The sequence below is a fragment of the Lactuca serriola genome, chromosome 6 (genome assembly GCF_051521515.1).
Source record: "Lactuca serriola cultivar US96UC23 chromosome 6, Lser_US96UC23_V15, whole genome shotgun sequence".
NCBI lineage: Eukaryota > Viridiplantae > Streptophyta > Magnoliopsida > Asterales > Asteraceae > Lactuca > Lactuca serriola.
In genome coordinates, this window is record NC_136413.1 from 28,202,931 (window position 1) to 28,275,019 (window position 72,089).

The 72,089-nt window shown below is 37.4% G+C and overlaps 2 protein-coding genes across 2 annotated transcripts; one reads left to right on the top strand and one right to left on the bottom strand.

Moving 5' to 3' along the window:
• The first annotated feature begins 12,170 nt into the window (after window positions 1-12,170).
• Window positions 12,171-13,923, top strand: LOC145057113 (flotillin-like protein 3). Its single transcript, XM_079004890.1, has 3 exons — window positions 12,171-12,794; window positions 12,866-13,234; window positions 13,308-13,923. Exons 1-3 carry the CDS (start codon window positions 12,237-12,239, stop codon window positions 13,809-13,811), a joined length of 1,431 nt encoding a protein of 476 aa, XP_078861016.1. The 5' UTR covers window positions 12,171-12,236; the 3' UTR covers window positions 13,812-13,923.
• Window positions 13,924-50,200: 36,277 nt separating this feature from the next.
• On the bottom strand, window positions 50,201-52,000 carry LOC145057114 (flotillin-like protein 4). Its single transcript, XM_079004891.1, has 3 exons — window positions 51,396-52,000; window positions 50,943-51,311; window positions 50,201-50,847 (listed from the first exon to the last, which is right to left on the bottom strand). Exons 1-3 carry the CDS (start codon window positions 51,951-51,953, stop codon window positions 50,350-50,352), a joined length of 1,425 nt encoding a protein of 474 aa, XP_078861017.1. The 5' UTR covers window positions 51,954-52,000; the 3' UTR covers window positions 50,201-50,349.
• Between the last annotated feature and the right edge of the window lie 20,089 nt (window positions 52,001-72,089).

Genomic DNA, 72,089 nt, shown 5'->3' on the forward strand with positions numbered 1-72,089 from the left:
AATGCTTTGGTGTTGTTCTGTGGAGGAGTTCGTGTCGGAGTTTGGAGCAGTGGGATCTTATCTGTTCAGTCGGCAGTTTCGAGGTGAGTTATCCTCAATATATCGACAGGGTCTAAGGCACCAAGGCCGACCCTTTATCGGATTGAGATCCGGGTATTTGTTGTATGTTATTGCTTTGATATGTTTTCATCCTGGTAGCTAGGATGGTATATGTTAGAGACTTGGTTGAGATCGGTATCATGAGATGTAGGGTGATGCTATGCTAGTGACCGGTTAGGTCGGTATCCTAGTTAGGATGATGATATGTTATGTGATCTGTTTGATCGGTTTGTTGACTGTGAATTGTTAAATGATTGTATGTTTATGTGCACATGGTTGTTGGACTGGAGTTGGGTTGAGGCGGGTCCTGCTTTGTGCTGTAGGCCAAGATACCCAGGGCGGACCGGTTGTCCCGAAGGCCCAGTGAGCGGTCCGGATAGGCTGTAGACCCCAAGAGGGCGGACCAGACGTGCTGAGGCTCAGAGAGTGGACCAGGCCGACTGAAGGCCCGGTGCGGGCGGACCAGTCATACTGTAGACTCAGAGAGTGGACCAGGTGGATTGAAGGCCCGGTGCAGGCGGACCAATCACACTGCAGACTCGATGTATGTGGTTAGATTCGGAGAGTGGACCAGGTGGATTGAAGGCCCGGTGCGGGCGGACCAATCATACTGCAGACTCGAGGTATATGGCTAGACTCAGAGGGTGGACCAGGTGGACTGTTGGCCGGTGCGGCGGACCAGTCACACAGTAGACCCGAAGTGCATGGCTGTTCCGTGATCGGATATGATATGGCATGTTATGCGTGTATGGTGTATGTGGTTGGTATTTTGGGGATATCTCACTAAGCTTTCGGGCTTACAGTTGTGGTTTAATGTCTTTCAGGTTCTTCAGGAGACCATGGCAAGGCGAAGGCATGATCGTACCGCTCCTCGTGTTTATGTTGTGATGAGATTCTGGGAATACTTTAAATAAATTTTATTGAAAACCTTTTTGTAATAACTTTAATGGAATCGGGTTGTTTTTGAAAATTTTAAATTGGTTGGAATTTTTGGTCGTTACAAGTTGGTATCAGAGCCTTGGTTTGAGTGAATTGGAGGAACACTCGTGTGACTCCAGTCTCAAATCGAGGAGAGTTTTCATAAGAGAATTTAAAATGGTTTTCAAAATGAGTAAAGGAGGACGCGGAGGTACGATCAGCTGGAGCCAGTAAGTAACCCCAAAATACCATACCTAATAATTGTTTTTGAGCTTTGATAGAACAGCATGCTAGTACTAGGCTAGGGATCTTCAGGATTTCATGATAATGCTGCCTGATTTGTGATGCCTGTAGCCTAGGGTTTCCTCGTGGGAGATTTCTAGTGTTCCTCTAGTAGTGAGGGTTAAGCGTTGTTATGCATGTTTTCTCTAGGGTGTTGTGGTAGTACTTCATACAAATATGGGTAGGTGTGGAAGGTAATATGGGCCCGTACTACTGAAAGCACAGGACCCATACGCGTATCAGGGAAACCATGACCTCTAGGGTTGGGTTGAGAGAGTTGGTTCCCGGATTAGTGGGAAGTGTCTGAGATTTTGTGGTGTTTTTCAGTATGAAGATTCCGAGGCATGCTGGGAGTGGATCCGGGTCAGGATCGGGAGCAGGAGAGGGAGTTCCGGGCGGGTCAGTACCGCCTGAGGTTATTGTTTAGATGAGCACGTGCGAGTTGGATGCGAGGATTCGTGAGATCCTGCATGATGAGATTACTGCGTTGTTCCGGGCTGAGTTGTCGGAACTGTTTGGGTCGATCAAGACCGCCATGGTTGAGTATTTTGATGAGCGCTATGCAGCTCTCACATAGACGGTTACCGCGGCGGCTACAACAGTTGTAGCAGCGGTAGGGGGAGGAGCTGGTCGGGGTTTTCAGTATTAGGTCTTCGATAATACGAAGCCTCCTATCTTTGATGGAGTTTAGTACCGGATTGTTGCTATGAGATGGTTATCGTACGTAGAAGGGTGTTTCTTCACGTGTTCATGCCCTGCTGATCAAAGGGTGAGGTGTGCTCTGAACCTGTTGAGGCTCGGGGCGAAGGATTGGTGGAGATTGACCGCGGGGTCATATTCGGATGCGCAGAGGGCTGCGGTTTCATAGGATCAGTTCAGAGAGATGTTCAGCACTCGTTATGTTCCGCGAGTTGAGAGAGAGAGATTGGCTCAGGAGTTCCTTGAGCTGAAGCAGGATTCGGAGTCGATGACGGAGATCACCAGGATGTTCACTGAGAGGGTGAAGTTTTGCCTTGAGTTCGCTTCGGAGCAGGCTCAGATGTCTCGATATCTGAGCATGCTCAAGAGGGATATCAGACAGTTTGTGTCTACGTAGAGGTGCGAGACCTTGTTGGAGTTGCAGGAGGCCGCCAGGCGGCGTGAGTTAGAGATTGAGTTGCAGTTGCGTGAGCTGAGGCAGGCTCCGGTGCAGTCGCAGCCGGCGCCGAAACGGTCCAAGACCGTTGATTATAGGATGGGAGATCTGAGCAGCCAAACTTGTGGGAAGTGTGGGAGGAGTCACACCGGAGTTTGCAGGTCCGTGGGTGCATGTCGCAAGTGCGGAAAGGAGGGGCACTATGCGAGGGATTGTCGGCAGTCAGCGCCGGTTCGGGATTTGAGGATTTGTTATCATTGTCATCAGGTTGGACATTTGAGGGTCAACTGTCCACAGCTTGTTGCAGGACCGGTGCAGGCTCCAGCACCGGCCACTTTGAGGATCACGGGTGGAGGTCAGGGTGGAGAGGAGCCCCCAAGGGCTTAGGGTCGTGCTTTTCAGCTTACAGCAGAGGAGGTCAGAGCAGTGCCGGATGCAGCTGCGGGTATGTTTCTTTCTTGATGTCTTGTTATCTTGTGATTATTGTGGAGTATTGTTTATGTGCTAGTATCTTTGTGTGGTTCTCGGTGTGGTATTCGTTGTTCTTTGAGAGTTATGGTATGGCTACGGGTTTAGTTTTGGGAATTTCGTTGGTTATCTTTCATGAAGGGTTGTTAGTGGAAACCTGGCATTGGTATGAAGGCCGGGTAGCATCTGCTTTCTGAGGAGTGGTTAGCTGTAGATTGAGTTTCTTTCGAGCGGGTTAATCAGTGATGATATGAGATTTTGTTAAGGTTGTTAGTGCTAGTGGGAATTAGTCCGCGTGTAAGTGTTGGTTTTGTGCAGGGTTGTTTTGGGTGGTCGGTGATGGCGACCGATGATTAATAGTCAGCGCTATAACTGGGGGAGAATTGGAAAATTCTCCGGAAGATCGATGAGCATGTGAGGTTGCTTAGTTGTTTTGGATTCAGCAGTGTTCTGTCAGCCCAGAGTGTAGGCTGGTAGGAGTAAGTGTCAGGCATGCGGGGCGGGATACAGACCTAGGGCATTTAATTGTGGAGGGCCTGGGATCAGGCCGGGATCGATTATATGTGATGGAGATAGAGTTCGGAACCCCTAGCGGGCTAAAACATTATGCATGGGAGGATTCCCGGAGAGATAGCTCGGAATGATGAATGCTAGTTGAGCGGTCCAGATAGACTGAAGGCCGGTAGGCGTACCAGTCAGGCCGAAGGCTCGGAGAACGGTCCAGCCAGACTGAAGGCACTGGAGGGCGGTCCAGATTGGCTGAAGGTTCTGAGAGTGGTCCAGATTGGCTGAATGCCTAGTGAGGTGGTCCAGTCATGCTGAAGACTCTACAGGTATTGTTAGATCGGTTCGAGGATATGTATTGTGTATGTTGCGGTGTGATAGCATTAAAAGGTCTGGCCCCGGGTTTCGATCTTGATTAGTGGAGGTAGTGCGTGGGCTTGAGAGTCCCTGCGAACAGAGTCAGAGCATGTGTGTTGGATGGATAGTGGTTACGCTATGAAGAAGTGGTGTAGCATTGGGCGAGCGCTGTGGCACTTGTGGTAGTGTCAAGGCAGCCAAGTGGTTTTCCTTGGTAAGGAAAGAGAGAGGAGTGTAACTCTTAGAGGGAGTGCAAAAAAATTCACGGAAGTGAAAGCGGCAGAGCCGAGTTATGATTAGAGTGATCCAATTATGGGCTTTGAGTAGCATGATTGCGGCAGTGGCATGGAATCACATCCGGTTTGGGATGTCTGTTGAGGTCGTGGAAGGAATTCCGTGGGTGTAGAGCCAAGAGGCTCGGAAGGGATGCAGGGAGGGAGTCTTGGACTCTCAGTGTGATTCTTATCAGGGAATTGTGTATGTAGTAGTGGTTCATCCTGGGGGATGTTTGGAAAATGTCGTCAGTGTAACGGGTTTTCCCAACCCGAGGGTGCTAGAGCTAGTTCAACATGTGTATGTGATTGCAAGAGGAGAACTCATGGGAGTTGCTCTGAAGAATGTGTCTTTCTGTCAGCGGAATGGTTAGAGTTGGACTCGGATCGGGAATCCAGTGGTGCATGGTTATTTTTCTAGCTCATATGGGCCGAGTGATGGTTGCGATTTGGAGCAGTGTTGCAACATGAGTAGTACTCAGTTGTTAAGTGTGGTTATCAGAGGGTAAAGCCGGTGGTCAGGACATCGTAAGAAAGGAGAAAGTGAGTTTCTGGTTTCTATGGTTGTGTTTTGAGGAACCTAGTTGGGTTAATGCCAGGTGGTGCGTGGCAGGAGTATTTCTGGAGTTGAGTTGCCGCAGGCTTCGAGGACGAAGCCTAATTTGAGTGGGGGAGAATTGTAACATCCCGGAAAATCAAGAGTAAAGTGGAAGGGCTAAAAGAGTAAATTGGGAAGGGGAACTCGGCGAGTCCGTGGGGGGGACTCGACGAGTAGGGTCGCGACTTTGGTCGCGTGTTAAGTAGCCGACTCGGCGAGTCAGAGGATGGACTCGGCGAGTAGGCGCTGAGTAGAGAAAACCCTAAATCCGGAGGTTGAGCCCTATATAAAGAACATAATATCTTCTCCCCAGCCTCCTTATCATTCCTTGAGTTCCAAAAGCCCTAAATTTTCGAGGAGACCCCATTGTTGAGTCAATTAGAGCTTGGAGAAGGATATTTGGTGCTCTAAGCTTGAGGATTGGAGGCTTGCATCAGGAAGCTTGGGGGAATCAGGAATCTACAGTTGGTTGGGCACATTCTAAGGGTAAGGAACCATTTCCTTAAGCTATTTTCTTCATGGGTTCATGTGTGGTGGTTGAGATGACATCTAAATGGAGATAGGAGCTTGGATCTGAGGATGCTACTTCAGATCTAAGCTTGGGATGGTCTTGTATGTCATAAAGTCCTTGTTAATGAGTAACTGAAGGAGCTATCTTGTCCCAAACCCAAACCCTAGAGTGAAAATGCCTAGATCTCCTTGGATTCACGTAAAGTTTGCCACTTTACGTGATGGATGGCCTTAGGAAGGGTAGATCTGTGGTTTGGATCATCTGCATGGCTTGGAAAGCCTCTGTATGGATTCAGACCCGGTGGTACTCGGCGAGTCACATGGGTGGACTCGGCGAGTTGCTTGAAGATAGGCTGGAACTCGACGAGTTGGATAAAGAAGGCCTGGAACTCGACGAGTTGGAAGAACAACTCGGCGAGTAGCTTGAAGATAGCCTTAGACTCGGCGAGTCTGTTCTTGGACTCGGCGAGTCTTGTCGAAGAGTCCCAATCTTTTCTGGTTCAGTCGTGAATCGGTGAGTCAAGGGATGACTCGGTGAGTTGTGTGTGAGTGGACTCAGAGTTGTTGAACTCGGCGAGTCTCGGAGTGACTCGGCAAGTTGAGTCGCGGATTAGGGAAGTTCTGTGTATGGGGACTCGACGAGTCATCGGGTTGACTCGGCGAGTAGAGTCAGCCAAGGGTTGACCAGTTGTCTTCCAGGGGTATTTTGGTAATTATTGAGTTCAGTGCTTTGGTGTTGTTCAGTGGAGGAGTTCGTGTCGGAGTTTGGAGCAGTGGGATCTTATCTGTTCACTCGGCAGTTTCGAGGTGAGTTATCCTCAATATATCGACAGGGTCTAAGGCACCAAGGCCGTCCCTTTATCGGATTGAGATCCGGGTATTTGTTGTATGTTATTGCTTTGATATGTTTGCATCCTGGTAGCTAGGATGGTATATGTTAGAGACCTGGTTGAGATCGGTATCCTGAGATGTAGGGTGATGCTATGCTAGTGACCGGTTAGGTCGGTATCCTAGTTAGGATGATGATATGTTATGTGATCTGTTTGATCGGTTTGTTGACTGTGAATTGTTAAATGATTGTATGTTTATGTGCACATGGTTGTTGGACTGGAGTTGGGTTGAGGCGGGTCCTGCTTTGTGCTGTAGGCCAAGATACCCAGGGCGGACCGGTTGTCCCGAAGGCCCAGCGAGCGGTCCGGATAGGCTGTAGGCCCCAAGAGGGCGGACCAAACGTGTCGAGGCTCGGAGAGTGGACCAGGCCGACTGAAGGCCCGGTGCGGGCGGACCAGTCATACTGTAGACTCAGAGAGTGGACCAGGTGGATTGAAGGCCCAGTGCGGGCGGACCAATCACACTGCAGACTCGATGTATGTGGTTAGATTCGGAGAGTGGACCAGGTGGATTGAAGGCCCGGTGCGGGCGGACCAATCACACTGCAGACTCGAGGTATATGGCTAGACTCGGAGGGTGGACCAGGTGGACTGTTGGCCGGTGCGGCGGACCAGTCACACAGTAGACCCGAAGTGCATGGTTGTTCCGTGATCGGATATGATATGGCATGTTATGCGTGTATGGTGTATGTGGTTGGTATTTTGGGGATATCTCACTAAGCTTTCGGGCTTACAGTTGTGGTTTAATGTCTTTCAGGTTCTTCAGGAGACCGTGGCAAGGCGAAGGCGTGATCGTACCGCTCCTCGTGTTTGTGTTGTATTGAGATTCTGGGAATACTTTAAATAAATTTTATTGAAAACCTTTTTGTAATAACTTTAATGGAATCGGGTTGTTTTTTAAAATTTTAAATTGGTTGGAATTTTTGGTCGTTACACATTACATCTTTCACTTTAAGGGTCTAACTAGCCAATTCTCCAAAATAGAAGGGTTATAAAGCTAACCTGGATTTCGGGCTGTTACATGTTCAAGAGGAAGTTTTTTGTCTCAACCACCATGAATTGCAAAGTACTAAAACCCTAGAACGATTAGGGTTCCGTCACGAGGATTAATGTGACCCGTCATGAACTTTTATTAATTTATTAATCACTAATAAATTAACAAATTAGATCCTCGATAAACTCTTATATCAGTAATTGCTTAAATTGTTCATTGAGTGTAATCCAAAAGAACTTTGATATTAATAGTAATATTACCAAATGTTATGAATGTGAACATTATTTCCAACAACTGAAATCGTTAAGGATAATATATTTTCTTCACTTGATGTAATGTAGTTGGTATTGATATCGAATGAATTAAGTTTGCATTTGGGTTAAATATAGTTGGTATTGTACTATAATAATTACTAATATCAAAAGTACAATGATATTACCAAAATGAAAAGAAGAAACACATGATTTCACTTCCCATATGAGCTACATATGAGCACACCTTATTAATGATTGCCCCACATAAGATGTCATGTCAGAAGGTTTATCACCATCCTTTGTTTTTTTATATGGTTTCGGGTTTAAAGATTAATCTCTTTAAATCCAGTTAATTTGTTGGGTGGGTGTTAATAAGTCTGAAGTTATTTCTCTTGCTTCTATTAGGGGTTGTGCTGCAGCTAATTTTCCTTTTTCTTACCTTGGAATTCCACTGGGTAGGTCCATGAGCCGTGTTAGTAGCTGGGATGTGATTGTGGATAGATTTTTGTAAGAGACTCTCTAAATGGAAAGTTAAAATGCTTTCCATAGGTGGCCGTTTAACTTTGATTAAATCAATTTTAGGCAACCTTGGGATTTATTTCTTTTCTTTGTTTCGTATGTCGGTAACAATTTGTCATTTATTGGAGTCGTTTAGGGCTCGTTTTTTTGGGGGTATGGAAGAAGATCAAAGGCGTATTTATTGGGTCAAATGGGATATTATCCTTAATTCTAGGGATAAAGGTGGGTTACAGGTTGGCAGCTTGGATACGTTTAACATGGCTCTACTTGTTAAATGGAAGTGACGGTTTCTTCATGAGCAGTCTTCCTTATGAGTGTGGCTTATTAAAGGGTTATATAGTCATTATGGGGGCTTGTTGCATGATGTGAGGCATTCAGGAAGGTAGGGAAGTTTGGCAGACAATTGTGGATTGTATCAAGAGAATGGAAAGTGAGAATGTCTTAGATTCTGATGCTTTTTCGATTGTTGTGGGTGATGGGTATGTGGCTCGGTTTTGGGAGGATGTGTGGTGCGGAGGTATGTTGTTTAAAACGCAATTCCATAGGTTGTTTTTGTTATCCTTGCTGAAAGATGGGTTGGTCTCGGATTTTTGGACTTTTGGTGGGTGGAATTTCTCTTGAAGGCGTGGAATTAGAGGAGGAGTTGAAGCTGAGCAATTAGAGAGTCTTATGCAGATTTTGACTCCTATTTAGTTGACTTCTATTCCTGATAGATGGTCTTGGAGTCTTGATCCAAGTGGGGTGTTTTCTGTTAGTTCCATGAGAAGGTATATTGATTCTATTTCTCTTTCGGTTAGTGGAGTTGGGACTAGATGGAATCGGAATGTCCCAATTAAAGCTAATATTTTTTTGGCGGTTGAGGTTAAATAGAATCTGTAACACCCCGAATTCCCAGGTATTATTTATTCTTGTATTTTTGGGTGAATTGTGAGGAGACTCGGCGAGTTGGAGTCCAAACTCGCCGAGTAGGATCGCGGTTTTGGGCGCAGGTTCGCGTCTGGACTCGGCGAGTCCACGCTATTTAATGAAACCCTAATTTCCAGGGTTTGAGACCTATTTAAAGGGGCTTATGACCGTCATTTGCGGCCACCAACCCCTAGAGAGAAACCCTAAAGATATTTGAGCGTTTTGGGAGAGAGAAAAGGCCATTGTTGACCTTTGAAGCTTTGTTTGGCAAGGCAAAGGAGATTCTAGCTAAGAGAAGGCAAGGGAGGTGGACATCTTTCGATTTTGGAGCTCAGAGCATCATCTTGGAGGTATATTTTGGCTCCCTTTTCTGTTGTTATGTTGAACATGGGGGTTTAGGGTTTCTTGACCCCTTTGTTGATTAGATTTGATGTCCATTTCGTCCCTATTTGTGATGAGGCTTGAGATGAGATCCATAGAGGTCCAAAGAAGCTTTATTCCTTAAGCTTTATGAGGGTTCATGAGAGTATTGGCCTAGAGTTATGAGATATGGGGCTAAAACATCATTTATGAGCAAATACTTGTTGTTTGAGCACCAAGGTTTGGACTTTACGTGATTATCATGCCTAGGGAGGCCATATCTATGATTGTATGGAACAGATCTGACCTCAGAAGTGAGTTTGAGTTTATGCATGACATGGACTCGCCGAGTCTGAAGAACAGACTCGGCGAGTAGCATGAAGTTGCCCGTAACCACTCAGCGAGTGGTCTTGCCGAGTTGAGGGGTCGACTTAGTGAGTCAGGGAGAGTCAAGGGGGGGGGGGGTTGAGTCAAGCCGGAACTCGCCGAGTTGTTCTTGAGACTCGGCGAGTTGAGTCGTGGTGGCCCCATGATTCATGCCAGGTGGAACTCGTCGAGTTAAGGAAGTACTCGACGTGTCAAGAGAGGATCCAAGGGAGTCAGTGGACACGTATAGACTCGCCGAGTCGCCCTAGTGCACTCGCCGAGTCCGGTCAAAGTTGACCGTTGACCTTGTTGACCTTTAGGGTTGAGTTCATTTGTATTTATGGGTGTATTACTTTGTGTGATTAGGCAGAGGCTAGATCACATTTATTCCGAGACAGATATTTACCGAGATACCCGAGGTGAGTCTTCTCACTATACTTTACCTAGTGTGGTAATAGAGTTCAGAGACAGAGTATTATAGAGTTATATGCCAATGTGATTGCATGTTATTATGTGTTGTGATTTGTTGTGATATGTGATATGCATGATTATAGAGTTACAGAGTTGGGACTTTCGGGTCCCTAGAGTTAGGGCGAGAGGGCCCACAGAGAGTTGGGGCTGGAGGGCCCCACTGAGACACATTGACCAGAGGGTCAACAGAGTTACAGCCTCGAGTGGCTATTATATGATTAGTGTGGTATTTTGGGGAAACTCACTAAGCTTATGCTTACAGTGTTCAGTGTTATGTGTTTCAGGTACAAGTGATGACCGCGGGAAGGCGCCGACTTGATTCGTACACACATATGGGATTGGATGTATTTGTTCTTGGGAGACATTTGTGATTTGAAAACTTGATGTTATGACATTTTGTAAATGAATGGTTTAATTAAAAACGTGTTTTCAAAAGTGAAAAATTGTTTTAATTTTTACGGTGTTACAGAATCTCTGTTCGTTCTGTCTTAGTGGATAGAGGGGTTGAGTTGGAGTCTATCATTTGCCCTATTTGTAATTCTGAGGTAGAAAGTGTTTCACATCTCTTTTTCCAATGCAAGACGGCTTGTCAGAGTTGGAGACGGCTTGAGGTGTGGTTGGATGTTTCGTTTCCCATTGACCCTTGTGTTTCAGAGATGCTTGATTGGATTGATTCTCTGTAAGCATCGTTCTATCTTGGAGTCAGTTTGCATGTCAAGTTTATGGGTAATTTGGTCTTATAGGAATGGTTTCATCTTTAGCCCTAATAACTTTAAAAAACATCTTTTGTATGATATTATTGTTGATTTGTCTTTTCGGTGGTTCTCCCTTAGGAATTTTAGGACTTGTGTTAGTTGGACTGATTGGATGCGCAATCTGCTAATGACTTAATCTTGTTTTTTGCTAGCTCCTAGCTAGCTGTTTTTTAATGTGAGTTTTGCCATTGTTCAAAAAAAATAACATAGACTTATTTTGCAAATAAAATATTAATGACTAAATGTGTACAAACTGAAAACTTAACCTGAGTAATCAGTCATAAGTATTAAATCTATACAAAAACAATAAATTCAAAGGCTTATTTTTAAAAAAATTAAAAATTAATAAAAAAAATAAAATTAAAAAATAAAGACTATACGTGTTAAAAACAAAATATTAAATCATTTTTCAATTTTTTTATCTATCATTTAAACATGTTCCATTAACAATTGTGTATATTCATTTAGAAAAGATACTTTCATATAATGAAAAATCAATAGGAAAATAATGCAACTTTTAATGCAACCAACCATCTCCTATATTATATACTGTGTAAAATCATACAATTGTGTGTAACTTCACGCCCCAAGCACCTTAAGAGTATATAATATGGGTATCGAGAAATGATGTTATTGCTGAGGTGGCACATCATGACATGGTCATAACAAGATGAACACCACCCCTTTCTAGTTAAGGGGGGTGTTAAGGCATAACTCGTTGTAACGACGACGAGCAATAACAAGAAATATGATTGACTTTTGATTTTTTTTTACAACTGAATGAGAATGATTTTAAAAAAGAAAATAATAAAAATTAGTGGGTGTTACAACATGGAGACCAATGCCTACCATAGTGTTATAATATCATGGGTGATGTGGCATCTGAGGTGTCACCTCTATGGTGTTATAACATGTTGTTCATATATAATGCTCTAATGTTACAGTAACTCAACAACTAATTAAAGCTAAAGTATTTTAATATGATTAACTAGTTTATAACTTGTGGAAACCACAGTTACAAAATTAATTAAACTTTCATAGTAAAAACTCAAAATTATTAATCAATTATTTTAAATAACTTGTTAATTAAAAGATATTTTTTAGTTATATAAAATTATAATCATTGATTTAAATAAATATATGACCTTATAATCTATATTAAATTTATCTGATTTTTTATTTTAATGTAATTAAAGTATAAAATTTAAAATTGATTTTGAAATGGAGAATCAATATATTGACAAATGATAAAATGTCTAATAAAATAACACGAAATAAAAAGATAAACTTATTCTTTTATTAAAATTAATAAAAGAGAATTAAAATAATAATAAAAAAAAATTTTATTCCTTGAGATCATATAAAATAAAGTGATTTGGTGAAAAATTACAAAATAAATAAATAAAGAGCTATCATTGTTCATTAATGTAAAAGAAAAGACATCTAAACATAAGCACGAGGTAGTCAGCATGCTAAAATTAACCCTATATACACAAGCCAGCTGTAGCATCTAGTTTAAACTTTACACGTAAACCCTAAATATATCCCCTCAACCGACGGCGGTCAGTATCTCCGGCAATGTATAGGGTAGCAAGTGCGTCGGAGTATTTGGTGATCACCGGATCCGGGATCGACGACATCAAAATCGCAAAAAAAGCATGGGTATTTCCCGGCCAGACGTATGCCAAGTTCGACATAACTCCGGTGAACTACACTTTCGATGTCCAGGCCATGAGCGCCGAAAAACTCCCCTTCATCCTCCCCGCCGTTTTCACCATCGGTCCACGTTCCGACGACAATGAAAGCCTCCACAAATACGCCAAGCTTATCTCCCCGCTTGATAAGCAATCACACCATTTGAACGAGCTCGTTATGGGGATCATCGAGGGGGAGACCCGTGTCCTTGCTGCCTCCATGACCATGGATGAGATCTTCAAAGGTACGAAGGATTTCAAGAAGGAGGTGTTTGAGAAGGTTCAGTGGGAATTAAATCAGTTTGGATTGTGGATCTACAATGCCAATGTCAAACAGTTGGTTGATGTTCCTGGACATGAATATTTCTCTTATTTAGGGCAAAAGATACAACAGGAAGCTGCCAATCAAGCCAAGATCGACGTTTCTGAAGCCAAAATGAAGGTGATAATAAGTTGCTTAAGTTTTGTATCCAAAATAATGAGTTTCTGTTTCACGAATGATTGTTGATTCAGGGTGAAATAGGAGCGAAGCTTCGTGATGGGCAGACGCTGCAGAACGCAGCAAAGATAGACGCGGAAACGAAGATCATAGCTACACAAAGACAAGGTCAGGGGAAGAAGGAGGAGGTGAAGGTGTTGACGGAAGTGAAGGTCTTTGAGAACCAGAAAGAAGCTGAAGTGGCTGAAGCGAATGCAGAACTGGCAATGAAGAAAGCAAAGTGGGCCAAAGAATCTCAGGTGGCAGAGGTGGAGGCGACTAAGGCGGTGGCGCTGCGTGAGGCGGAGCTGCAGAAGGAGGTTGAGATACTGAACGCTTTAACTCGGACTGAGAAACTCAAAGCTGAGTTCTTGAGCAAAGCTAGCGTTGAGTATGAAACCAAGGTAACAGAATGAATCCAAAATTAACCATTATTTCATGCAATTAGTATAAACCACGAGTTTGATGCAAACAAAGGTACAAGAAGCGAACTGGGAGCTTTACAAGAAGAAAAAAGCCGCAGAAGCAATTCTCTACGAGAAGGAGAAAGAAGCGGACGCTCAGAAGGCGATAGCGGAGGCGACACTCTACTCCCGCCAACAAGCCGCCGACGGTGAATTATATGCAAAACAGAAAGAGGCGGAGGGACTTGTTGCTCTTGCTCAAGCTCAAGGTACTTACATACGCACACTTTTGGGTGCCTTCGGAGGTAACTATGCAGCTTTAAGAGATTATTTAATGATCACCGGAGGAATGTATCAAGAGATTGCGAAGATTAATGGGGAGGCAGTTAAGGGTTTGCAACCAAAGATTAGCATCTGGACTGGCGCAAGTGGTGGTGGAGAGGGCGGCGATGGTGGTCCCTTGAAGGAAGTTGCCGGCGTGTACAAAATGTTGCCGCCGTTGTTTGAGACTGTTCATGAGCAAACCGGGATGTTGCCACCGACTTGGATGGGGAAGATGAACGTCAAAGAATCTTAACGGTTTTCTTATGATATGGGAAGTTAGTTCGTTGACTCTATGGCATCATATAAGGTCCTATAGTTTTTAAATTAGTATTTTAGTTTTTGATAATAAATATTAATATTTGTTGGTGTGCACTTTTTGCTTATTTCTTATATTTAATAGGTTAAAAATCTTTTTCTTCTAATGATACTATATGTTTAAGTATTCGTATTTGTTGCAAGACAATTGATATACGGTTTTGTTTGAATATGTGTGCACTTTGTTAGCAATTTTCTAACAAAATTATTTCATCGGTTTTTAGACTACATAGAATAATTGTTATGTTTTTGGTTAGATTTTCTAACCCAACAGCCGAACACCATATTTCAAACCCATCCATTTTAGTTGGATAAGTCCCACAAGACAATTTTATTAAACACAGTTTCAACATTTTTTGACTTATAATTTTACTTTTTTGCGCACTAACATGATGAAAATGATGTCAAATCAGATAACAAATGAACTACCCATAACATATACTCATCCCTGTCACAAAATGGTAATATCTAGATATCATCTACTCATTTCAACCATACTTGGCTACTTGTTGAGCAAATAGAAATCCTTTTTTTAGAAACGAAGAATATCACAAAGAGTCACACCTAATAAGGAGCTAGATGCGAAAAGAAAATTGTATGGTTTATAAATATAAACCACAAGGAAAAAGGAGAGCAACATCAATCATTCCATATGCATATGTGATTCTTCCCATTGTGTTTATACCACATATACACCATCAAAATCTCATCATCCTTCACTAGAGTAGGGGATCTTACAACATTGTTGTAGAATCTGTCATTTTTAGCCTTCCAAATTCGTCATAAAAGGCCATAAAATACGGCTACAAATCTTTTGTTTTTTTGAACAATTACCCCATCCTGCAGCAAAATCTAGAAATTCATTTACATCAGTGAACTAGTCACAACTAGAAAATTTGGTGTCTTGTAACTACAACACTTATGTCAACTATGAATCAAAAACATGAAAGCATGCATGATGCTTACTCTATGACAACATAATGTCAATCAAACACCTCATACAAGCATTGCAAGTAGTCAACAAGCAATTGGAAACCCTAGAAGTTATTGTTTAAGTCCATTTTGGACTAGGAACTTCCATATTGGGCCCAATGGACCAATAAGCTTCCAATTTGACTATCTTGGGCTTAGAACTCTTAAATGGGCTCTAATTGGACCCACTTCCATTTATTTCAATATTTTGGGCCATATTGGGCCTAGAATGAAATAAATTATTTAAATGAACCATATTGGGCCATAATTAACCTAATTTAGACCTAATAGGTCATAAAAAAAACACATTTATATCTATTTGGACCAAACATCACTTAACATAACCATGAAAAAGGCTTAAGCATACAAGGCCCAATCCTTTTCTTTTTCCCTCACCAAATCTCGGCCCAAGCCCAACCCAAACAATGAAGAGTTGACATGTGAGATTGTCACCTCATTTATACATCACATACCTCCATGCATGGACCAACATGCATCTAAGCTAGTCATCTCAACTCTTTCTCTCTCTCTCTTCTTCTTCTTGATTCTCGGCCGAGAGCTCCCAAACATACACACTTCATCCAATTTTTATTAAACAAACTCTCTCAAAGAACATCCTCACCTTTCTTCATCAAATTTTCGAGAATCAAGAGCTTTTCAAAGAGACTTTCCACAAAAATCATCATCCAAGGTAAGTTTATATTTAGATTTATGATCTAGACTCTTAGTTTATCAAACATATCATCTTAACTCAAGTAAATTCATGATCTAACTCCCTAGAATCATCTAAGTTCAAAAACTTCCTCAAAAGGGTGCTAGGGCTGAAATCTTCTCTCAAAACTTCATCAAAACCAAATCCAAACCACAAGGTGAGTTTCATACCTCTTATTTTCGGTTTTTATGAGTTTTTATGGGGGAGAATACAAGTAAATGTATATATCCATGTGTAAATGTATGCTATGTGTGATTTGATGCATGTATGTGTGCGATATCTTGTGTTGTGATGAATATGTTATTCAACAAGTGTGTAAAACCGAGATCTAAAACATAGGAAAGGAAATAAACCTAACCTAAATCATTTTACACTAATCAAGTCAAGAAAAATAGTCATTTGGTTAGGATGAACATATTTGGACATAAAACCCATTTTTGGGCTTAAATTGTCAAAAATACAAAACTAAGGGCCCAAACCGACAAATTATAATTTCTGGAGGTTCAAAAGGGTCCAAAAAGTTTCTACAACAATTTTACTGAACATCAACATTTTTGAGGGGCTTAAAATGTAAATTTTGAATTTAATGGGCTAAATTTGGGCTTTTCGGCCCAATGAGCCCAAATTGCGAGATTTCTAAGATGGAGGGTCTGAAAAGGAAGTTTTCTGTAAAACAGGGGGGTTAAAGTGTATTAAAACCATTTCAAAGGTCAAAAATGTTTTTCAAATTCAAAAAGGATCAAAAATGTAAAAATTTTCTATTTTGGGCCAAAATTGACAAAGTTGCGAAATTGAGGGTTCTAACCGAGAAACTTCATTTTGGAAGGACTTAAGCTATTTACAAAACAAATTTGGGCTAAAAACGTCTTCCCAACATGTTATGATACTAAAGTGTCAAAAAAAATGGTTTAAGGACTAAAATGGAAAATTCTTTATATAAAGGACTAAAAGTGTTAACTTTATCAAAAAAGGATTGTAAAAAGATAAAAATCTTACTTTCAAACAAACAAATCCCCTAAGACAAAATACGAGATCCACGACTACCGGCGAAACATAATAACGAATACACATTCAACAACCAATATCATTACCAAACGAATTGATTCGGTCTCGAATCAAAAACAAAACAAAAGTCAATAAACCATAGTACTTCGATAAACACGCGATAACTACGAGGAGTAATATTCAGTATTTGGGCTTGAAAGTTTCAAATCGTGCTTGTTGGGCCTTGCTAGCGCAATAGCATGATCTTTGGGCCCGAAGGGGACACGCTTACATGTTAATGGGCCTTCTATGACCTAATTCCATGTAAAAGGACTTTCAATAGTTCTATCGTGCTGTTGGGCCCCAAGGGACCATTAGTACTGCTAGCGAAGTCGAGAAGTCAAATGCGAGTCGGGCCAAGTGCCTTTCGCATTCTCGATAGCCTTGAATGACTTATGGAAATAAAGGAGGCTTCTTACCCTCCTTTCTCCTCGGTTGTGGGGCTATGAGAAACCGAGTAAGTAGATTCGTGACGTTAAACAAGAGAAGTTAGGGTGGTTGGATTATGTGAGTAGTATGGACGACGCCTCAAGGATCGTTCATAATTTGTAGTTATAAACTAGTCATTTTCAATAATGTGTGATTGTAACAACTCACAACCCTTAATTAATCCAATGTCACCTGGGTAATCACGAACAATCGTCGTATCGGTATAACAATAAACAAGTCATGTAATTTACGCATTGGGAAAACATCGGGTTTTCCCGGGGAGTTCAACATTTTAACCTATGTGATGTATACAAAGTTCAACATTTATTCATGTTTTCAAAATCGACAAGCATATTTACGGATCTTCACACTTTTTTTTACAAATACTCTTTTCAGAAAATATCGGATTTTCTAGGTTTGCAATCTTCACAAAAATCATTTTTTTCCATAACATTACTTAAGAACTCACCAACATTTTATATGTTGACCGTTTTCAAAATAACTTGTATTCTCAGGTAACAGGTAAACAAAAGAATATGTATCAAGTTATATCATGGTGTTTTTCTTAGATTAATGATCAAACGGTTTATGTTATGGAATTGTAATGTTTAAAAACAATGTACTGAATGTAAAGAATATCAGTTGTAATATTTCAATGCATGGTGATGAATGATGTTATGATTCATGTATAATCGTTGTGGTGGTATTCAATTAAGTCACAAGAGCTCTCAGACGTTTCCGCCGTCTGGTTCGGGGGTGTGACAGGTTGGTATCAGAACTCTGTTTATAATGAACTAGCATATCTAACCACACATTGATATGTAACTATAAACCAAAAGAGGGACTAACACAACTCTAAACAAAACAAGTAAAACATAACAATAAAAACATCCTTAATTGTATTAGGAAAAAGAACATAATACCGAACCAAACAAGATAATGCTAGTATCTCGGTTAAGCCGGGACAATTCTAGTCATATCAAGGAGTGGATGTAGCCTGATAACCTACATTCCCTCCAAGGTATAACTATCACACTTCCTGAGGAGATCGTGATAGCTAGGGAACCTAAAAACATACCCCTTTACCTCCAAGAAGAGAACATCCGTTCAATCTTTACAATAGTTGTAGCGTCCTAGGAATAATGTTAGCATATTTACGCACTTTCGCAGACAACATGGCTGGTTTCCATCACCCCGAAGATCCTTACTTCCCTAACTAGGGAAATAACGGATGGTTAGACGAAGAGCCTGAAGAAGAGCCTGAGGAAGACCCCGAGGAGGAATCTGACGGGGAACCGGAGGCAGAAGTCGAGGGCGAGCCTGCCGAACCAAAAGAAGAACAGGAGGAGGAAAAAGATGAAGGAAGCTCTGAGGAGGAACCCGACGATAGTGAAAGGGGTGATTCAGACACGGAGTCCGAAGTCATCAACCCCCCTTACCCGATTAGGGTGCCCGCTTACCGGGTAGGCCCCACTGGTCCTACACCCCCCTGGGGTATCGATCTTTGGAGGTGGAGCAGACAGCAGGGACATCGACCCCCGTTCGGCATGTCACGCGAGTTCTTTGACCTGAGGGACGGAGGACCGGCCGATGGAGCCCTTCCGGTCATGGTGAAACGGTTACGGAACACCGGCGACCTAGCTCAGAGCACCACCGACCAGGTATGCCAGATGTGGACTAGGGTCGAGCGTGCAGAGCAGGAGACACGAGACGTTCTTCGAGAGTTCCATATGAGGCAGGTGAGGTGGGAGTCTCGAAACCAGGACGTAGTACGACAGGTGGCTCGTCTTCAGGGAGCATCCACTTCCTCAGCACCACCCCCGGGCACAACTCACCGCGACTAGGGATAGACCTATCTTACTACGTCATTAGGATCTATGCTATGTACCCCGACTCTATGTTTAAGTGACTACACTACTCATAGAGCCGTTATGCTGTCGAACTAGTATCAGTGATGTATGCTCTTACGAGCAAAATTTTCATGTATCAAATACGGATAATATTAGTAAAATTTTCTTTTATGTTTTACTTTGACGTTATAATCTGCTATGTGTTACATATCCATGATTGTGTGCCAAATTGTGAAAGTACCTAAGTTCGTGCCCCACACCTAGCTTATAGGATCACACTCTCACAAAAAGCACAGATACTCAACATCTTTCTGTTCCATGACAGAAAGATGCCTCGACGACCCACCCGCAGAAACCCTGAGCCAAACCCTTCCGAGTTCAACTCTGTTGCTTTTCAGGCAGCGGTGTCGGCTGCGATTATCGCGGCTATGGCCCAAATTCACCAAGGGAACAATAGAGGAGTCAACGGACCAGGCGCCGGAAGTTCGAACAACGGGACGAATCAAGGACCTACCAAAACATGTTCATACAAAGACTTCACCAACGCCAAACCACGAACCTTTAACGACACTGGAGGAATGATCACCTTGAAACGTTGGATCGAGAAGGTGGAATCGGTATTCGAGATATGTGATTGCCCTGAAGAGATGAAGGTGAAGTTTGCCGCATGCACTTTCGTTGACCAAGCGCTCACTTGGTCGAACGGACACGTGGAAGCCATCACACTCCCCGTAGCCAATTCCATGCCATGGGCAGAAATGAAAGAAATGTTGATGGTCAAATACTGCCCTCGTGGTGAAATTCAGAAAATGGAACAAAAGCTGTGGAATCTCACTGTCCGGAATGCTGATATAGATGCCTACATATCAAGGTTTAGCGAACTGTCTCTGTTATGCCCTAGCATGATTACCTCAGAGGGTAAGAAGATCGAGCGATTCATCTGGGGACTAACCTCCCCATCCAAGGAAACGTGATAGCTGCAAATCCCGAAACTTTCGACAGTGCTAAGAGATTGGCCAAGAAGCTGTATAACCACAACAACAAGAAGGGTGAGAAACCAGTGGAGACTGAAGTTAAGAAAAATGATAGCAAGAAGGGGAAGAACAACAAGAGAAAGGGGCGTCAAGGCTCCGAATCATCCAAGAAGCAGCAAACAGTGGCAGTTAATGTTGCCACCGCGCAAGTTCCGTCCACACCACATGGTCCAGCCTCAGCTGCTCCGAGTGCTCCTAGACCTTATTCCAGTAATCTTCCCAAGTGGAACAAGTGCGGTCTCCATCACAATGGAGAATGCAGAGAGATGCAGTGCACCAGCTGCAATCGGAAGGGGCACACAGCAAGGTACTGCAGGACTTACCCTCCTTAGAATCAACAACAGGGAAGCAACAACAACAATGGCCGCAACAACAACATCACCAACACCGGTGGCAACAATGCAGGACCTAGCCACACCTGCTATGGATGTGGAAGGATTGGGCATTTCCGTCGAAATTGCTCTAACAACAACAATCCCGGAAATGGAGGAACAGGAAGGGTGCTGACCATAGGTCAGGGGGAGGCGATTCAGGATCCCGCTGTTGTTACCGGTATGTTTCCCCTAAACCACACTTATGCATGCATCCTATTTGACACCGGAGTGTAGCGAAGTTTTGTGAGCAATAAGTTTAAACATTTGTTAAAACAACAACCCCAGAAGCTCAATGAAACCTTTACGGTGGAAATGGCCAATGGGAAAACCGAATCCACTAGGGAAATCTACATCGGATGTACCCTAACTCTAAATCAACACGTCTTTCGAATAGACTTAATGCATGTTTCCATTAGGAGTTTCGATGTGATTATTGACATGGACTGGTTAAGCCCCCACCATGCTGAAATTATGTGTCACGAGAAGGCCGTTCGCCTTCAGCTTCCCAATCACGAAACCCTAGTTATTTACAGAGACAAACCTAGCACGAACATTCGCCTCATCTCGTGCATCCGGGCACAGAAACATCTGTGAAAGAATGATTTGACGTTCCTGGCTCAAATAGTGGATAAAACCAAGGAAGAGGTTAGCATTCAAGACATTCCAGTAGCACGTGAATTCCCAGACGTATTTCCTGAAGATCTTCCTGGGGTACCCCCAGAGAGACAAGTTGAATTCCAAATTGATCTTGTTCCAGGAGCAACTCCCCTCGCTAAATCGCCTTACCGACTAGCTCCTGCTGAGATGCAGGAATTGTCCAGCCAACTCAGCGAACTCCTAAGCAAAGGATTCATCCGACCCAGCTACTCGCCATGGGGAGCTCCATTCCTCTTTGTCAAAAATCGCTATCCACTCCCACGAATCGATGATCTATTCGACCAGCTCCAGGGAGCTAGTTACTTCTCTAAGATAGATCTACGATCTGGATACCATCAACTCAAGGTCCGGGAAGAGGATATACCCAAAACCGCTTTCCGAACTCGTTACGGACATTATGAATTTGTCGTAATGCCCTTCGGTCTAACGAATGCCCCTGCCGCATTTATGGACCTAATGAACCGAATCTGTCGACCATTCCTCGACAACTTTGTTATCGTTTTCATTGACGACATTCTAGTCTATTCCCGAAACGAAGAAGAGCATGGCCAACATCTCCGACAAATCCTGGAAACCCTGCCGACGGAGAAACTATACGCAAAACTCTCCAAGTATGAGTTCTGGCTCCGTAGCATGAACTTCTTAGGTCATGTTGTTAGTCGGGAAGGAATACATGTGGATCCTTCTAAAGTCAAAGCCGTTGAAGGATGGGCAGTTCCGACGACACCCACAGAAATTCGCCAATTCTTCGGCCTAGTAGGCTACTATAGGATGTTCATTCAGAACTTCTCTAAGATCGCCAATCCACTCACCTCGCTTACACAAAAGGGCGTACCATTCAAATGGACGGACAAACAAGAAGTTGCATTCCGAACTCTGAAGCAAGCACTCTGCAGTGCCCCTGTACTATCTCTACCAGAGGGAACGGAAGATTTCGTGGTCTACTGTGACGCATCAAATCAGGGTTTAGGTTGCGTTCTCATGTAGCGCGGAAAGGTGATAGCTTACACCTCCCGCCAACTAAAGACACACGAAGTGAACTATACAACCCACGATCTGGAATTGGGAGCAGTGGTCTTCGCTCTGAAGATTTGGAGGCATTACCTCTATGGTACGAAGTGCACCATCTTCACGGACCACAAGAGTCTCCAACACATCCTGAATCAAAAAGAGTTGAATACGAGACAAAGAAGATGGGTTGAACTATTAAACGATTATGAGTGCAAAATTAAGTACCACCCATGCAAGGCTAATGTGGTAGCCGATGCCTTGAGCCGAAAAGAGTACTCTAATCATCGTGTGAAAACTCTCTCAATAACCATCCAATCTCACCTAACCACTCAGATTAGGGTAGCCCAGTCAGATGCGATGAAGGCGGAAAACAGAGCAAGCGAAACATTACGCGGAATGGAGAAGAATCTAGAGGTAAAAGAGGACGGAGTATACTATTTCATAAACCGTATTTGGGTTCCTAAACTTGGAGGATTTAGGGAGGTAGTCATGAATGAAGCTCACAAGACGCGATACTCCATCCATCCAAGTTCGGACAAAATGTACTTGGATATTAAACAACATTATTGGTGGCCTAACACGAAGGCAGAAATTGCCACATATGTCAGCAAGTGCCTTACTTGCGCCAAAGTAAAGGTGAAATACTAGAAGCCCTCAGGGTTATTACAACAACCAGTAATCCACGAGTGGAAATGGGAAGGGATTTATATGGACTTTGTAACCAAGCTACCCAAGACGTCAGATGGATTAGACACAATATAGGTAATAGTCGACCGACTGACGAAATCCGCCCATTTCCTGCCAATAATAGAATCCTACAAGATGGAGAGACTGACAAGAATATACATCCGAGAAATCGTGAGGCTTCACGGAGTACCAGTGTCTATCATCTCATATAGAGACAGTAGGTTCACTTCACGTTTTTGGCAATCACTTCCGAAAGCACTTGGAACCCATCTCGACATGAGCACCGCTTATCACCCACAAACGGACGGTCAAAGCGAACGAACCATCCAGACGCTCGAAGACATGCTTCGAGCATGTGTGATAGACTTTGGGAAGTCTTGGGATACCCACTTACCCTTGGTTGAGTTCTCATATAACAACAGTTATCATTCAAGCATCAAGGTCGCCCCTTTCGAAGCGCTATATGGACGTAAGTGTAGATCACCGCTGTGTTGGGCTGAGGTGGGCGACACCCAACTAGCAAAGGAACTAGCATCGGACAAGGTGTTAACGGGACCGGAGATCATACGTGAAACAACAGAAAAGATAGTTCAAATCAAAGATCGACTACAAGCCTCACGCGACCGACAAAAGAGCTACGCTGATAAACGGCGAAAGCCCTTAGACTTTCAGGTAGGGGATCGAGTACTGTTAAAAGTTTCACCTTGGAAAGGGGTCATTCGTTTTGGAAAACTGAACCCATGATACATTGGACCTTTCGAGATCGTTGCCCGAATAGGTCCAGTGGCGTACAAACTACAGCTACCCGCTGAGCTAAGCAGTGCACACCCCGTGTTCCATGTTTCCAATCTAAAGAAGTGCCTATCAGATGAAACTCTCGTCATTCCCCTTGACGAAATTGAAATCAATGAGAATCTCCTGTTCGTGGAAGAACCAGTCGAAATCATGGACAAGGAGGTGAAGCGTACTAAGCAAAGTCGCATCCCGATCGTGAAAGTATGGTGGAACGCGAAGCGTGGGCCAGAATTCACGTGGGAACGCGAAGACCAAATGAAGCAAAAGTACCCTCATCTATTCTAGCATTCTCAGATCTAGTGATAGCTTCATTTTATTTACTTCTTTTTATAGTTTATTTTAGCACATTTCATTCGCATTTTAGTTAATTTCCATGCATATTTTCCCTTTTGTTATTTTTATGACCATTTCGAGGTACTTTCTAGTTTCTTGAGCATTATTGCAGATTTTCTTGGAGACTAGCTGAGCGGGACTCTTGGGAGGCGATTGGGCTTGAAGGGAAATGGGGATTTCGTGCTTGATGGCTATGGAGGTGATTCATGGAGTGGACTTGTCAATTGCTTGAAGGCTTAGAAGTGTTGAACTTTAAATTTGAAAGGCACGGGAAAATTCTTGAGTGTGCAAGATCGATGTTTAGGAGTTTGTGGAAGTTTTGAGTGATGTGGAAAGACAAATTGGGCTCAAATTGAAGAAATATTGAAGAAAAATGGGCTAGAAGCTGATTGGACTCGAACTGGGCCAATGGATTAGCTGTGGGGGCCCAAGACTTGAAGAAGCCCAAAATACCCATCAGAGCCCGCGGCCCGCGTAAGATTCCCCGCGGCCCGCGTGGATTCCTGACAAGGGCAATTTCAGGATTTTGCTAAGAGCTCTATATTGGGAAGGTGGGTGTGCCTCTTTAGCCTGATCTAAAAGGTCCGAGTTTGACTTGTTCTCTTTGGAGGTTGGGGTGCTTTTGAAGGCCAAGAACACCTCAAGAACATCTTGATTTCACCTCTTGATTATTATAAAATGTTTGGTACAATTTCCTCTAACTTTGTTTCTTTGAGTTTAGCCATGCTTGGCTAAACTAATCTTGGTTGACTTTTTGTTGAATCCTTTGAACTTTTGTTGGATGTTGAAGGATCCATGAAATTGTTCTTAAATCTTTATGGAAATGTTTTATGTTTCATCATATTATCACTACTAGTATGTTTTTATTCATGAGTTTAAATGTGTTGTGGTGATTAGTTGGCTAATTTCTTGATTAAGTAAAGGATCCTCAAATTAGCAAGCAACAAATGATTTTTGTGTTGTTTTTGCTTCACACAATCATAAAAAACATTTTCTCCAACATGGTAGTGAAAGCAATTGACTCCTCTTGGATTTGGTGACTTTTTAGTTCTTAATGCTAGTTGACTTTCACTAATTACATGTTATTTGGAATTAGTGACTTTGACTAAGGAAATTGTTATGAGCTTCTCTAGCCATTTCAACAATTAAGAAAAGTCTAGGCAATCTCAAGCTCCTTGGATTACTATAACCAAATTAAGGATTTAAATCAAAGTATTGCACCATTAGATTCTAATGATATGTTCATCAAAAGTCAAAGTGAGGAAACTTTAAGTCAACCATCTCTCCCTTATTGATTTTACATCAAACTCTTATTTTTGTTGAAATTGTCTATTTAAATCGTAGTTAATTTTAGTTTGTTTCAATTATTTCAAAACACCAAAACCCCCCATTTTATGTTTATTGTTATTTTAAAAGTATTTTTACAAAGAGATTTTTCATAGAGTTATAAATTGAACCAATCTCCGTGGATTCGATCGCTTTACCACTATACACTATTTTAGTGTGTAATATTTAGGGTTATTATTTGTGTTGGCATCGACAACCACCAAATTTTTGGCGCCGTTGCCGAGGATTGGTTTATTTTTAATCAATTTGTTTCTCTATGCCTAGATCTCATTGTGCAGGTACTCTAGTTTAAAACTAAAAAATTGAAGGAAAAAGTATGGTTCGGGAATGAACACTCCTTGTATTGAAGATAAACTTTCTGAGCTAGCTCAGTTAGTTATGATGATTGAAAATGACCAAAGTGTGCAAACCTCACCTCTTCTTTGTGATTTTTGTGCCCAAAATGGACATCAATCCGACATGTGTCCATATTTACAAGGAGAATGGGAAGAAGTGCAAGAGAAGGGAAGCTACTACTGGTCAAACCAATGGAGTTATGATCAACCTCAACATGATCAATGGTGGGACAACAACCAAGCTTAGGGATACAACCAATACCAAAGCTCATACCAAGCTTGGAGTAACGACCAATACTAACAACCTCCACAGTTCTAACATCCATATCCTACACCTCCTCAACAACCTGAAACGCCAAGCATGTCCTTAGAGGACATTGTGAAGAGCATTGCCACATCTACCCAAAATTTCCAAGAAACAACGCAAGCTAGCCTCAAAAGCTTAGAGCAAAAAATAACACAACTTGCTCAAACAATAAGTATATTGGAAGATCAAGACAAGCTACCATCTGAAGAGAGCCCATGTGCCATTCCTTTGAAAGATGAGAAAAGTTTTGATGGCCCAAGAGTGTTATATGGAGAAGAGGAAGAATGCGTAGAAATGGAAGAGGCTATCAAAGAGGAAGAAAAATTTGAGAAAGATGTCAATGAAACTATAGAGGAAGTGTTCGGTGTTAACAAAAGAGAGGTTGAGCCACCCACTACCATTGAGAAACTAACTCCAGTGGTAGATGAACCACAAGAGCCGGTAATGATAAATATGTCGGACCTTTTAAAGGATACATATGTCGAGAATGAAGACGCCCAACCGGTCACCAACTTGACCACCATGTCAAAGATGGAAGAGTTGGTCACCTTACTAAACAAGTACAATAAAGAATATGGTTGGATGCTTTCTATTATCAAAGGTCTAAGTCCGATATTGTTCTCCCATAAAAAGAAAGTCAAATACAAGAAAAGAGTCCCAATGGAGGTGTAGAAACTAAAAAATGTCGACACGGGGCAAATTTTCAATGTTAATGGACATCGGTTGAAACCTTTCTATGAAGGTTTTGATTCAAATGTCCAAGATGTCGTCCATTTGGATGCCCCCAAAGTGTTAAAGTGAAGTTTGGAGGCGTCTCGCCAAAGACGTTAAAGAAGGGCATTTTTGGGAAGCATTGTGCTTTCGTCTTTTATAAACGGAATAAAATGATTTCGATTTTTTTTTGTTTTGAAAATGTTCATTTTTGAAAAATTTCAAGCTTTATTCTCACCTTTGGTCCAAACCTTTTATTGTGTTTTTGAAATCGGGACTTCACGGGAATCATTTAGGCCAAAAATCAAGTTTTTTGAAAAATTTCAAATTTTAAGGTGCAGGAAGTCACGCGGCCCGCGTAAGGTCATGTGCGGCTTATGTGCGGCCCATTCCTTGCTCGCGTAAAACAATCACCTCTAGCCCTGTTCAGCTCACGCGACCAGCATGCGGGTTCTACGCGGCCCGCGGGGCTGGTTTCAACACTTAGTATTTTTTGAGCTTCAGTTCACGCGGCCTTTACGCGGCCCGCGTGTTTTAACCCAAAATTCTTCTAAAACTTCTGTGAACTCAAGAGGAAACCAAGAATGTTACATGCGGCCTCTACGCGGCCCGCGCCCCACCCGCGCACCACACAAAAACTCGATTTCTCGAAGATCTACCGGTCGGAATCCCGCGAGACCACCACCATTATTCACCATTTTTCCTCCTCTACAAACCCTTATGCTCTACCCAACCCTCCGATTTAGGTCATTTCCGCCCTTTCCTTAAGCATTGAGGACAATGCTTGTTCATAAGCTTGGGGTGGGGCATTTCCCTTTCTTTTTAATTTTTCATGCATTTTTCTTTAGTTAGGTTGCATAACATATTAGTTTAAGTTAATTTGAATTCATTTTTTATTTTATAAAATTTCAAAAAGATTTTATTTTCTTCTTTTCCACTTTTTATTTTTGCATAACATTGAGCTTAAGGCATTAACATTCTTGCATTTTTGTTGTCTGTTTATTCTCACCTCTCTTGGATGCCATGGAACAGGTTCACAGTTATTGTATCATTATTGGTCCAGGATCTTGTTGCTACCTCACCCATCGAACCGGGACCACTAGCTGCAGTTTGGGATTTCATACTTGGGATCAGATGCTGGTAGCTTAAAGGGGTAAGTGATCATGGCCAGGTAGTTTCATGAAAAATTATGCATACAATACTAACAACTGTAGGATATACTATAGCAATGGATGTTCTTAGCCTTGCGGTCATTACCGCTGAGAGGATCACACTTGATCATGTTTGAATTGTTAGGATGAAGCATTGGTGCTTGTCCCCGAGTAGAATCCATATCTGGTCTCTTTACATCACTATATCTTTTTGCGATTTTCTTAGAATTTTAGAGAGTCTTTTAGTCCACATTTGGACATTTTCATTATCTTTGAAAAACCACAAGTTTGAAAAGGAGCTTACATTACATCTTTATGCTCCACACATGGTCATTTTCACACTTAGGCCATTCGGATTATATCATTACCCTTTCGGTTCCACTTACACACCTTTGGGAACCAAATTTTGAGTCAAAGGGTTTTCTTGTTAAAAATTTCGATAGTTAATACATTACCTTCATGTGTTTAAAAAAAATCAAAAATTTAAAAATTCAAAAAAAAAAAAAAAAACAAAGCAAAGAGAAGCATGCAAATTTTCAGTTGCAACTATCTTAGATAGGTGGTCGGTTCAATTATTGAACAAATTTCCCAACATCTTGGTCACCCGATGTTTAATATTCATTTGTATAGGTCTGTTTTATTGTATATAGATTGAGTTGTTTTTTTTTCTCTCACAAATTGGTGATGTTAGGGAGACTGTCGAGTCGAATACTACGGAAGGTTTGGGCCAACACTAAGTGAACTGATTCCTACAACGGTGCCCGAGCAATTAAACCTAGTTACACATGAGAGAAACCGGAAGACGTGAGATCAAAGTGTGCACTTAAAGAAGAGCTCCACCCGAGCCCATCCAGTTAATTTCTCCCTGCTACAGATGTTCTTCATTGTATGCATGTTCCATTGAGGCTGCGACTGCTCATCCCTCCTTACTCGCCTAAAGGAATTGTCCTGGTTGTGGTTTATGGTTCCATTGTCATCGGATGAAAAAGTTGTGAGATAGCAGCGAGATCAATTTTGACCATGTTGACTAACGTCGAACATGTTCCATGGTTCTATCCATTCTTTTTATTTCTAGGGTAGTTCGTCCCAAGTTCATTTTAGTCTTGTCTTACTTGAGGACAAGTAAGGTTTAAGCTTGGGGTGATTTGATAGCTTCATTTTATTTACTTCATTTTATAATTTATTTTAGCACATTTCATTCGCATTTTAGTTAATTTCCATGCATATTTTCCCTTTTGTTATTTTTATGACCATTTCGGGGTACTTTCCAGTTTCTTGAGCATTATTGCAGATTTTCTTGGAGACTAGCTGAGCGGGACTCTTGCGAGGCGATTGGGCTTGAAGGGAAATGGGGATTTCGTGCTTGGTGGCTATGGAGGTGATTCATAGAGTGGACTTGTCAATTGCTTGAAGGCTTGGAAGTGTTGAACTTTAAATTTAAAAGGCACGGGAAAATTCTTGAGTGTGCAAGATCGATGTTTAGGAGTTTGCGGAAGTTTTGAGTGATGTGGAAAGACAAATTGGGCTCAAATTGAAGAAATATTGAAGAAAAATGGGCTAGAAGCTGATTGGACTCGAACTGGGCCAATGGATTAGCTATGGGGGCCCAAGACTTGAAGAAGCCCAAAATACCTGTCAGAGCCCGCGGCCCGCGTAAGATTCCCCGCGGCCCGCGTGGATTCCTGACAAGGGCAATTTCGGGATTTTGCTAAGAGCTCTATATTGGGAAGGTGGGTGTGCCTCTTTAGCCTGATCTAAAAGGTCCGAGTTTGACTTGTTCTCTCTGGAGTTTGGAGTGCTTTTGAAGGCCAAGAACACCTCAAGAACATTTTGATTTCACCTCTTGATTATTGTAAAATGTTTGGTATAATTTCCTCTAACTTTGTTTCTTTGAGTTTAGCCATGCTTGGCTAAACTAATCTTGGTTGACTTTTTGTTGAATCCTTTGAACTTTTGTTGAATATTGAAGGATCCATGAACTTGTTCTTAAATCTTTATGGAAATGTTTTATGTTTCATCATATTATCACTACTAGTATGTTTTTATTCATGAGTTTAAATGTGTTGTGGTGATTAGTTGGCTAATTTCTTGATTAAGTAAAGGATCCTCAAATTAGCAAGCAACAAATGATTTTTGTGTTGTTTTTGCTTCACACAATCATAAAAACATTTTCTCCAACATGGTAGTGAAAGCAATTGACTCCTCTTGGATTTGGTGACTTTTTAGTTCTTAATGCTAGTTGACTTTCACTAATTACATGTTATTTGGAATTAGTGACTTTGACTAAGGAAATTATTATGAGCTTCTCTATCCATTTCAACAATTAAGAAAAGTCTAGGTAATCTCAAGCTCCTTGGGTTACTAAAACCAAATTAAGGATTTAAATCAAAGTATTGCACCATCGGATTCTAATGATATGTTCATCAAAAGTCAAAGTGAGGAAACTTTAAGTCAGCCATCTCTCCCTTATTGATTTTACATCAAACTCTTATTTTTGTTGAAATTGTCTATTTAAATCATAGTTAATTTTAGTTTGTTTCAATTATTTCAAAACACCAAAACCCCCCATTTTATTTTTATTGTTATTTTACAAGTATTTTTACAACGAGATTTTTCATAGAGTTATAAATTGAACCAATCTCCGTGGATTCGATCGCTTTACCACTATACACTATTTTAGTGTGTAATATTTAGGGTTATTATTTGTGTTGGCCTCGACAACCACCATCTACTTTTCAAAAGAATTTCGAGGCGAAATTCCCTCTAACGGGGGGATGATGTCACAACTAAAAAATTTGGTGCCTTGTAACTACAACACTTATGTCAACTATGAATCAAAAACATGAAAGCATGCATGATGCTTACTCTATGACAACATAATTTCAATCAAACACCTCATACAAGCATTGCAAGTAGTCAACAAGCAATTGGAAACCCTAGAAGTTCTTGTTTTAGTCCATTTGGGACTAGGAACTTCCTTATTGGGCCCAATGGACCAATAAGCTTCCAATTTGACTATCTTGGGCTTAGAACTCTTAAATGGGCTCTAATTGGACCCACTTCCATTTATTTCAATATTTTGGGCCATATTGGGCCTAGAATGAAATAAATTATTTAAAAGAACCATATTGGGCCATAATTAACCTAATTTAGCCCTAATAGGTCATAAAAAAAACACATTTATATCTATTTGGACCAAACATCACTTAACATAACCATGAAAAAGGCTTAAGCATACAATGCCCAATTCTTTTCTTTTTCCCTCTCCAAATCTCGGCCCAAGCCCAACCCAAAGAATGAAGAGTTGACTTGTGAGATTGCTACCTCATTTATACATCACATACCTCCATGCATGGACCAACATGCATCTAAGCTAGTCATCTCAACTCTCTCTCTCTCTTCTTCTTCTTCTTGATTCTCGGCCGAGAGCTCCCAAACATACACACTTCATCCAATTTTTATTAAACAAACTCTCTCAAAGAACATCCTCACCTTTCTTCATCAAATTTTCGAGAATCAAGAGCTTTTCAAAGAGACTTTCCACAAAAATCATCATCCAAGGTAAGTTTATATTTAGATTTATGATCTAGACTCTTAGTTTATCAAACATCTCATCTTAACTCAAGTAAATTCATGATCTAACTCCCTAGAATCATCTAAGTTCGAAAACTTCCTCAAAAGGGTGCTAGGGCCGAAATCTTCTCTCACAACTTCATCAAAACCAAATCCACACCACAAGGTGAGTTTCATACCCCTTATTTTCGGTTTTTATGAGTTTTTATGGGGGAGAATACAAGTAAATGTGTAGATCCATGTGTAAATGTATGCTATGTGTGATTTGATGCATGTATGTGTGTGATATCTTGTGTTGTGATGAATATGTTATTCAACAAGTGTGTAAAACCGAGATCTAAAACATAGGAAAGGAAATAAACCTAACCTAAATCATTTTACACTAATCAAGTCAAGAAAAATAGTAATTTGGTTAGGATGAACATATTTGGACATAAAACCCATTTTTGGGCTTAAATTGTCAAAAATACAAAACTAAGGGCCCAAACCGACAAATTATAATTTCTGGAGGTTCAAAAGGGTCCAAACAGTTTCTATAACAATTTTACTGAACATCAACATTTTTGAGGGGCTTAAAATGTAAAATTTGAATTTAATGGGCTAAATTTGGGCTTTTCGGCCCAATGAGCCCAAATTGCGAGATTTCTAAGATGGAGGGTCTGAAAAGGAAGTTTTCTGTAAAACAGGGGGGTTAAAGTGTATTAAAACCATTTCAAAGGTCAAAAATGTTTTTCAAATTCAAAAAGGATCAAAAATGTAAAAATTTTCTATTTTGGGCCAAAATTGACAAAGTTGCGAAATTGAGGGTTCTAACCGAGAAACTTCATTTTGGAAGGACTTAAGCTATTTACAAAACAAATTTGGGCTAAAAACGTCTTCCCAACATGTTATGATACTAAAGTGTCAAAAAAAATGGTTTAAGGACTAAAATGGAAAATTCTTTATATAAAGGACTAAAAGTGTTAACTTTATCAAAAAAGGATTGTAAAAAGACAAAAATCTTACTTTCAAACAAACAAATCCCCTAAGACAAAATACGAGATCCACGACTACCGGCGAAACATAATAACGAATACACATTCAACAACCAATATCATTACCAAACGAATTGATTCGGTCTCGAATCAAAAACAAAACAAAAGTCAATAAACCATAGTACTTCGATAAACACGCGATAACTACGAGGAGTAATATTCAGTCTTTGGGCTTGAAAGTTTCAAATCGTGCTTGTTGGGCCTTGCTAGCCAAATAGCATGATCTTTGGGCCCGAAGGGGACTCGCTTACATGTTAATGAGCCTTCTATGACCTAATTCCATGTAAAAGGACTTTCAATAGCTCTATCGTGTTGTTGGGCCCCAAGGGCCCATTAGTACTGCTAGCGAAGTCGAGAAGTCAAATGCGAGTCGGGCCAAGTGCCTTTCGCATTCTCGATAGCCTTGAATGACTTATGGAAATAAAGGAGGGTTCTTATCCTCCTTTCTCCTCGGTTGTGGGGCTATGAGAAACCGAGTAAGCAGATTCGTGACGTTAAACAAGAGAAGTCATGGTGGTTGGATTATGTGAGTAGTATGGACGACGCCTCAAGGATCGTTCATAATTTGTAGTTATAAACTAGTCATTTTCAATAATGCGTGATTGTAACAACTCACAACCCTTAATTAATCCAATGTCACCTAGGTAATCACAAACAATCGTCGTATCAGTATAACAATAAACAAGTCATGTAATTTACGCATTGGGAAAACATCGGGTTTTCCCGGGGAGTTCAACATTTTAACCTATGTGATGTATACAAAGTTCAACAATTATTCATGTTTTCAAAATCGACAAGCATATTTTTGGATCTTCACACTTTTTTTACAAATACTCTTTTCAGAAAATATCGGATTTTCTGGGTTTGCAATCTTCACAAAAATCATTTTTTTTCCATAACATTACTTATGAACTCACCAACATTTAATATGTTGACCGTTTTCAAAATAACTTGTATTCTCAGGTAACAGGTAAACAGACGAATATGTATCAAGTTATATCATGGTGTTTTGCTTAGATTAATGATCAAACGGTTTATGTTATGGAATTGTAATGTTTAAAAACAATGTACTGAATGTAATCAATATCAGCTGTAATATTTCAATGGATGGTGACAAATGATGTTATGATTCATGTATAATCATTGTGATGGTATTCAATTAAGTCACAAGAGCCATCGGACGTTTCCGCCGTCTGGTTTGGGGGTGTGACAGAACTGCTTTTAAGAACATTGTTACACCGCAATGTAACGTCCGGTCTTTTAAGAACATTGTTACACCGCATTCTCAGATCTAGTGATAGCTTCATTTTATTTACTTCTTTTTATAGTTTATTTTAGCACATTTCATTCGCATTTTAGTTAATTTCCATGCATATTTTCCCTTTTGTTATTTTTATGACCATTTCGAGGTACTTTCTAGTTTCTTGAGCATTATTGCAGATTTTCTTGGAGACTAGCTGAGCGGGACTCTTGGGAGGCGATTGGGCTTGAAGGGAAATGGGGATTTCGTGCTTGATGGCTATGGAGGTGATTCATGGAGTGGACTTGTCAATTGCTTGAAGGCTTAGAAGTGTTGAACTTTAAATTTGAAAGGCACGGGAAAATTCTTGAGTGTGCAAGATCGATGTTTAGGAGTTTGTGGAAGTTTTGAGTGATGTGGAAAGACAAATTGGGCTCAAATTGAAGAAATATTGAAGAAAAATGGGCTAGAAGCTGATTGGACTCGAACTGGGCCAATGGATTAGCTGTGGGGGCCCAAGACTTGAAGAAGCCCAAAATACCCGTCAGAGCCCGCGGCCCGCGTAAGATTCCCCGCGGCCCGCGTGGATTCCTGACAAGGGCAATTTCAGGATTTTGCTAAGAGCTCTATATTGGGAAGGTGGGTGTGCCTCTTTAGCCTGATCTAAAAGGTCCGAGTTTGACTTGTTCTCTTTGGAGGTTGGGGTACTTTTGAAGGCCAAGAACACCTCAAGAACATCTTGATTTCACCTCTTGATTATTGTAAAATGTTTGGTACAATTTCCTCTAACTTTGTTTCTTTGAGTTTAGCCATGCTTGGCTAAACTAATCTTGGTTGACTTTTTGTTGAATCCTTTGAACTTTTGTTGGATGTTGAAGGATCCATGAACTTGTTCTTAAATCTTTATGGAAATGTTTTATGTTTCATCATATTATCACTACTAGTATGTTTTTATTCATGAGTTTAAATGTGTTGTGGTGATTAGTTGGCTAATTTCTTGATTAAGTAAAGGATCCTCAAATTAGCAAGCAACAAATGATTTTTGTGTTGTTTTTGCTTCACACAATCATAAAAAACATTTTCTCCAACATGGTAGTGAAAGCAATTGACTCCTCTTGGATTTGGTGACTTTTTAGTTCTTAATGCTAGTTGACTTTCACTAATTACATGTTATTTGGAATTAGTGACTTTGACTAAGGAAATTGTTATGAGCTTCTCTAGCCATTTCAACAATTAAGAAAAGTCTAGGCAATCTCAAGCTCCTTGGATTACTATAACCAAATTAAGGATTTAAATCAAACTATTGCACCATTAGATTCTAATGATATGTTCATCAAAAGTCAAAGTGAGGAAACTTTAAGTCAACCATCTCTCCCTTATTGATTTTACATCAAACTCTTATTTTTGTTGAAATTGTCTATTTAAATCGTAGTTAATTTTAGTTTGTTTCAATTATTTCAAAACACCAAAACCCCCCATTTTATTTTTATTGTTATTTTAAAAGTATTTTTACAAAGAGATTTTTCATAGAGTTATAAATTGAACCAATCTCCGTGGATTCGATCGCTTTACCACTATACACTATTTTAGTGTGTAATATTTAGGGTTATTATTTGTGTTGGCATCGACAACCACCAAATTTTTGGCGCCGTTGCCGAGGATTGGTTTATTTTTAATCAATTTGTTTCTCTATGCCTAGATCTCATTATGCAGGTACTCTAGTTTAAAACTAAAAAATTGAAGGAAAAAGTATGGTTCGGGAATGAACACTCCTTGTATTGAAGATAAACTTTCTGAGCTAGCTCAGTTAGTTATGATGATTGAAAATGACCAAAGTGTGCAAACCTCACCTCTTCTTTGTGATTTTTGTGCCCAAAATGGACATCAATCCGACATGTGTCCATATTTACAAGGAGAATGGGAAGAAGTGCAAGAGAAGGGAAGCTACTACTGGTCAAACCAATGGAGTTATGATCAACCTCAACATGATCAATGGTGGGACAACAACCAAGCTTGGGGATACAACCAATACCAAAGCTCATACCAAGCTTGGAGTAACGACCAATACTAACAACCTCCACAGTTCTAACATCCATATCCTACACCTCCTCAACAACCTGAAACGCCAAGCATGTCCTTAGAGGACATTGTGAAGAGCATTGCCACATCTACCCAAAATTTCCATGAAACAACGCAAGCTAGCCTCAAAAGCTTAGAGCAAAAAATAACACAACTTGCTCAAACAATAAGTATATTGGAAGATCAAGACAAGCTACCATCTGAAGAGAGCCCATGTGCCATTCCTTTGAAAGATGAGAAAAGTTTTGATGGCCCAAGAGTGTTATATGGAGAAGAGGAAGAATGCGTAGAAATGGAAGAGGCTATCAAAGAGGAAGAAAAATTTGAGAAAGATGTCAATGAAACTATAGAGGAAGTGTTCGGTGTTAACAAAAGAGAGGTTGAGCCACCCACTACCATTGAGAAACTAACTCCAGTGGTAGATGAACCACAAGAGCCGGTAATGATAAATATGTCGGACCCTTTAAAGGATACATATGTCGAGAATGAAGACGCCCAACCGGTCACCAACTTGACCACCATGTCAAAGATGGAAGAGTTGGTCACCTTACTAAACAAGTACAATAAAGAATATGGTTGGATGCTTTCTATTATCAAAGGTCTAAGTCCGATATTGTTCTCCCATAAAAAGAAAGTCAAATACAAGAAAAGAGTCCCAATGGAGGTGTAGAAACTAAAAAATGTTGACACGGGGCAAATTTTCAATGTTAATGGACATCGGTTGAAACCTTTCTATGAAGGTTTTGATTCAAATGTCCAAGATGTCGTCCATTTGGATGCCCCCAAAGTGTTAAAGTGAAGTTTGGAGGCGTCTCGCCAAAGACGTTAAAGAAGGACATTTTTGGGAAGCATTGTGCTTTCGTCTTTTATAAACGGAATAAAATGATTTCGATTTTTTTTTGTTTTGAAAATGTTCATTTTTGAAAAATTTCAAGCTTTATTCTCACCTTTGGTCCAAACCTTTTATTGTGTTTTTGAAACCGGGACTTCACGGGAATCATTTAGGCCAAAAATCAAGTTTTTTGAAAAATTTCAAATTTTAAGGTGCAGGAAGTCACGCGGCCCGCGTAAGGTCATGTGCGGCTTATGTGCGGCCCATTCCTTGCTCGCGTAAAACAATCACCTCTAGCCCTGTTCAGCTCACGCGACCAGCATGCGGGTTCTACGCGGCCCGCGGGGCTGGTTTCAACACTTAGTATTTTTTGAGCTTCAGTTCACGCGGCCTTTACGCGGCCCGCGTGTTTTAACCCAAAATTCTTCTAAAACTTCTGTGAACTCAAGAGGAAACCAAGAATGTTACATGCGGCCTCTACGCGGCCCGCGCCCCACCCGCGCACCACACAAAAACTCGATTTCCCGAAGATCTACCGGTCGGAATCCCGCGAGACCACCACCATTATTCACCATTTTTCCTCCTCTACAAACCCTTATGCTCTACCCAACCCTCCGATTTAGGTCATTTCCGCCCTTTCCTTAAGCATTGAGGACAATGCTTGTTCATAAGCTTGGGGTGGGGCATTTCCCTTTCTTTTTAATTTTTCATGCATTTTTCTTTAGTTAGGTTGCATAACATATTAGTTTAAGTTAATTTGAATTCATTTTTTATTTTATAAAATTTCAAAAAGATTTTATTTTCTTCTTTTCCACTTTTTATTTTTGCATAACATTGAGCTTAAGGCATTAACATTCTTGCATTTTTGTTGTCTGTTTATTCTCACCTCTCTTGGATGCCATGGAACATGTTCACAGTTATTGTATCATTATTGGTCCAGGATCTTGTTGCTACCTCACCCATCGAACCGGGACCACTAGCTGCAGTTTGGGATTTCATACTTGGGATCAGATGCTGGTAGCTTAAAGGGGTAAGTGATCATGGCCAGGTAGTTTCATGAAAAATTATGCATACAATACTAACAACTGTAGGATATACTATAGCAATGGATGTTCTTAGCCTTGCGGTCATTACCGCTGAGAGGATCACACTTGATCATGTTTGAATTGTTAGGATGAAGCATTGGTGCTTGTCCCCGAGTAGAATCCATATCTGGTCTCTTTACATCACTATATCTTTTTGCGATTTTCTTAGAATTTTAGAGAGTCTTTTAGTCCACATTTGGACATTTTCATTATCTTTGAAAAACCACAAGTTTGAAAAGGAGCTTACATTACATCTTTATGCTCCACACATGGTCATTTTCACACTTAGGCCATTCGGATTATATCATTACCCTTTCGGTTCCACTTACACACCTTTGGGAACCAAATTTTGAGTCAAAGGGTTTTCTTGTTAAAAATTTCGATAGTTAATACATTACCTTCATGTGTTTAAAAAAAATCAAAAATTCAAAAATTCAAAAAAAAAAAAAAAACAAAGCAAAGAGAAGCATGCAAATTTTCAGTTGCAACTATCTTAGATAGGTGGCCGGTTCAATTATTGAACAAATTTCCCAACATCTTGGTCACCCGATGTTTGATATTCATTTGTATAGGTCTGTTTTATTGTATATAGATTGAGTTGTTTTTTTCTCTCTCACAAATTGGTGATGTTAGGGAGACTGTCGAGTCGAATACTACGGAAGGTTTGGGCCAACACTAAGTGAACTGATTCCTACAACGGTGCCCGAGCAATTAAACCTAGTTACACATGAGAGAAACCGGCAGACGTGAGATCAAAGTGTGCACTTAAAGAAGAGCTCCACCCGAGCCCATCCAGTTAATTTCTCCCTGCTACAGATGTTCTTCATTGTATGCATGTTCCATTGAGGCTGCGACTGCTCATCCCTCCTTACTCGCCTAAAGGAATTGTCCTGGTTGTGGTTTATGGTTCCATTGTCATCAGATGAAAAAGTTGTGAGATAGCAGCGAGATCAATTTTGACCATGTTGACTAACGTCGAACATGTTCCATGGTTCTATCCATTCTTTTTATTTCTAGGGTAGTTCGTCCCAAGTTCATTTTAGTCTTGTCTTACTTGAGGACAAGTAAGGTTTAAGCTTGGGGTGATTTGATAGCTTCATTTTATTTACTTCATTTTATAATTTATTTTAGCACATTTCATTCGCATTTTAGTTAATTTCCATGCATATTTTCCCTTTTGTTATTTTTATGACCATTTCGGGGTACTTTCCAGTTTCTTGAGCATTATTGCAGATTTTCTTGGAGACTAGCTGAGCGGGACTCTTGCGAGGCGATTGGGCTTGAAGGGAAATGGGGATTTCGTGCTTGGTGGCTATGGAGGTGATTCATGGAGTGGACTTGTCAATTGCTTGAAGGCTTGGAAGTGTTGAACTTTAAATTTAAAAGGCACGGGAAAATTCTTGAGTGTGCAAGATCGATGTTTAGGAGTTTGCGGAAGTTTTGAGTGATGTGGAAAGACAAATTGGGCTCAAATTGAAGAAATATTGAAGAAAAATGGGCTAGAAGCTGATTGGACTCGAACTGGGCCAATGGATTAGCTGTGGGGGCCCAAGACTTGAAGAAGCCCAAAATACCTGTCAGAGCCCGCGGCCCGCGTGGATTCCTGACAAGGGCAATTTCGGGATTTTGCTAAGAGCTCTATATTGGGAAGGTGGGTGTGCCTCTTTAGCCTGATCTAAAAGGTCCGAGTTTGACTTGTTCTCTCTGGAGTTTGGAGTGCTTTTGAAGGCCAAGAACACCTCAAGAACATTTTGATTTCACCTCTTGATTATTGTAAAATGTTTGGTATAATTTCCTCTAACTTTGTTTCTTTGAGTTTAGCCATGCTTGGCTAAACTAATCTTGGTTGACTTTTTGTTGAATCCTTTGAACTTTTGTTGAATATTGAAGGATCCATGAACTTGTTCTTAAATCTTTATGGAAATGTTTTATGTTTCATCATATTATCACTACTAGTATGTTTTTATTCATGAGTTTAAATGTGTTGTGGTGATTAGTTGGCTAATTTCTTGATTAAGTAAAGGATCCTCAAATTAGCAAGCAACAAATGATTTTTGTGTTGTTTTTGCTTCACACAATCATAAAAACATTTTCTCCAACATGGTAGTGAAAGCAATTGACTCCTCTTGGATTTGGTGACTTTTTAGTTCTTAATGCTAGTTGACTTTCACTAATTACATGTTATTTGGAATTAGTGACTTTGACTAAGGAAATTATTATGAGCTTCTCTATCCATTTCAACAATTAAGAAAAGTCTAGGTAATCTCAAGCTCCTTGGGTTACTAAAACCAAATTAAGGATTTAAATCAAAGTATTGCACCATCGGATTCTAATGATATGTTCATCAAAAGTCAAAGTGAGGAAACTTTAAGTCAGCCATCTCTCCCTTATTGATTTTACATCAAACTCTTATTTTTGTTGAAATTGTCTATTTAAATCATAGTTAATTTTAGTTTGTTTCAATTATTTCAAAACACCAAAACCCCCCATTTTATTTTTATTGTTATTTTACAAGTATTTTTACAACGAGATTTTTCATAGAGTTATAAATTGAACCAATCTCCGTGGATTCGATCGCTTTACCACTATACACTATTTTAGTGTGTAATATTTAGGGTTATTATTTGTGTTGGCCTCGACAACCACCATCTACTTTTCAAAAGAATTTCGAGGCGAAATTCCCTCTAACGGGGGGATGATGTCACAACTAAAAAATTTGGTGCCTTGTAACTACAACACTTATGTCAACTATGAATCAAAAACATGAAAGCATGCATGATGCTTACTCTATGACAACATAATTTCAATCAAACACCTCATACAAGCATTGCAAGTAGTCAACAAGCAATTGGAAACCCTAGAAGTTCTTGTTTTAGTCCATTTGGGACTAGGAACTTCCTTATTGGGCCCAATGGACCAATAAGCTTCCAATTTGACTATCTTGGGCTTAGAACTCTTAAATGGGCTCTAATTGGACCCACTTCCATTTATTTCAATATTTTGGGCCATATTGGGCCTAGAATGAAATAAATTATTTAAAAGAACCATATTGGGCCATAATTAACCTAATTTAGCCCTAATAGGTCATAAAAAAAACACATTTATATCTATTTGGACCAAACATCACTTAACATAACCATGAAAAAGGCTTAAGCATACAAGGCCCAATTCTTTTCTTTTTCCCTCTCCAAATCTCGGCCCAAGCCCAACCCAAAGAATGATGAGTTGACTTGTGAGATTGCTACCTCATTTATACATCACATACCTCCATGCATGGACCAACATGCATCTAAGCTAGTCATCTCAACTCTCTCTCTCTCTTCTTCTTCTTCTTGATTCTCGGCCGAGAGCTCCCAAACATACACACTTCATCCAATTTTTATTAAACAAACTCTCTCAAAGAACATCCTCACCTTTCTTCATCAAATTTTCAAGAATCAAGAGCTTTTCAAAGAGACTTTCCACAAAAATCATCATCCAAGGTAAGTTTATATTTAGATTTATGATCTAGACTCTTAGTTTATCAAACATCTCATCTTAACTCAAGTAAATTCATGATCTAACTCCCTAGAATCATCTAAGTTCGAAAACTTCCTCAAAAGGGTGCTAGGGCCGAAATCTTCTCTCAAAACTTCATCAAAACCAAATCCACACCACAAGGTGAGTTTCATACCCCTTATTTTCGGTTTTTATGAGTTTTTATGGGGGATAATACAAGTAAATGTGTAGATCCATGTGTAAATGTATGCTATGTGTGATTTGATGCATGTATGTGTGTGATATCTTGTGTTGTGATGAATATGTTATTCAACAAGTGTGTAAAACCGAGATCTAAAACATAGGAAAGGAAATAAACCTAACCTAAATCATTTTACACTAATCAAGTCAAGAAAAATAGTAATTTGGTTAGGATGAACATATTTGGACATAAAACCCATTTTTGGGCTTAAATTGTCAAAAATACAAAACTAAGGGCCCAAACCGACAAATTATAATTTCTGGAGGTTCAAAAGGGTCCAAACAGTTTCTATAACAATTTTACTGAACATCAACATTTTTGAGGGGCTTAAAATGTAAAATTTGAATTTAATGGGCTAAATTTGGGCTTTTCGGCCCAATGAGCCCAAATTGCGAGATTTCTAAGATGGAGGGTCTGAAAAGGAAGTTTTCTGTAAAACAGGGGGGTTAAAGTGTATTAAAACCATTTCAAAGGTCAAAAATGTTTTTCAAATTCAAAAAGGATCAAAAATGTAAAAATTTTCTATTTTGGGCCAAAATTGACAAAGTTGCGAAATTGAGGGTTCTAACCGAGAAACTTCATTTTGGAAGGACTTAAGCTGTTTACAAAACAAATTTGGGCTAAAAACGTCTTCCCAACATGTTATGATACTAAAGTGTCAAAAAAATGGTTTAAGGACTAAAATGGAAAATTCTTTATATAAAGGACTAAAAGTGTTAACTTTATAAAAGAAGGGTTGTAAAAAGATAAAAATCTTACTTTCAAACAAACAAATCCCCTAAGACAAAATACGAGATTCACGACTACCGGCGAAACGTAATAACGAATACACATTCAACAACCAATATCATTACCAAACGAATTGATTCGGTCTCGAATCAAAAACAAAACAAAAGTCAATAAACCATAGTACTTCAATAAACACGCGATAACTACGAGGAGTCAATATTCAATCTTTGGGCTTGAAAGTTTCAAATCGTGCTTGTTGGGCCTTGCTAGCCAAATAGCATGATCTTTGGGCCCGAAGGGGACTCGCTTACATGTTAATGAGCCTTCTATGACCTAATTCCATGTAAAAGGACTTTCAATAGCTCTATCGTGTTGTTGGGCCCCAAGGGCTCATTAGTACTGCTAGCGAAGTCGAGAAGTCAAATGCGAGTCGGGCCAAGTGCCTTTCGCATTCTCGATAGCCTTGAATGACTTATGGAAATAAATGAGGGTTCTTACCCTCCTTTCTCCTCGGTTGTGGGGCTATGAGAAACCGAGTAAGCAGATTCGTGACGTTAAACAAGAGAAGTCATGGTGGTTGGATTATGTGAGTAGTATGGACGACGCCTCAAGGATCGTTCATAATTTGTAGTTATAAACTAGTCATTTTCAATAATGCGTGATTGTAACAACTCACAACCCTTAATTAATCCAATGTCACCTAGGTAATCACAAACAATCGTCGTATCAGTATGACAATAAACAAGTCATGTAATTTACGCATTGGGAAAACATCGGGTTTTCCCGGGGAGTTCAACATTTTAACCTATGTGATGTATACAAAGTTCAACAATTATTCATGTTTTCAAAATCGACAAGCATATTTTTGGATCTTCACACTTTTTTTACAAATACTCTTTTCAGAAAATATCGGATTTTCTGGGTTTGCAATCTTCACAAAAATCATTTTTTTTTCCATAACATTACTTATGAACTCACCAACATTTAATATGTTGACCGTTTTCAAAATAACTTGTATTCTCAGGTAACAGGTAAACAGACGAATATGTATCAAGTTATATCATGGTGTTTTGCTTAGATTAATGATCAAACGGTTTATGTTATGGAATTGTAATGTTTAAAAACAATGTACTGAATGTAATCAATATCAGCTGTAATATTTCAATGTATGGTGACAAATGATGTTATGATTCATGTATAATCATTGTGATGGTATTCAATTAAGTCACAAGAGCCATCGGACGTTTCCGCCGTCTGGTTTGGGGGTGTGACAGAACTGCTTTTAAGAACATTGTTACACCGCAATGTAACGTCCGGTCTTTTATACATTGAAATACTATGTGGTCCCAACTTTTTCCATTTCATTTACAAATAGATTTAAAAAAAAACATTCATTCAAATATTACAATTGATACAATTAAACCATAGTAAAACTGCAAGGTTGCTTACGACACAGAAGCTATGCTCGGTTTCTACCCATTAACCTTCTATTATTAGTCACATTACAACTCTCTAAGCTAATACATGGAATACATGGCATTAATACATACGTAAAACAATCATTACCTTGTGAGCTACATGTGTTTAGACACACACACAACCCCGACCGAGTACATGGGCGAAATGGGCTTAGGCCCAAGGCAGCAAATTTTAGAGGGCATCATTTTAATCCAATAAGTGATACTATCTATAGTTGGCCCAAATAATTTAGTCCATATGGAGGTTACTGATTTCCGAGAGTATTTGTCGACGTATTACAAATACATCGAATAGTTGGAGGCAAAGCACAATCGACGCGAAGAATTAATAATTAAAGCTATGAACACCTTGAGAGATGTAATCGACCCCTAGAAAAACTCACTCCGTAGAAGATCGAGGAGTCGACTGCTTCTCTAAATCGATGAATCCTGATTTCCAAATTTGACTTCTATTTATTCTATTCTCTTGATTCCAGATTTGGCGATTTGTATGAATTGGAGTTCGAACCGAGATCGTTAATCTCGTATTTCTTATTTCTATTTTTTATTACAATTTTGATTCAGTTTGGAGTTTGATTGTTCAAAGCAGACATTTATTTGTTGGGTAAATGGCACAAAAAACACTCTTTTTACACCGAAATTCGATTTTGACACCGTGTTTTTTTTTGTCAATTTTGATACTGTGTTTTCCAATTTGTTACAATTCTGACCACTTGATCGGTCGCATGCTGACGTGACATGATGACGTGTCAGTTTTGATGACGTGACATGATGACATGTCAAAAATGATTTTTTTTTCTCACAAAAAACACTAAGTTTTCATTTTTTTCAATTTTGACACTAAGTTTAATTTTTTCTTTCAACTTTGACACTATGTTTTTTTTGTTCCAAATCGAACATCATTTTTTCCAATTTTGTTCAATGTTGACAATTTTCTATTTGAAACCGTATAAATATTTTTTTAATACATTTAAACCGTATAAATATGTTTTTTTTTCATTTAAAAACCATAGTTTTGTATAAATACATTTTTTTTACATTCAAACCATATTTTTATGTATAAATATGTATTAGTTATAAAAATTGTATTTTATACTAAATATGCAACTTTAAAATGTGTTTGGAGGTTTGGAGGCGTGTAGTTGATCAAAACTCGGATATCAAGTTTGCAACTCATCAAATGTTTACATCTTATTAGAAGCTTATGGTTAGTTTGATTCTCATAATATAACTAATGCTTTGAATGTAAGAAAAAAAACACCTTGTATTTAAATAAAAATGTGATTTTTTAAACGAAAAAAATATGTTTATACGGTTTAAAATGTAATAAAAAAATATATTTATACAGTTTCAAATGGAAAATAGACAAAATTGAACAAAATTTGATAAATGATGTTCGATTGGAACAAAAAAACATAGTGTCAAAATTGAAATAAAAAATTAAACTTAGTGTCAAAATCGAAAAAAAGTGAAAACTTAGTGTGTTTTGTGGGAAAAAAATCAATTTTGACACGTCAGCATATCATGTCGGCATGTCACGTCATCAAAACTGACACGTCATCATGCAACCTGGTTAACCGGTCAAGTGGTTAGAATTGTAACAAATTGGAAAACACAGTGTCAAAATTGACACAAAAAAAACACGGTGTCAAAATCAAATTTTTGTGTAAAAAGAGTGTTTTTTGTGCCATTTACCCTTATTTATTCTATTATCCTATTTCTAATTCTCTATTTTATCACCGTTCTCATATTTTTGTTTTGATTTCAAAAGTCAAGAGTTTAGCTATTACAGTTCCGATTTCTAATTCCTTGAATCTGTGCTGAATTTTGATAGTTCATAGTTTCGATTATCCTATTTGAGTTCAAAATCAGGAGTTAAACGAGGCATGATTTTGTGGTTTGTTTCATGTATAATTTTGTGGTTTTATGTATAAATTTCTAGAGTTATTTTCTGAAATTTTATGTTTTATTTCTATGATTTTTTTGTTGTTCTGAACTTTTGATCAGTTTTAATATCCGGAGGCAACAGCCAGGAAAAGTAGATTACTTCTTATTTTTTATTCTATGACTATTTGCTGAGGGTATTCCTTTTTGCTCAACTTTTTTAACATTCATCTCTAAAGAGTTATCTAATTACCCGAACTTCGGTTTTTTGCAAAAAAAAAAAAAAAAAAATCCACAATCTTCCATTTGTCATTTGTAAATATCAATTTTTAGTTGTATTATAATTTCAATTTTGTGTCGCATAGTAATTCCTAATTGGTTTTTACTTTCTTTTTGGTTAACTGATTTTAGTATTGCTAATTTTGTTTTTACTTTTCAATATCTACGTTATTTATTTTTTAAAAGTCACTCTTAAGTATAGTGTTTATGGTTTATTTGTAAAGAAGAATTATAGTATTTGAACAATGGAGTTTGCAATGTTGTATATGACTGCTTTTATACAAGGTTTTGTTGATTGTGTTTGTTTTTGTAGCATGAAATAAGTGTTTCAAACTAAATGTCATATCTATGATGCACAAACATTTAAAAGAGATAGAAGGGTTTGGCAATTTTTAGTATTAAAAGTTATTTTTAGCGAGTGTCAAATATGATAGAAAATATGATAGAGTAGTTAATATTTTTGTTTCAAAAATGCGATAAGACATGGATTTAAGTGAAATTTGTATATGTTAATTTGTGTAAATATGCTTCTTTTAAATAAAAGGATGTGTTATATTGTTGCTTTTTAAATTAATTTTTCTCGTAAAGGTTTAAATTTGAACAACGCCATAAAAATGGGACATTATTATAATTTTTTGCCCAGGGCATTAAATACCATTGGACCGGCCCTGTACACACACATACACCTGTCACACTGTTTCTCTTTGTCTTCATGTCTATTTTATTTCCATTTTGGATTTTCTTTGGTCAATCTTATCACTGTAGCATCAAACACGCGGTGCATGCTCCACCTAAACTAAACACTTTAAAGATAATCCTTCTCTATAACAATATGCCTTTTCTTCTTCAAGGCCATGCGCCATCTAGCGACGCTAATGATCTCATGCACCTACTAGTACACTTACTGACCCTCAAGTCATACTAAAAACCCTTTTCCCAAATTCTTTTCAGAAGACATCATCATGTCATCCTTTTACAAGATAGTAAGATCTATTATCACTTTCTAGGCTTCAATTTCTTATTCACTTTTCAATGGAACAACTACCATTGTCTAGTTACTAACACTTAACAATGTGATAGTAACATCTATTCAACATTTCACTATCCTTAGACAGGGAACATACTCATATAACATTTACATGAAATACTCTTGTTTAATAATAACTTATGCCAACCCTGGACATATAATCCAAAGACAATTTTCTCATTTTCCTTAGGAATATACGCCCTCGCCATTATCCACATACTAGGACACACATCACGTTGAATGCATCATTATGTCATAATGACTATGATATACATTTCCTTTTTACTCGTAATATATTCTTACGAGTAGAGCCATTTCATATGTCACTTTGCAAAATGAAATTTTGTTCCATTTACAATAGCAACCTTGCTATAACTTATAGGACCTACTAATATCACCAGTAATAGCCCTAAGCACTCTGGGTTCTTTCATTTGCCTCACAGTTTAAGCCTAGGTACGGACATCCCAACCTAATTCTGTTACACTATGGCTCTGATACCAACTTGTAACACCCAATCTTTTATACATTGAAATACTATGATTTATAAACCAATTTATGTCAACGGGCTCCATTTATAAATTATGGTCCCAACTTTTTCCATTTTATTTACAAATAGATATGTAAAAAAAACAAACAATATTTTGGTTATTACAATCGATACAAATAAACCATAGTAAATTTGCAAGGTTTCTTACGTCACAAAAGCTATGCACGGTTTCTACCCATTACCTCTCTACTATAAGTCACATTACAGCTCATGAAGTTGTATTTGGATACTTGGAATACATGGAATTTAAAATATACGTAAGACAATCATGGTCTCGCGAGCTACATTGGTTTGGACACATATATATTATCAAAATCATTTGATAAAACTTTCATTGACATGCATTTATAAACATAATGCAAAGCATTATATGCACATCCTCACTCAATGCAACTACAACTACCACAGTACAACCCCGTGAATAAGCCCCAAACGGGCTAGTCACATAAAGCGACAACTCTAGTCACATAAAGTGACAACTACGACAACCGAAATGAGGCCCCATGAATAAACTACAACAATCGATAAAAACCCCCCATTAAATAGCTACCACAACCAATAAATGACGTCGTTAATTAACTACGGAAACTGATAAACAGTCGTGTGACTGGTTCCTATGCGAACCCCTAGGTCTAGCCGACAACATTTCAAGACTATGAAATTTGCTCATATGATGCATGATCGTAACTATTCCTATATTGATTCAATCATACCTGAGTGATTAATACCATGCTCATGCACATTCAATATTAGCATTTCATAGTAACACAATCAAACATATTATAACTGTAAATACAATTCTTTCATCGTTTCCAATAATATGTATAATAAATCATAGCTAGCAAACCATTACTCATAAAGAGCCATTTATTCAAAAACAATTTCCTTTAAAAGCCTTTAACTTACTCTTTAGATAAAGAGTCCATTTACTTGCTAGCTAGGATTTATTACCTTTTCAACAATGAACATTTCCAATTCATTTTCAAGTTTTTCATAGAAAACTTTTACTAATATGTCATGTACCTCAAACGGAAAAAAATCCACATGTAGTCACCTGAATAGTTAATGAAGACTAACTTCCGTTCTAGCGTCTATCCTCGCGCTATATCTTAACTCAATCACTGGTCGAACCTATTTGGACAAAACATCAAGATCCTCAAAACTTGTCCAAATACAGTAGGAGCTTATTTATCATATTCATTACAATGACCTTTGTCTGATCATTAACACCAATGGATAACCATTTGTTACCAAATCACTAATCAAAAACTATTATCAAACAGCTTGACTCCATAAGCCTATAGTCCAAACTTATAGTCGGACATTCCTAGTTATACACTAGGGTTTACAACCCTCGTTATCCAATTGAGAGTTCCACCACGAAAATTCTTTATCTATTTCTATATTAGTCAGCTCATAATAACACCATGTTATGAGTTCACATAATATTTTAGGTTTGTTAACCTATCACAGCTCAATATATTTATGTAAATAAAATTACCAATTAACAATCGAGAGGATACCTTAGCCCAACGGCAGTCGTATTCCTGTTAAACGACACTCCACCTTCGTCTCTAAGTCGCAATCGTCCCTCATCAACTCTAATCTCAATCTCATGTATACTGACGTTAAAATGTCATTTCAAAAGCTATACGACGTTACATAGCAACTCATAGTACTCGTCGACAAACCGCACAACGAATGATGGAAGAGGGATATTTATAGGCTGGGAGACATGACGTGCCTCCCTTGGAACGCATCGTGCCTATGTCATGCATCGTCCGAAGACGCCACATGTTACTCTCTTTCGAAACGTGTTTTCGTGACCCAGCCAGCTAGGCGTGCCACGCCTTTAAAAGGACCGCTCCACGTCTTCTGGCTTTTCTCCTTACTTTTTAGAATGACAACGTACTTTGCGAACAACCATAACTTTCTCATATGTATTCTGTTTTTGATAAACTTTATATCTACAGAATAGTCTCAAGTGAACTAAAACTTCCTTTACTAATCATTCATTAAAATTTTATACATTTTCTGATGTAATGCCTTAAGTATACAAACTTATATATTACATTAACGGCATCATTGTTTCACTTCTTATGTTCACTCTTAGTCAAATCTATACGAAGTACATACTGTGACACATATTATGAGATTTTTGGGTCGTTACAATTCGAATAATCCACTGAATCTTTGATCTTGCAAAGGAATACCTGGTGAGTACATGAGCAACGTACGGTTAAATAGAAGAATTGATTGATAGAAGTTTTGGTGAAGTAAACAAGAGATTATCAACAAGGATTTTGTATATAATGCCCACAAACAAACTCTCTTGTAATAGTCCCATTCTATTTATTAGGATTCGAAGATGAATAAGCTTGTAATAGTCTTCTTGTATACAAGCTGCCATTTTATAAGTTTGAACATTCTAACTCAATACCATATTATGAAAACTTGTTGATGTTGATTTCTTGAAAAATGTACACAAATTGTGTCTCTGTCTCATGTTGTAGTTGACATATTTGTTAGCCATTTGTCCTGGTCACATTTTGAGTCTAGAAGCCTTTGATCAAATTATCATTTGTATTTTATTTGATGTATTAAAGTCTTTTGGAGTTTCTTAACACAATTTGCTACATTGAGTTCAAGTATGCCTAATTAAGGATGACATGTCAAGAAATCTAATTTCAACTGCATGTATTACAAAAATCGTGATTTCGGTTTAAGCTCATATCATAAGAAGTTGAGATTTTATACAATTTTATCAAATTGGTTGAAAATTAGTTTATATATATATATATATATATATATATATATATATATATATATATATATATATATATATATATATATATATATTGTATGTGACTCAGTCATATATAGCATAATATATTAAATCTATAACATAAAAATGTATGATCTACAAAGATTTTGATATCTTTAAAGCTGGAAATACCTGAAAAATAATATATTATTTTGTGTGAAATCTTAGGTAGTATAAGACCTTTGAGATTATATCGTTACAAAAGTATTAACCAAGTGTATAAAACATTCAACAAAAACCATGTACGAATTTTATTACAATAAATACAAATATTAAGTTATTAACACGTATATAATTACGTAAGAAAATAGATTCAACAAATTACATTATAAATACTTGAACTAATAATTTAAAGATTATAACAGAACATAACCATTTAAGATTCCGTTATCTTCCCCATCCAAGCTGGTGGCAACATCCCCGTTTGCTCATGAACTGTGTTAAACAACGGCGGCAACATTTTGTAAACGCCGGCGACCTCCTTCATCGCACCACCATCACCACCCTCTCCACCACCATTTGCGCCGGTCCAGATACTAATCTTCGGCTGCAAACCCTTAACAGCCTCGGCGTTAATCTTGGCGATCTCTTGATACATTCCACCATTAATCATCAAGTAATCCCTTAAAGCTCCATAGTTGCCTCCCATGGCACCCAAAAGTGTGCGTATGTAAGTACCTTGAGCTTGAGCAAGAGCAACAAGTCCCTCCGCCTCCTTCTGTTTTGCATATAATTCACCGTCGGCGACTTGTTGACGAGTGTAGAATGTGGCCTCCGCTATCGCCTTTTGAGCCTCTGCTTCTTTTTCTTTCTCGTAGAGAATTGCTTCTGCGGCCTTTTGCTTTCTGTAAAGCTCCCAATTCGCTTCTTGTACCTTTGTTTACATCGATTATTCAAATAGAAGTTTAAATTCATGCTTTATAGAGGATTGATTGAAAATTTGAGTTACGTTTGATATAAATTATTTACCTTGGTTTCATACTCAACGCTAGCTTTGCTCAAGAACTCAGCCTTGAGTTTCTCCGTCTGAGTCAACGCGTTCATGATCTCAACCTCCTTCTGCAGCTCAGCCGCCCGCAGCGCCACCGCCTTAGTCGCCTCCACCTCCGCCACCTGTGAATCCTTTGCCCATTTCGCCTTCTTCATTGCCAACTCTGCGTTCGCTTCAGCCACTTCAGCTTCCCTCTCATTTTCGAATACTTTCACCTCTGTTCTTACCTTGATCTCCTCTTTCTTTCCTTGTCCTTGTCTCTGAGTAGCTATGATCTTCGTCTCCGCATCTATCTTCGCTGCGTTCTGCAGCGTTTGCCCTTCACGAAGCTTGGATCCTATTTCACCCTGAATTCAATCAACCAATCAATCGTTAATCACAAACTCGGTATTCACGATTCAAAAGTTTAAATTAATTTGTGATAATCACACCTTCATTTTGGCTTCAGCAACATCGACCCTGGCTTGATTTGCAGCTTCCATTTGCGTTTTCTGCCCTAAATAAGAGAAATACTCATGTCCAGGAACGTCAACCAATTGCTTGACATTAGCATTATAGATCCACAATCCGAACTGATTCAACTCCAACTGAACCTTCTCGAACACCTCCTGCTTAAAATCCTTCGTCCCTTTGAAAATCTCTTCCATGGTCATGGAAGCAGCAAGAACACGAGTCTCCCCTTCGATGATCCCCTTCACGAGCTCATTCACATGGTGCGAAAGCTTGTCGTGAGGAGAGATAAGCTTGGCGTATTTGTGGAGACTGTCGTCGTCGTCGGAACGTGGACCGATAGTGAATACGGCGGGGAGAATGAAAGGGAGTTTCTCGGCGCTCATGGCCTGGACTTCGAAGGTGTAGTTGACCGGAGAAATGTCGAAGACGGAGTAGGATTGGCCGGGAAGTACCCATGCTTTCTTTGCGATTTTGATGTCTTCGATCCCGAATCCGGTGATCACCAGATACTCTGAAGCACTTGCTACTCTATACATGGCCGGAGATATTGACTGGACGCCGGTGAATTTTGTATGAAGCTTAAACTTGATGCAACGGATAGATTATATAGGACATTGGAAAAAATGACGATAATGACCAAGTTGTTGATTTTGTGAGAAAATATATTTTGTAATATATTTATTTTATATTTAAAGTATTTTTCTAGCTGAAAAAAATACATTTCAAACTCAATATTTCGAATTTCTTTATTGCAGACATATTGGAAAAAAAATTCGAAATTCAAAAAATTTAAAGAATTCATGAAACCATTGTTTTTTTATTACAATCTAAAAAAATTGAACATAACAAATAAAAAATAAGATATGTTTCATAAAATATGACATTCTAAAGCAAAATACATATTATATATTTAATTGAGTGAAAATGACCATTTTAGAGTAAATTGTCATTTTCAGCAATCTTGAAAAAACCGTAATTATTTTTGTTTTTTTTTATTTTGGCATTTTTAGTGATCATATTTGTAAGTTTTTCTTGTATATTAAATTGCATGAGAGTAGTACCTTGCTGATAGAGGGTTGTACTCCTAGCCCTTGGGGATGTGAATTTCGTTGTGATTTCGCTTGTCATTATCTATTATTTTCTTAGAAAAAAGCATATACCGTGACGATTTTATGATAACTCAATCAAGTATGTTATTTGAGGTTGACTTCCATCATGAGAGTGTGGAGATGATAATAGACTAATACTGAAGGTATTTACATGCATTTTCTTTGAAATTGTTTGAACAATTTACTATATTTATGTATATGTTGAACATTGCTATGTAACATTTAATAAATAATAAGTGTATTTATTTTGTATATTGACTTCTTATTTTAAGTCGTTCGGGTGGTCTAATACTTTAACCATCTATCTAGCGTCCTACCCAACATAAGAGGTACCGAAAGATGGGCAAAGTGACGTCCAATTTTTTTAAGGGCTAATTTTTTTATTATGTTATATATATATATATATATAAAAGGGCCGGCCTTACATTGTTTGAAAGTAAGCAAGGGCTTAGGGCCCCAATTTTAAAGGACCCCACTTAACCCAAATGTCGATTAATTAAGGGATTATCGATTCTGGATTCTCCATTCACGTAGACACGCACGGTCGCACATCACAATTTTGATTTTAAGTAAGCATCGGCTCTACCAATGCACTGTTCTTCTACTCGTCTTTTTCTTCATAACTCTAAAGTCTGATCGATTCTTGAATCTGGATTGTTCAAAAATCAAAAAATCAATTCTTGAATCTTGATTGTTCAAAAATCGATTCTTGTCTCAAAAAGGCTGTCAAGTGTGAAGAAACAGTATGTTCTTCCTCTGATTCTCTATTTCTCTATAACTGATAACCAATAACTCCATTGATGATTCTTCTTTCTCGATTAGACTATCTATTAGGGTTAGACTTATTCTTTTTAATATTCACTATGTCAAGTTGGATTTTGAAATTTGGTTTGGACTTTGGATATTGGAATCAGGTTTGGACATTGAATATTGGAACGATTTTGGTTAATTGGCTGGAACTAATTTTAGTTGCCAAGTTGCAATTTCATATTTCCATTTCAGTTTTCTCAAGGAGTTAAGGTCAAGGATGTAAAGACTCAAGACTGTCAAGAACCCACTTTGTCAGGCAGTAAAAGCAGCTATTTCCAATCTAGGTATTTTCAATCTATAATCCATTACTGATTTACTTCCTGTTTACTTTTTATTGCCTTTGTGATATAGTCTGAGTTGTATGCAAAGAGAAAGGAATTCCCTTTGGTCCTGATGTCTGTCATGAGTATGTCATGGATTATCCTTCATTATCTTTGATAATATGTAGTTTGTAGTTTGTTGTATAATTATTTGTTTGAACACTTTTAGTTAATGCTATATTTAGTTATCTTTTCTAAGTTCTAACAACATGTTTATCATATGGGAGGGTTTATAACATTCGGTATAGTAAAGACCAAAGGGCCACAAATTTTTTGTTTGCTTAGAGCCACCAAACTCGTTGAGCCGCTCCTGATATATATATATATATATATATATATATATATATATATATATATATATATATATATATATATATATATATATAACTTATAAAAACAATAAATGTCATTTTTCTAGTTCGTCCAAAATATTTAAGGATATTTAAATCCTTAAAACCGGCCCTTACATCGAACCCCGGTTAAGAGTGTGTACAATTTGAGTTTGGAAGGTATCAATTATGAGATAGCCGGAAAATGGTATGCAATGTATTACACATTGTCATAGTATTACGTCCAAAGGGTGAACCCGATCCTTGCAAAATAAAGAGTTGCAATAGACATTTGAAAATCCATTTTTTTTAAATAAATAGTTAGGTAATATGGATGTCTATCATTTTTGGATTGATTGATAACATGTGGTATAGATGTGTATTATAATAACCTTTAACAGTGACAACTATATATTGTTACACAGGTACATTTGTTCGTACGACATGTTATTTTACAATAAACAATTTTTTGTCATAGTTATAATGAGGTCGTTTTTGTTTTTAGAAGTATTTTGGAGGGATTTTGAATTTCATTAAGGATTTCGATGGATTTTAAATGTGTCGTGTGTTTGGATGGTAAAGTTTGGAAGATAATTAAAATTTATTCTTTTTAAAATCTTGCCTAGTTCGTAGACTATTTCTATTTGAGATGTATTTAAGATAAATGACAATCGACAAAATATGTTACTTTCATATTTTGTTAATATAAGCGAATAAATATTGATTTACTTATTTACATTTACATATTCCTTCACGGATCAAAAATCAAGAAGACATTATGTTTCGTTTTACATACAAACAGAAGAAAAAAAAATGTTATATCTACATGTTTTTATAAAATGTTTTATATGAATATGGCAACCATTCGTAAAATGCCTTTGGAAAAAGTCATGATTGGCTTATATTATTGGAAAGGAACTAAGTAAGGAATGTTTTGATATTTACAAGAAATAATTAAGATACGGAGTATTTTACCTTTCAGACTATTTTGGTTATAGTTTATTATAAGATGAATTAGATTATGATCCGTGTTAAACGCGGGGAACACATAAATAAAATGCAAATTTATATAGATATTATAAAATAATTATAAAAAAAGTAGAGTTATTGAAATGTATAAAAATTACACTAAAATATGTAAATATATATAGCGTTGAAGGACCTCTTTATAGACAACATTTTTTATTTTATTAGTTCAATAACTTTGTTTGTCACATATAAGTACCTTCAAACATTTTTTACTTGTGACACGGAAAACAACTATATATAGCAAACCATGCGTGAAAATGGGTAGTATAATCCAACATTTAACAATGTACTTTCAAAATACATTGTTATTTTATGGCTATATTGCGAAATATAACTGTTTATTTTAAAAAATAGCAACTTATTTATGTTCCTTCAAAATGAACCACATAAAACCCCCCACAATATCAAATATAAAGAAACTATAACCAATAAATCTGCAACGAAGCTAATCATCTCTCTCCACTTCATCTCTAATATCAGACCTTTTTTTTCTTAATCTGAGTTATTGTCACTATCATCGACAATGTTAAGATTCATTGATGACTTCTTTTTTATTTTAGGGATAATATGACAGAAATCAGTTATCAGGTCCATCATTTATGTTTATATCTTCGTTTTTTTTGTTGATTTTGATATGCATTCTTCGGTTTACCACCATTTTTTTTCAGGCTTCTTTTTTATGAAATAACATTTTTTTTGTGAAATTCTTTCTACGGTTTTGAGTATGTGCAAGTATGTTGATTTTTTTTGAAGTAAAGAAAGTAGGGTTTTTGTTAGATGTTGGTTCCTAGGTTTGGTTCTTATTTTTTGTGATTTCTCATAATCCATTGCATTTTATTTTCCATCTTTATCTACAATCTTTATGTATAGAACACTTTATCCATATAGTCATTCACTATAGAGTTTAATGAAGGAAAAAAGAAACACCCTTTTAGTTTTATTTACTTTGCAAATTATCGAGCCTCCATTTAAAGCTTACAACATAATGAAAATAACAAAAAACCCTTATGAGGTAAATGCTAATTACGATTCTACCCCTTTTCCTTTTGTACCAATTATCTCACTTCTAAACATCTACTTTTGTGTTTCAGCATATTATTGATAGCATGAAAGATCCAAGCATTGTTTCATTTTGGTTAATCACAATGCCTCAAATTATGGGAGGATTTAAATATGGTGATGAGGTCAAACATAAAATATGGTGGTAATACAAGGTTCTTCTATTTCTTATTTATTTATTTACTTATTTTTTAATTCAACTTTATTACGAAATTAAATAGTTTCTATTATTGATATTAGTGTTTCTTATTTAGAAAAATATGTGATATGATCAACTTCGTAATGCTATAGCAATGAGAAAACTTGGATGAGCAGGAAGTGAGATAAATTTATAATTTATTAACTTCAATGAAAAATTAATTAATTACAATTTTGTTATTGAATTTGAAATACAACAGGGATTATATCAATAGATCCTGAAAGTGCAATAAATGATCCAGTGGTAGTAAAGAACATTCCTTACTATAAAGCAAAGAGCAAATTAAGGGCAGAAGTGATGAAGCTCAATCTACCACCATGACCTCAAAACGGGGAGGGGGGATCAGTATAAACAAAAGTTTTTTTCATTTATTTTTAGTGATTTACATATTTGGTCCCTGTGTTTAGTTGATTTTTTAGGTTTTGTTTTCATGTTTATTTATTTTGAAGTTTTCCAGAGGGACTCGGCGAGTCTATAGCCCGACTCGTCGAGTAGAGACGGGATTTCGAGCACGTGTAAGTCGGCGACTCGACGAGTCCATATTCGGGACTCGTCGAGTCCGCCTATCTGGAAGAAACCCTAAATCCCCGGGTTTGCTCACTATTTAAGCAATGATATGTGCCCCAAACTCGCCTCCTTCATCCTCAGAGAGTCTGTGAGCAACCCTAAACCATTCCTTGTTTGATTAAAGTGTTTTGTGTGGATTCTTGAAGGTTTGAAGAAGAAAAAGAAGAAAGGGCCAAAAAGAAGAGGTGTAGAGCAAAGATCCAAGGTCTAAATCAGAGTTCATTGAGGTATTTCTCGGAATCATTCTGTTTTGTGCTTAAAACCTCCATTGGAACACCTCTAAGGCTAGTTTAATGTATTTTCCAAGCTTTGTAGTTGTATGGATGCCTTGATGGGTCGAGATATCCCTAGATCTGTTCATTTAGGAGTTGTAGAGCCTTGATCTATTGCCTTTTTGAAGTTGCTTTGCATGAGAACCCTAGATCTAGCCTTTATTATGCTTTTTGAGCCTTTTAATCTTCATGGATGCTTATGGGCACATAAAGATAGAATCTTTACGTGTTAATTGAGCCTAAGGAGCCCAGATCTACAAGTTATATGCGCTGGATTCAAGCAGAATCGAGTTTATAGTAACTGCATGCATGCGACTCGGCGAGTCATTCTTCGGACTCAGCGAGTCGAGCCGCGAGTCCCCGATTTTTCCCCTTTTTGAGTGATTCTGAGTGGGGACCAGTGAGTAGTGGAATGGACTCAGTGAGCCGGGGTCAGACTCAGTAATGGAGGGACTCGACGAGTTGTTCATACAACTCGGCGAGTCCAAGGCAATCTTCTTAGTTCAAGAACAACTCGTCGAGTTGTTCATACAACTCGGCGAGTCGGATGCAGATAGCCTGAGTTCTAGAATCGAAAGGAAACTCGTCGAGTTGATGCCATACTCGACGAGTAGCAGCGAACAGGGTTGAGAAGTGAGAGTAGGGACTCGGCGAGTTGGCGGCCCAACTCGGCGAGTCAGGTCAACTGTAAGTTGACTTTGACCGGGAGAGTTGACTTTGGCCTGGGGTAAAAGAGTCATTTCACCCCAATACAGTTATTAGTATTTGATTGAGTGTGTTTGTGGAATTGTAGCCGGGGAGACACCGGAGCAGCAGCAGATAGCTTCCAGAGCCATACACTCAGCAGCCAGTTCACGAGGTGAGTTCCTTTCTAGTAGGAACGGGTCTAAGGCCACAATGCCGGCCCGTTCAATTAGTAATAGTTTCCGAGCCTCGGTCTGATGCAGTAGTTAGTATGTTTGACGCCTTCGTGGCTCAGACAGGTTTGCGTGTTATGTGTTCCGGGTTATGGCCCGATGCAGTATGCAATATGTGTTGTTATGTTAGTTGATATGTTTATGCTATGCTATGTTCAGTAGTTCCGGACTTCTGTCCGATGCAGTCAGTTCCGGACTTCGGTCCGATGCAGTTAGTTCCGGATTTCGGTCCGATGCAGGAGGCAAGGCCTCAGTAGTTCCGGACTTCGGTCCGATGCAGAGGGCAAGGCCCTGGTTAGTTCCAGACTTCGGTCCGATGCAGTTTCTGGACTTCGGTCCGATGCAGTGGGCAAGGCTCAGTAATTGTTATATGTTTGTATGGTATGTGGTAATTTGGGGGAGCTCACTAAGCTTCGTGCTTACAGTTTCAGTTTTGGTTTCAGGTACTTCCGCAAGTAAAGGGAAGAGCTCAGGATGATGACATCGCACACACCACAGCTTCAGTTTTTGTCCTGGGAGATTGTTTTGATACTTAGTTTGATTTGATACAGTTGTATCACGACATTTTTTTTATGGTTTGAGATATTTGACGTATGGTTTTATGATATGACGTTCAACATATGATTTTTATTATTAAAACAAAAAAAAAAATTTGAGATGTATTTTTGGATGTTACAAATCTCATTTAAACTTAAAATAGAAGATATCATGCTTGAAAGTGTATTGGTTCATAAAAATATCCGAAACTTTTGAAATTTGAAATTAATAGTTTCCGAGATTTCAACATATAATGTATTTGGAAAACAATTTTGAATGGAAATAGAGCCTAAATTTAAGGTTTACATTAAAAATGAACCAATTTTGTAGTTGTAAGTTTGGAAAGAATTCAAGTATCATTTTCATTCAATTCCTACATTTAATATCCTAATATAACGGATTGACTTCTTGTTTGATCAAGGTGACGTAAGCAAATTGATCTAAGGGTGTAAAACCTATAAAAAAAACACAATCAACGTTCCAGATTATTTTAGATGATGTCATAAGGTTTCTCTTTTAATAATATTTAGAGATTTGTTTTCTATGTGAGAATTATGACATAATGTTTGTGTAAATCGATTATTAAAAATGTTTGAAATATATATAAAAGTCAATATGATGAAAATTAGCAGGTAATCAATTGAAATATCATTTAAACTTAAAATAGAAGATATCATGCTTGATAGTGTATTGGTTCATAAAAATATCCAAAACTTTTGAAATTTAAAATTAATAGTTTCCGAGATTTCAACATATAATATAATTTGGAATGGAAATAGAGCCTAAATTTAAATTTTACATTAATAAGGAACCAATTTTGTAGTTGTAAGTTTGGAAAGAAATCAAGTATGATTTTCATTCAATTCCTACATTTAATTTCTTAATATAACGGGTTGACTTCTTGTTTGATCAAGGTGACGTAAGCAAATTGATATAAGGGTGTAAAACCTATAAAGAAAACACAATCAACGGTCCAGATTGTTTTAGATGATGTCATAAGGTTTCTCTTTTAATAATATTCAGAGATAACAATGATAACTTATATCCAAGAAAGATAACTAATTTTAAGTTTGTAGATATTTAGTCATTAGACTTATTTTTGTATTCAATATACCATTAAATTTATTGAAGTTGTTTAAAAAGTACCAATATGACCGGTAATAGTTGAAGTTGTTTAAAAAGTACCAATATGACCGGTAATAGTTGGTTTTGCCGGTTCCCGACGTCTTTTCCTACCAAACATGAACTTTCTGCTCATTTTTTAATATTTAGCCAACTTTGAATTTCCTGAGTAGCTACAACTTGCAATTCAGTTTCAATAAGTCGGGAGATGAAAGTACATACACGAACAAAGATGTCATGAACAAGCATTCAAAGGCGTTCAACAAACTCTAGATTTTAGAGTCGATTTGTCGGTTCAAAGCGGATTTTCAGGTTCAAACTTGAACTGAAACTTAAAGTCTGATTTCATAGTTGATTTGTAGGTTCAAACTTGAGCCGTTATGCATCATATTTTAAAGTTGATTCCAAATTCCACGTTCTAGATATCATGTTTTTCGTCGGTTCTTCATTGGTTTAGGTTTTCAGACTCAAACCCGAACTTGAAATATGATGCAAATTGATTATATGGTTCTTTAAACCCAAAGTCGAAATCCAATACAAATATAGTTCATGGAAACGATCAAAAATCGTTCTTGTTCTAGGTTAAAGAACGATTTCGTATTTCTGGAAAACCCTCAAATGATTATGGAAAAGCGATTTTGATTTCAGGAACACGTTAATCACATTCTCTCGGTTTCAAGGGTTTTATTTGTGGTTTTCAAGAACATGATTTCATATTCAATGTTTCTTTTTCGCAAATTATGGAACAAGATCATCGGGAAATTCAAAGTTTGTTAGAGAAGATGACAAAAAATGATCCAGTGGTAGTAAAGAACATTCCTTACTATAAAGCAAAGAGCAAATTAAGGGCAGAAGTTATGAAGAACATTCCTTACTATAAAGCAAAGAGCAAATTAAGGGCAGAAGTGATGAAGCTCAATCTACCACCATGACCTCAAAACGGGGGGGGGGGGGGGGGGGGGGGGGATCAGTATAAACAAAAGTTTTTTTCATTTATTTTTAGTGATTTACATATTTGGTCCATGTATTTAGTTGGGTTTTTTTGGTTTTGGTCCCTAAAAGAATCAGGTTGTAGTTTTTGGACCTTGTTTCACTGTTTCATAAAACTTTTATGATTGCCTAAGTTAACAGCCTAACTATTTTTTTAAATCATCATTTTGCCTTTGAACCAAAACTAAAAAACATATAGCATAAAAACAAAATTTATATTTTTCTTTTTTTTTTTCTTTTTTTCACTTAAGTTTAGAGTAGATTACATTTTTGGTCCTTAAGTATACCTGATTTTATTTTAGAAGGTTCTGAGGGGCGTTTTTGGTATTTCAGGGTCGAATGCTGACTCTAGTTGAGTGCACACTTCTATTATACCGTGCATTCAGTATAAACAAAAGTTTTTTTCATTTATTTTTAGTGATTTACATATTTGGTCCCTGTGTTTAGTTGATTTTTTTGGTTTTGGTTCCTACAAGAATCAGGTTGTAGTTTTTGGACCTTGTTTCACTGTTTCATAAAACTTTTGTGATTGCCTAAGTTAACAGTCTAACTATTAGTTTTTTTTTAAATCACCATTTTGCCTTTGAACCAAAACTAAAAAACATATAGCATAACAACAAAATTTATATTTTTCTTTTTTTTTTTTCTTTTTTTTTTTACTTAAGTTTAGAGTAGATTACATTTTTGGTCCTTGAGTATACCTGATTTTTTTTCAGAAGGTTCTGAGGGCTGTTTTTGGTATTTCAGGGTCAAATGCTGACTCTAGTTTAGTGCACACTTCTATTATACCGTGCATTCGTACCTGCCCATGTATGGTACCGATTCTTTTTGAAAAAAGAATACGGGAGCCTATTTTCATCTTTCACTACATGCTTATATTTAACTTTAAAGCTCACATCAATTGTTGAGAAGGTATATTTCTTATTCTTATTCTGTTACTACCGGAGACATAAAAAAAACTTTCTAATGAGGGCGTTCATGTCTTTTGTACAACCCATCTGTAATATTATGTCATGTCATCTCTTGTCTTGTTTATTGATTTTTTACAAAGGTATACACACACATGTAACATCATAATTTCATTATATATAACATCCAATTTTAACATTGAGTTTACTGTTATCGAAAATAGGATCATAGTTACCGATTAAAAAGATGGAACCAAGAACCGAACACAACATCAAAAAAAAATTTCAAAAACAACATTATACATCCAAATTATAAGTATTCAACAAAGAACCATACGAATGAATAAAAACATATAATTTCGAAAACAATATCAAACTTACAGATTAAAATGATTTAAGGAAGAAATACATACATTTATTCGACTAATCAGACTGATGGGAAGGTTGAAGTTTTCTTGCATTTGTTTTCTACGTGAGAATTATGACATAATGTTTCTGTAAATCGATTATTAAAAAAGGTTTGAAATATATATACAAGTCAATATGATGAAAATTAGCAGGTAATCAATTGAAATCTCATTTAAACTTAAAATAGAAGATATCATGCTTGAAAGTGTATTGGTTCATAAAAATATCCGAAACTTTTGAAATTTGAAATTAATAGTTTCCGAGATTTCAACATATAATGTCTTTGGAAAACAATTTTAAATGGAAATAGAGCCTAAATTTAAGGTTTACATTAAAAAGGAACCAATTTTGTAGTTGTAAGTTTGGAAAGAATTCAAGTATCATTTTCATTCAATTCCTACATTTAATGTCCTAATATAATGGATTGACTTCTTGTTTGATCAAGGTAACGTAAGCAAATTGATCTAAGAGTGTAAAACCTATGAAGAAAACACAATCAACGGTGCAGATTGTTTTAGATGATGTCATAAGGTTTATCTTTTAATAATATTTAGAGATTTGTTTTCTACGTGGGAATTATGACATAATGTTTGTGTAAATCGATTATTAAAAAGGTTTGAAATATATATAAAAGTCAATATGATGAAAATTAGCAGGTAATCAATTAAAATCTCATTTAAACTTAAAATATAAGATATCATGCTTGAAAGTGTAGTGGTTCATAAAAATATCCAAAACTTTTGAAATTTAAAATTAATAGTTTCCGAGATTTCAACATATAATATAATTTGGAAAGTAATTTTGAATGGAAATAGAGCCTAAATTTAAGGTTTACATTAATAAGGAACCAATTTTATAGTTGTAAGTTTGGAAAGAAATCAAGTATGATTTTCATTCAATTCCTACATTTAATTTCCTAATATAACGTGTTGATTTCTTGTTTGATCAAGGTGACGTAAGCAAAGTGATATAAGGGTGTAAAACCTATAAAGAAAACACAATCAACGGTCCAGATTGCTTTAGATGATGTCATAAGGTTTCTCTTTTAATAATATTTAGAGATAGAGGTAAATTTTTACATTTTATGAAAGATGTTATTTTAAATCAATATGTTCAAGATAATCATTTTTCTTACTTCATATTCATTTCAAACTTTAACAAATTTTTAACTTTCAACTAATTAATCTTTATCATAAAAAGTTTTTAATTCATATATTAACTTTTTAACTTATATATTAACTTTCAATTACTATAAACCAAAAGTTTTTTCATCTATGATACTTAATTGTTTTTATTATATATAGTTCATATGTAGATAAGAGTTTGAACGATAATATGGAAAAAAAATTACTAAGAATATACAAACCTTCATTTTTAGATGCATATTTTTGTATAGAACGAAAAAGAGATAATCATAGTATTTAAAGGTGTTAATTTATATAAACTAACATATTTATCGGTATTTTTTATATTGTTCATATTAGGGGTGTGTAAAAAAACCGTACAAACCGCCCAAACAGCCCGCACCGCACCAAACCGCACCGCATAATGCGGTTTAGAATTTCGTGGTGCGGTTTGCGGTTCGTCATTTTATCAAACCGTACTATGCGGTGTGGTTTGCGATTTGTATTTATAAAATCGCGGTTCAAACCGCACCGCACCGCATGTTTTATATATATATATATATATATATATATATATATATATATATATATATATATATATATTTTCTTTACTTTGTTATAACTTCAAATCCCGATTTAGAAATAATGTATTTAAATATATTTCTTACAATAATTAAATATCTATAACGTAACATTAAATCACTATTAGATCAAGATCCCACAGTTTACAAGAATATAGCAACTATAACGTCAATATAAAGCAATAACAGTGACACCTACAAAACTATAGTAGCATGAATCACAATTTATTAAAAACGATTTAACTTAAAAATTGTATTTGTTTTTTATAAAATAAAAGCAATCAATTTTTTTAACCGGGTCAGTTTTTTGGTTTTTTGATAGATTTAATGTTGAACAACTCATCAAACCGCATAAACCGCCCGCATCAAACCGCACCGCATAACGCAGTTTTGAACATTTGTGATGCGGTTTGCGGTTTCAAAAATATTCAAACCGCATATGCGGTGCGGTTTGCGGTTTTGACTTTGAACTGCACCAAACCGCACCGTGCACACCTCTAGTTCATATGGTCTTCGTTAAGAAAATTATAAAAATTAATTCTTATTTACTTACAATATTGTAAAATTGATTTAGAAAGTTATAAGTTCAATGCATGTAATATATGTTGGTCCAAACACCATTAATACAAATAATAAATGAAAATAAAATTTTTGGAAGATAAAATACAAGAACCAAAATAGACCAAAATAACAATATGACAATTTTAAAACCTGCTAGACGCACAAAAAAAATGTTTGCAGGCCAACAAGACAAATTTAGCAATTTTTTTGTTAAAAGCAATTTTTTAAAAATATTTCAAGTAAATAAGATATTATAAAAAACAATTATAATGTATAATATCATAAAACAAGAAGTTTAAGTTGAGTTTGGATTATATTATATATTAAAAAAACTAATAAATAAATTTTTATTGTTTCCTAAATTAGGTTTACATATGTATAATATAATTTTTATTTCATAAATTACGGTTATATATAGTTGGTGGTTGTTGAGACCAAGAAAATAAATACTCTTAATATTACACACTAAAATAGTGTATATTAGTAAAGGAATCGTATCCACGGAGATTAATTCAATTTGTTACTTCTATAAAACATATTATTATACAAATACTTGTAAAACTAAAATAAAATAAAATTGGGGGATTTTGATCTTTTGAGATGTTTAAAAGAAAACTAAAATTACACTAAGATTTAAAAATACAATGCAACAAAAGCAAAGTTTGATGTAAAATTAATAAGAGAAAGATGGTTGACTTTGGACTTTCATTACTTGAGTATTTGGTTAAATAATTATGAGAATACTAAGGTGCAATACTTGTGTTTATAATCTAACTTGGCTATAGCAATTTATAAGCATAACTTGCCTCAACTCTTCTTTTGTATTAAAATGATTAGAGAAGCTCATAGCACATTTCCTAAATAAAGTCACAAAACTAATAAAACATGTAATTTTGTGAAAATCAATTAGCATTAGGTTTTCAGAGTCACCAAATCCAAAGAGTAGTCTATTGCTTTCATTAGAACTATGGAGAAAATATTTTCTTAGCTAAATGAAATGAAAACAAACATTTAAAATAATTGTTGCTTGTTAAATTGAACCCATTAATTAGAAAAGAATTTAACCAAAAAAAGTAACATTCACATATCAATATTCATGACTAGATATATATAAACATCATGGAAGTTTTCATAGAAAATATAATCATAGATACTCAATACAAATTCATGGAGTTCTTCAAAATAACCAAATCATTCAAGAAATTACATCCAAGTCAACCAAAAGAAGATTGGCCTAGCATCGTTAAACTCAAGAAACTAAAATAAAAATAGATTTAACCAAACATGTAACAAGATTTAAGAGTGAAAAGATGATGTTCTTCAAAATGTTCTTGGTGTTCTTTAAGCTCAAAACTTAAGAGAAATTGTGAAAAAACCGGATCTAAAGTTCTATGAAAAGTGAACCACCAATCATCTCAAAATAGAGACAAAAGCACAAAACCCGGTTTCTTCACCGCACACTGCACGCAGACATTTTGTAAATCCACGCGGACCGTATGGATGTTGCTGAGTGGGCTATTTGGACAATTTGATTAGTCTTCTATTTCACTCCTCCATTCCTTGGTCCAGCCCACATGCAAAACTACAGTTACCCCAATTTATTTGCCTTATAATCATCTTCAAGTTTTCCCATTGCTCTTTGATCTTCTATAGCTCAAATTCTCTTCACATCATCATTATTCTTCAACCAAGATTAAGTCCAACTTGCTCCATCGTCATGTTGACAATAAGCCCAATTGCAACACTTCAAGCCCACAAGTAAACTGCAAGCTTCCAAAGGTTCTGTATTCCTCCATGTTGAACAGTCTTCGAAAAAAATCTTGCAATTAAGCTCAAAAGACTAGAAAGTGTCCGATAATTATGAAAATAATAAAAGAGAAAATATGTATGAATATTAACTAAAATGAGATGGAATAAACAAAAATAAACTAGGAAAATAAGTAGTAAAATGAAGCTATCAAATCACCCCAAGATTAAACCTTACTTGTCCTCAAGTAAGACAAGACTAAAATGAACTTGTGATGAACTATCCTAAAAATAGAAAAGAAACGACAGAAACACAGAACCTAGTCAAGATCAATCAACATGGTCAGATTCAACCTTGCATGGACCCTACGTGTCTTCTGAGTGTTCCCTACTTTAGGGCCATAAACCACATTCCTGAACCATTTAATGGGCGAATAGATTTCCTCTGAAGGTGGCACCTATCCGAACGTGCTAGATAAAGGAAACAAGGGATTCACCCAATAGGGGAACTTTAAATTCACCAATACAGACCATAGTGCATGAAAGAAATAGGGGCACTTTATTTATGATAGGGTTTTTGCAGCACGGCCTCCGGGAAAACATCTGGCTTCGAAGGTTTTTCCCTTTTACTATCCTTTACGATCTACCGTCTCACTTTCATAGCATTTTCTCACCAAAATCAGAAATATAATAAAACAAAATAAAAACGACTCAATCTAAGAACTAGACGCAAGACAACCCAAGTCTTCAATATTGAACTTCTTCTTTCGGTCTTTTGTCTTCTGTCATCGTCTTTTATTTCTTTCTCTCCTATTTTTTTGAAGGAGAGGACATGAGCTTGAATCTTCACTTGATCTCTTATTCTTCTTTTGTGTTGCTTCTTTTCTTCAATTTTTCTAATTTTTGTTGTTTCTTTGAGTCTTCTTCTTTTATTGCTTCCTTTTTTTGTAGCATTGCTTTTCAATTTTCTTCATTTTTGTTTGTTTTCTTCATGGCTTAGAGATTGCACCATAGGTAGAGGCTAGAAATTACTACCTAATGATCATTGACAATGTGTCAAGATCTACTAAAAATGGTAAGGAATGACTCAAGAATGGGTGTTACAAAAAAAATCTGTGGTCCCAAAAATATGAATTGGGGGGCCTATCTCAAAGTTCATCAACATAAGGTGCAACGAACAATCCTAACTAACTATCTATTCTAGACCCCCAGAAAAATTTCCTAGCCTAAAAAGGTGGTGAGAATCTAACTTCGTAAGGCTCAGGCGTGACTAGGGAGTACTAAAGGGTATGTCCCCCAAAATCGAGACGCGATTCTTCAAGATATTCAAAATACCTTACTGGGCTAATCTTTACCTGCACGCATCTTTCTAGCTGACAACTTCCATCCCCACCTAGACCCAATCAAGCTACATGCATCTGAACCCCACACTAGCAGTTCAAAAAGTGATCTTTTAGGATCAAAATGTATCCCACTTTTCGAACGCAAGCAATTCCACAACAAAACCCAGGACCAATCTATGATTCAATACTTATGACCCTTTTCCATGACATCCAATAGATGAGAATAAGCAGATAACAAAATGCATGTATGCTAATGTACTAAACTAAATGTTATTAACAAAATATTTTTGGGGTTTTTATAAAATGAATAAAAAATAGATGCGAATTAGCTAAAGACTAAAATGTTATGCAACCTAAAAATACATGAAAAAGCAAAAGCAAAAGCAAAAAAGAATACCCAAACCCAAGCTTAGAAATAAGCATTGTCCTCAATGCTTGGGGGAAGAGCGAAGTACCTAAATCGGGGGTTGGGAGGAGGATAGGGGTGTTAGTATTGTGGGTAAGGGTAAGTGTAAGGTTAAGTTGGAGGGGGATAGGGATGAATGGGTGGAGGGTTTGGTTTAACGGTTTCTTGAGAGAGAAAGAATGCATAGAGGGAAGGAAACAAACAGCAGGCTAATGAAGAAGAAGCGTTGCAAATCACTGAACTTATTTGGTCAACAAGTCAATAGAAGTTAAAGCTGGTCAAAGCTATTCAACGAATCCACATGGACAACGTGTAAATCCTCACAAACAATGTGTGATCGGCTACAAGGAAACTGAATTCAATATTTGGACGCGGATGAGTTACACGGACGAGTATAAGAAAAGCAGACGGATTGCAGGGCATGTGGATGGGTTAGGAGTACACATGGACCACATGAGTAAAGATGAGAAGTTGTTGAATCCTTATTTTTCACGCAATCAACTATACAAGGACGAGTAAATCACACGCAGACCATTTGGAAAACCCTTTGTGCAAAAATTCAAAACTTCCGTGCTTGACCAAAATGAGCTCCAATTCTTCAAAATTTGACTTTAAAAGGAGGGAGAACTTGGATTTTTTTTAAAAATGAAAACTTTTGAAATTGCAAAAACGGTTTTAATAAAAAAATTTATTTGGAATTAGAAATAGACGAAAGCACAGTGCTTTCCAAAATGCCCCTCTTTAACATCTTTGGCAAGAAGAGTTCCCTTTGTTGCTTTAGTACCATGGGACATCCAAACGGATGACATCTAGGACATTTGCATCAAAACCCTCATAGAAAGGCTTCAAATAATGTCCATTGACTTTGAAAATTTGTCCCATATTGACATTTTTTTAATTTCCACACCTCCATTGGGCCTCTTTTCTTATATTTGACTTTCTTTTTACGGGAGAACCATAGCGGACTTAGACCTTTGATAATAGCAATCATCCAACCACATTCTCTTTTGTACTTGTTTAGTATGGTGACTAACTCTTCACTCTTTGACATGGTGGTTGACAGGTTGAGTAGGTGACCGATTGGGTGACTTCTTTCTTAGGATATGTAACCTTTAAAGGGTCCGACAGATTTATCCCGGCTCTTGTGGTTGTTCTACCACTGGAGTTAGTTTCTCAATGGTAGTAGGTGGCTCAACCTCTCTTTCGTTAACCTCTATCACTTCCTCTATATTTTCATTATCAGCTTTCTCAATTTCTTCTTCCTCTTTGACAACCTTTTCTACTTCTACTTCTTCTTCTTCCCCTTCTTCATATAACACTCTTGGGCCATCAAAAAATTTCTCATCTTTCAACGGAGTGGAACATGTGCTATGTGATGGGATCTCTTCAGATGGTAGTTTGTCTTGAGCTTCCATTATACTCATTGATTGAGCAAGTTGTGTTATTTTTTGCTCTAAGATTTTGTGGCTAGCTTGGGTTGTTTCCAGGAAAATTTGGGTAGAATTGGCAATGTTTTCCACAATGTCCTCTAAGGACATGCTTGGCGTTTTAGTTTGTTGAGGAGGGTAAGGATAGGGTTGTTGGAACTATGGAGTTGGTTGGTATTGATTATTTCCCCAATCTTGGCATGGGTTTTGGTATTGGTTATTTCCTCAAGCTTGGTTGTTGTCCCACTATTGATCATATTGAGGTTGATCATAACTTCATTGGTTTGACCAATAGTAGCTTCCCTTCTCTTGCACTTCTTCCCAGCTCCTTGTAAATATGGAGACATATCGGAATGCTATCCATTTTGGGCGCAAAAATCACAAAGAAAAGGCATGGGCTGCACACTTTGGTCACATTTGATCATCACAACTAACTGAGCTAGCTTAGAAAGTTGATCTTCAATGCAAGGAGTGTTTATTTCCAAGCCATACTTTATATATATAATTGTTAAAAGAAAAAGAAAATAAAGGGTAATTTAGTCTTTTTATATTGACCAAGGACCTGCAGTGCAATTTTCACAAACCACAAGGATGTTACCAAACAAATTTTAAACTAAGGGACCAAAACTGAAAATTCGACCAAACCATAGGGACCAATTATGTAATTTACTCTAGCTTCATAATGGATAAAGTTTCTAACTTTATCCATTAGGATGGTCCAAACAACCAAGATCTAGTCTTTAAGTCTCAAAGGGACCAAAAATGCATCTTTCTTAGCTAAATTCATTAAATCTAAGTCTCCAAACTTCAGATCTGAATCAATATGATGTTTAGATAGATAAAGTTTCTAACTTTATCCATAATAATGTCTCAAGCTTTCAAGATCTAAACTTTAACACACCAAAATGGCCTAAATGACCAAAATAACTTCAAGAAAGTGAAGACAAAAGATCACAACTTTCCTAGTTCATGAGGTTCAACAAAACATTCTAAATTGATTAAAAAGGTGTTGGAGTCCAGATCTAAAACATACAATGTTCTTGGGATCTTGGAGAGTAATAAAGTTGAAAACTTTATTCCCAACTCTCAATAAAAACTCATTAAAATGGACCAAAACACCAAATACACTTAGATACAAAGATGAAATGCAATAAAACTTGGAACTTTATAACTTACAAAGGCTTAGAAGGTAGATGAAAGTTGAAATCTTCAATTACCAAGATTCAAGGATCAATCTTGCATGAAAACATTGCTCCAAAACCACAAAAAAAAACTCCAAAAATAGATAAGAGAGGAGATTTGTCACACCCCAAAACCATGAATGGTGGAAACATTCTGGGGCGGAGGACGTCATGTACAGTATCACAACAATGAATAACAGTAAACAAGCAACAACATCATCCGTTGCATTAATAATATAATTTGTTACATATGTGTTCTGTCAAGCTATATAGACACCAAAAATATACATATCAAAATAAAAGATGAGTCTTGAACGAACTCCATCTTCTCAAAAGCCTGGAACCTGTACCTGTCTAGTGGTGACCTAAGAATACAAGTTATTTTGAAAGCGAGTATCAGCTTAAAGCTGGTGAGATCATAAGTATATTAGTGTCTTAGTTCGTATGAAAGCATTTGTAAGATGTTTGTAAGATGTAATGTATAAGTTTTGTAAAGTTTATGTTTGTTTGAACTATCCTAGAAAACCCTATGTTTCCTACTAAGAGTAGCCTTCTACCAAGGCATCTAGTAACTGTGTGTGTCTCTTGTAAGAGTGTGTATTTTCCCAAATCCGACTATCATTAACCAAAAATATAGTTTTTACATTACCATGCATCGTGTGAATGTTCACGAAGTGAATGTAATGGGATAAATATTATAGTAGTGTAGTGTTGTAGTGTAACGCCTGTGTTTCTGGGCTTGTCATTAATGTTGATATAATAGTCTAGGTTAACCTTTGTAACCCGTTTTGAAATAATAGAAGTGTATTATTTGAGTATTATGTGTTTTGTGCTTAATTGCTTAATTATGTGATATGATTAATTAAGAATAAAATGAGTGTCAAAATTTAAATGTAAAATAAATTTGATATCTTTGGATAATGTTGTAGTAGTTGAAACAAGGTTTCCGAATATATATAGAACGCCCAAATCTGACTTCGTATGAGGAAGTTATGATTTTCTGAAGTTTCGACTTAGCGATGTGCAGCCCGAATACTTGATTTGAGATAAAGCAGTTTTTAGCCGAAACAATCTAAATGAGAATCGAAGATCTCGTTGTTAGTAGCGAAACGATGAAAAGTTAGGCAAGAACGGACGTCGGACGAAGAAGTTATGAATTTATAACGAAGTTTTTCTGTCCCGGCCTTCTAAAAATAAATAATAAAAATAAATTCAAAATTAGCCGACGGAGTCTAAACGAAAGTTGTAGAGCGTAGTCTCACCTACGCGTGGATATAAAGAACGTCGAAAACGGAGTTTGTATGAGGGAGATACGAATTTTCAAAGTTTATTAAATATTTAATAATTAATTTTAATTCTAAATCTTGGCATTATCCGAAGAGGAATCAGCGGACTCATCCGAAGTATGCCCAGCGTACTGCTGTACGCCCAGCGTACAGCGAAGCGTGACGTCCCTCGCACTCGAGTTCTTCGGATACGTAAGCAATGACGAATTCGGACACGTACGTCCCGCGTACGCCTGTACGTCTAGCGTACTGCGAGGCTCCAGCCTCCTATAAATAGGATGCGAGGCTGCCGAGTTCTTTTGCTCTTTTTCTCTTCTCTCTCTCTCTCTCCCGTTTTGCATCGTTTAGCATGCCATTTATACCCCAAAGCCCCGGTAATATTCCCGAGCCCCGAAGCAAGATCCGAAGCCTCGAGAATCCCGGAGAGTGTTATTCCCGAGC

Excerpts from the sequence above, each read along its gene's own strand:
- LOC145057114 (XM_079004891.1), bottom strand. The coding sequence starts at position 51,953 with ATGTATAGAGTAGCAAGTGCTTCAGAGTATCTGGTGATCACCGGATTC. Across the intron at positions 51,312-51,395 it reads TTGCTGAAGCCAAAATGAAG|GGTGAAATAGGATCCAAGCT; the intron begins GTGTGATTATCA and ends GATTGAATTCAG. Across the intron at positions 50,848-50,942 it reads GCGTTGAGTATGAAACCAAG|GTACAAGAAGCGAATTGGGA; the intron begins GTAAATAATTTA and ends ATGTAAACAAAG.
- LOC145057113 (XM_079004890.1), top strand. The coding sequence starts at position 12,237 with ATGTATAGGGTAGCAAGTGCGTCGGAGTATTTGGTGATCACCGGATCC. Across the intron at positions 12,795-12,865 it reads TTTCTGAAGCCAAAATGAAG|GGTGAAATAGGAGCGAAGCT; the intron begins GTGATAATAAGT and ends TTGTTGATTCAG. Across the intron at positions 13,235-13,307 it reads GCGTTGAGTATGAAACCAAG|GTACAAGAAGCGAACTGGGA; the intron begins GTAACAGAATGA and ends ATGCAAACAAAG.